The sequence below is a fragment of the Eurosta solidaginis genome, chromosome 4 (assembly GCF_040869045.1).
Source record: "Eurosta solidaginis isolate ZX-2024a chromosome 4, ASM4086904v1, whole genome shotgun sequence".
Taxonomy (NCBI): Eukaryota; Metazoa; Arthropoda; class Insecta; order Diptera; family Tephritidae; genus Eurosta; species Eurosta solidaginis.
In genome coordinates, this window is record NC_090322.1 from 43,002,345 (window position 1) to 43,074,433 (window position 72,089).

At 38.2% G+C, this 72,089-nt stretch overlaps 1 protein-coding gene and 1 long non-coding RNA gene across 6 annotated transcripts; both read right to left on the reverse strand.

Moving 5' to 3' along the window:
- Positions 1-10,196: 10,196 nt before the first annotated feature.
- Positions 10,197-18,112, reverse strand: LOC137247853 (uncharacterized). Of its 2 annotated transcripts, none has more exons than XR_010951907.1 (4): positions 17,882-18,112; positions 17,677-17,829; positions 17,457-17,607; positions 10,197-11,319 (listed from the first exon to the last, which is right to left on the reverse strand). It is a non-coding gene; the product is annotated as an uncharacterized lncRNA (long non-coding RNA). The 2 variants fall into 2 exon arrangements; XR_010951906.1 differs by having other exon boundaries at positions 10,198-11,319; positions 17,670-17,829.
- Positions 18,113-18,234: 122 nt separating this feature from the next.
- LOC137247854 (protein transport protein Sec24C-like) lies at positions 18,235-20,497 on the reverse strand. 4 transcript variants are annotated; one of them, XM_067778787.1, is made up of 6 exons: positions 19,848-20,497; positions 19,708-19,773; positions 19,482-19,646; positions 18,885-19,111; positions 18,595-18,824; positions 18,235-18,536 (listed from the first exon to the last, which is right to left on the reverse strand). In XM_067778787.1, the coding sequence occupies exons 2-6, from the start codon at positions 19,750-19,752 to the stop codon at positions 18,451-18,453; spliced, it is 753 nt and encodes a 250-aa protein (XP_067634888.1). In that variant the 5' UTR covers positions 19,753-19,773; positions 19,848-20,497; the 3' UTR covers positions 18,235-18,450. The 4 variants fall into 4 exon arrangements, with proteins under 4 accessions (XP_067634888.1, XP_067634887.1, XP_067634889.1 ...); XM_067778786.1 differs by having other exon boundaries at positions 18,613-18,824; positions 20,407-20,489; XM_067778788.1 differs by having other exon boundaries at positions 19,708-19,756; positions 20,407-20,486.
- Positions 20,498-72,089: the final 51,592 nt, after the last annotated feature.

The window sequence follows — 72,089 nt, forward strand, 5'->3', positions numbered from 1 at the left end:
GTGCGGCCGTGGGGGTTGTTAATGCTAAGCATTTATAGTCTGCATACCCCCTCTAATTTTTTGAGGAATGTGGTTTTTTGTGTGGCTTTCCACCAAAGAAGAACTCCATAGTATAGAATAGGGCTTACAATCGCTGTAAAAATCCCATGAGAAAGAGAGGGCAATAAGCTCCACGTAAACCCCAGCATTCTTTTACATGTATAAAGTGCCGTTGAAGCCGTCTTCACCCTCTCCTCCACGTTGAGCTTCCATGACAGCTTACTGTCTAGGATGATTCCTAGATATTTTGTGCAAGGTTTCTCCTGTAGGGTCACCCCTCCTTTGGGACCTTATACCTCTTTGTAAACAAGACCATATCCGTCTTCTCCGCGTTTACTTTCAACCCAACATTTGATGCCCAGGTATGAATATCCCGAAGCGCCCGATCCATCAAAGAGCTAATCGTTGGAAGGCACTTTCCACTTATGACAATTGCAACATCATCTGCGTAAGCTGTAAGTTTTACGGGTCCCTCATCGAATCGCCTGACCGATGACCAGCGTCCACAGCAGAGGTGATAGCATCCTGCGGCGTGCCCCTGTCCACTGATTTCGTGGCCTCGTACAATCCCCATTGTGATGTAATCTTCCTGCAATTCAACATGCAGCCGACCCATCTCGCCACGGCTGGGTGTACTTCAATGTAATTAAGAAGGGTGGTCTTAAAATAAAAGTGGTCTAAAAATAATAAATCGCCCATTTAGAAGCATTATTCAAAGCCCCGGAAACGTCTAAGAAGACTCCTAGAGCATATTCCTACATTCGAGGGCTTTCTCTATGCTTATTACCACCCTATGCAAAGCGGTGTCTACCGACTTGCCTTTGGTGTATGCATGTTGTGTTGTGGAGAGCAGCTTTTCATCCACGTTGGGGAAAAATAATTATAACAAATTTAAGTGGTCTGGGGTCAAATGGACCCAAAGGGACAGACAAACGGTTAATTCAAACTGCACAAACAAAAATAATGTGTACCTTTAGGTACTACATTTTCGCATTTCTGGGATAAGTATAAATGTATAGCGCAGTTAGATTTAAGTAAGGAACGGTTCATAAATTTGCGTTGTGGCAAACTCAGTCATCGTTAATGAAATTAAGCACTGCGGTTAATGCTATATAGTAATAGACGCTAAACTTTTAAACTTCATATCAGAGCCTAGCTTCAGAAAGTTAAACTCACATTTACTGAATCTAGTCCGAAGCCTCAGATTGTTAAAAATCAAGCACCTTTAAAGTTTTACCTGTGCAATACGGGAACCGGATTCCATGTAATCAGTACGGGAAACTAGTTAGCAGTGTTGTTAGTGAAGTTCATGGCGTTCTGCCGCACCTACAGGAAAAATTTTACACAAAAAACTTCTTCCGAAATCAAATCTTCTTTGCGTTACCTTCACAAGCTGGATATAAAAAAATATTTTTTAATCGCAATACGTTGTACATTTGGAAAGTTATCGCTTTCAAAAAGTATTTCTGTCATACTTCCAGTTATAATATTTCTTGACAAGTATCTTTTGAGGCTTTACACCTCAATAGTCCTGGAATTCCTTAAACTCATTAAGCTGCTTTGAGCTGGGTGAGAAAGATTTAAATACTGACATTCCAAATGAGAAGTACGCTTCGAAAGTTTTGCATAGAATTTTTTTGTAGAAACATTTTAAAGTTTTTTTTTTTTGGCACGTTGTACATCACAAACTGCCAGTATCTCTCGGTATACTTGAACATAAATTAAGTGAGTGGCGAGCACACTTATAATAAAACAAATTCATTTCATTCTTTTACTTAGTTTTCAGTTCATTGTCGTATTTCTTGGAGACACACGTGTTTTTAAAGTAAATTCTTTTAGCTCGACTAGTGATAAAAAGCTATCACAAAAAGTTTTTGATAACCGATGAAAATATATAACAACTTAAACAAAACTTTTTCTTGCTAAGTCTGTTGTTTCATTCAAAATTAATGACTATGTGTTTGCACAAAGACCCAACAATTCTAATGCCTCGCCTAAATTATCTCCTAGGTCAAATGTCGTTGTTCTGCGACATTTTATTTCTGATCAATTTTTGCGGTAAGAATTCCATAGAGCAGTAAAAAAGACATAAATGTCTCTAAATCGTGGCTACTGCCGAAAAAGGACCAAAATTGAAAAAAAGGTACCAAATGGGATTGGACGGGGACCAATTTTGGTCCAAATGGACCAAAGTGGCAACCGTAACTGCTATAGAAATAGCAGAGGAGGCAAAACACTTTCGTACAATTGAACAGTTGAAACGGTAGAAATGAAACGGTTTGATAGCAGGTGGTGCGATGTTGATCCGAACATCGCTAGCTTTCTAAACTCTGGTAATCGAAATTATTCAATCTATTGCTCCATTGTATGACCTTTTCTACATAGTTTTGCTGTGTGGCGAACTTAACCTTCAAAGTTATCGTATGCAAGTAGTCACAGAGAACGCATATTATCCTGCATCAATTACTACGCAAATTATCTTCGAAAGAAATAGTTATGGAAGCTTTATAAACTAATCAAACCTGCTCTTGAGTTGTAGAGCGTTTCAAGTAGAAACGTTCATAATCCCTGGGACTTATGCGTCGACATTGATCATTATATGCCGAAACACTGTTACAACAACAACTAAATGCCAATAATAGTCATTATCTTGCATGAATATCTAGCATTGGCAATAGAGCACATGAGCTCATAAGAAGGGGTGCGACAGCTTATCATCTTCCAGAAATTATCAACTTGGGTAAACCTATGTCCTCTGGTAAGGTACGTGTGGCACACACGGCCTCAATTCCCTATAATAAAGCTTTTACAAATATGTATTTTAATCTGAATTTATCTACGATTTTGTACCTGGCTTATAAGGAGACATCCTGTTAACAAAACAACACAATTTCGTACCTGGCTAAATTACTTACCAGGCGCTGTTTATCAGAACTTCTCGAGGAGTACTATATAAACCACAGCCATACAAACTTTTAAACACCGTGGCGCCATGAAGTCGATATTCGAGCACAGTACAGCAACTAGGAGCGTGAAAGAGTGCAAACAAGGGCTTGAGAGAGTTATGTTAAGAAGAATTTGATATCTATACTGGATCCCTGATCATGTGGGAATTGATGGTAATGTTGGACAGATGAACTGGCTAAGGAGGGCAAAACCTCTGAAGCATATACGGTAGGTGTCACAATCAGATTGAACGAGATAAAAAAGATACGAGGCTCGCGCGAAGAACATGTTCGCTCCTTAGACCAAACTAAAAAAGTTAGTCAGAAAGCTTCTACTATTTGTCAAGGTTATTGTTTTCAGTTTGGTCATCTTATTTTGGTAATACTATTGACACGTTCAGTTTAGTTGGGGTCCCTGCCCAATAAACCATTAAGCTTGAGTTACTATGGAGCTCAAGTTGAGAAAAAACATAATACTGAAATGTTCCTATTTTTCTCAGAACCAAAGTATCCTCAACGAAAATGGCATATTTTTATATGGCAAATAATTTTTCTCAAGTTGAGAAGATTGAAATTTTTCAAAGGATTGGGGAATAATTTAAAAATTATATTGGAGATCAATTTGAGGACAAGGATGTAGGATATCAGTGAAAACCCTATACAATTCTCAAAGGAGAATATTTGGAAAACTACCCTGTTTATCAGCTTGAGAATCCTACACTTTTAAAAAATTGAGGAATAATTGGAAAATTATCTTGGACATCAACTTGAGAACAAAGCTTTTGAGAATAATTGAAAAATGATATTGAATATCAACTTGAGAACTATAAGTTTCTCAAAACTTGAGCAAAAATTGGAAAATGGTCTTGGATATGAACTTAAGGACCTTAAATATCGTAAAAGGTGGAGAATAATTGAAAACGATCTTCGTTATCAACTGATGAAATATACATTTCTCAAAGGTTTTGAAAAACAATGTTGCATATCAACTTGCTTTAAATTTCTCAAGGGTTGGAGAATAATCAGAATATCAACTCGAACACTATACATTTTTCAAATGCTGGAGAATAATTTGAAAATGATTTTAGCTATCAATTTGAGAAACACAAACTACCCAAAAGTTGAGCATTGGTTGGAAAAGAATCTTGGATATCAACTTGAAAACTATACATTTTTCAAAGTTTGCTGAGAATTTTTCTATCATTGTTGGGTACGAAGAGACCGCTTTAGCCTAACTTATATAATCTCGAAGTTGGAGTCCCATATAAAAAGGCCTCATCAAAATTCAACCTTTTTGATATGTGACATTTAATGATTTCATTGCCGCTAGGTTTTCCGATGTTGGTTGTTGTTCGTCAAATAATCGAAGGACCGTTATACGGTATTATTGAAATTTTTTTTCCTCTACTAATAATATGCATATAACATCCAAAACCGACCACATCACAAGGGTTTTGGACTTCCAGGTTCAGAACATACGATATCCTTCAAGGGAGGAATGGGAAGTAGGCCTAAACTATGGCAGGGGCATCACAATCTACACCGAAAATGGAAAAGGGAACTGGAGCTGGGATGTACTTAACACATCTAGGGTTAAGCCAATCATTCCGACTTACTGACGCATGCAGTGTATTCCAAGCCAAGGTCAACGCCATAGTTAGAGCAGCAAAGCTGTTTCAATATAGTGTGGTCTCCGACACCAACGTAACAATCTTTGTTGACAGTCAAGCGCTTTAAGGGAACTTGAGTCCAATATGATAAAACCGGACATCGTGCAGAGGTGTAGAGACTCTCTGGCTTCTATAAGTCATCTCAATTTCTCCCTTTGCTGGGTCCCTGGGCACAGCGGCATTGAAGATGACTAGGAAAGGTTCCGATTGAGACATAAATCAGGTGGACAGCTCCGTCCGACCACCGCTGAGTTATCTCCTGGGGATAATCGAGGATATGAGAACAGGGCAACGGACTTGCTATGGACTTATGGCCATGCTTGGATAGGAAAGACACCAGCTTCCTTCTCAAACTGAACACATCTGCGGTGAGGATACTTACGGGGGTCATCACAGGTCATTGTGCTATCGCACCAATGCTCCGACGGTGGCGAATACCAACAAGCTCCCTTTGCAGAAGCTGTCAGGATGAGGACGAAGAGGAGTAGATCAACCACTTTCTCTGCCGATGTCCGGCGCTTTAAAGAAGAAGGTTCGGATTTCTGAGCTCACTGCTCTTCGACAGCCTGGCAGGGGATGGGGAGGTGGACGTCTCGCTTCTTCTTGGGTTCATCAGGGAAAGCAAGTGGTTCGTTGAGGACCACTAGGAGGTAATGGGGTTAAACGAATGTGCCGCCACCCTGCCCTAACTGAGGGCACCCACAATGGACAAAAATGTCTCCTTTTAACCTAACCTAATAATATGCATACGTATTACTATAATTAAGCCTCGATACACCGCGACCTTTATTTAAATCTTTTGTGTTTGACCTTCCAGCCGAAAAGCCTTTAATGTATTTACATAGGTACCACTTCAGAATTTTTACTCCAAATCACACAGGAACTAAGAGTCCCGACATCTACATGGGAGAGTCAATGCCTTGCCAGAGAAAAAAAGTGTGAACGGACATTTTACCGCAAAGTACCCAGTGAGAGTTCTGCTTAGATTAATGAGTTTAGCTGACACTCTCGGTGCTAGACGATTTGGCCTGCCTTTGGTATGGGCATTCAATCCAGTGTCGTCTGAGCTGCTTTGTTTCCGAGCTACTTATGGTTTCCCTAGCATATGCCTTTGTAATTTCACAGTAGAGCTCTGAACACTTGCATACGTTTATCGCATTGTTATAAAATTTCCCACAAAAACAAAATATAATGTTAAATTCGTTTTTTGGCTTTCCAATTTGGTTATATAAATAGTCGCAGTTTTGTTGTCAGTAGTTTAGCAACAATTTGTGGTACACATTCTAATTTAATTAAATTGTGGTTATGGTTTCCTGCCTTATTCAATGTCATCACAAAGCACTCGCCAACAAATACAACATTCAAAGTTGAGCAAAGTGATGTGGACTAAAATTATTCATCAAACATTTTGAACAAAAATTGTGTACACGTGCCTTTGTAGGGAAGTCATATGTATGTATGAAGATTAGGGCTATGAACTGCATCCGGATTTTCAACTATCCGGATAAACCGGATAGCTAAGCAAAAAATCCGGATATCCGGATTCATAAAGGGGAAAATCCGGATATCCGCTGTTCGAATATGCGGATACGTAAACAGAAAATCCGGATATCCGTATGTCCGGATACTGGAATATAAAAGTTGAGTATCTGCATATCAGAATTGAACGAAGCAAACATCGAAAAATTATTCACAAAATATGTTTTTTAGATTATTAAATTAACGTCAAAAATTAAAAAGCTACAATTTTACAAACAAGTGAAAATAACAACAGTGCCATTTGTTTATATTGTGAAAAAACGCTACAAAATAAAGGATCGACATCAAGTCTATGGAGACACTATCGGTTTTTCCATCTTCAAGAGAATGGTATGGACGCAAATGCTGTTCGGGGTTTGAGCCCTGACATAACCAGTCATCCATGCAGTGCACATACACTTCAATTGACTGCTAATTTAGGAATGAAACTGCCGGAGTGTTGTGGAGTCATCCAAAAGGTTTTAAAACTGGCGATGAGTTTCAGTCATTCGAGTAAACGTACATATGCTCCCGAGAAACATTTAATACAAACTGAAAACATAGTTAAAAAACTAATCCAAAGTTTTCCAACTATAAGGAATTCAGTTCCTTTTATGTTGTGTAATAGACCGCATAGACAAACTCCGACTCGTGCGTACTGAGTTGGCCAAGAACATACAAAACGCTTTGGAGAAATCAGCTCAACGCTACAACCTCCGAAGCAGAGAAAAACCATTCAGTGTAGGTGAAAATGTATATCGGCGCAATTTCGTTCTGAGCGACAAAGCGAATAAGTTTAACGCCAAGCTAGCACCCGTTTTTGTAAAAGCTACAGTTCTCGCCACAAAAGGAAACTCCATGTATCAACTGCAAGACATACATGGTAAGATAGGGTGGTACCACGGAAAAGATATTAAGGAATGCAAAGGTTAAAACACAATTTACCGTCAGATAATGTCCTATAAAACAACTAAAAAAGGACAAATGTATATAAATATCGATCTCCATCCCTATTTAATTATCTCTGTTTCGCATCACGCCACCTTTTTGACTTGTTTTTCCGTGCCTATAAAAGCGTCGGATTTAGACATAGCGGAGTCTTTTGCTGGATAAAGTTTGCCTAAAATGTATATTCGCGCGATGAAGCTAATACCGGTCAAAAAGGTAGAAATCGTGCCGAATTAAATTCCGCAAGTAAAGCGGAAAGTTAAATGTGCGCTAACCCTCTCTAGAGGAACAATAATCCATTTTTTTTCGGGAACTTAAACGCGCAAAACCGTCATCTAAATAAAACCATAAAAGTTTAAAAGGGAATCAATGTCCGGATTGGGACTCGCAATGACAAGGACTGGGGTTACATCATCATCAACTTCAGCATGGAAAACTCGCAGGCTCTGTTGCAGTGACGAAATGTGGAGTGTTAAAATAGTTTCATAAGTGCATTTTACTTAAAACCTTTTCAAGAAAAAAAAAAAATAAACATATACATAAGTAAATGCAGTCAAGAGTTAGGAGAAATAGAGAAATTCCAAGTTCCTCTTGACTTCCAGTATGCAACTAGTTTTGTCGCGGTATAGTCGTAATAGTCTGACTAAAAATATTTTCGGGGTGAAAATCGAGAAAGAAAAAATATACAATAGAAAAATTTAAGTTAAACAAATATGGGATGTTCAAAAACAGAAAAAACACAAAAAAAAATGTTCAACATAAAAAAATTGTAAAAATTAAATCTTCCAATTAAAGTTATAAATATGTGAATATGTATACTTCATTGAAATACATAACTTAAAGAAACAAAGCATATACATACTAAATATGAAAGAGGGAGAAAAATATAGTGTAGGTGACATAATTTTATTAAATTAAATTTGTGCGAAAGTTTTCAATGATTTTCCTTTGAATTTAACAAAGAAAATTATAATATTTTTGGAATTTCATGGTTCATGATAATTAAAGTAAAATCAGAATAATAATATAGGTTATTATAATTAAATGTTCAAGTTAGAAAAGGAGAGAGTGATATTTTTTAAAGTGATTGGAGAGAGAGTTCCAGTGTCTTATTGTCGTTCCAATAAGAATAGGAAAACAAAAATCTGATTGCAACTCGAAGCAATCGCAATATCAAATTCTAATTAGAAAATTTATATATGTGCTAAAGTACCATTTTACAGCAAAGCAGAAGCATCGTAGAAGGCCTTCGTCGAGTTCCTGCAACATCAATGCACGTAAGTTTATAATAAAATTTTTATATTTTCATACCATTTGGTTTTTTTGTTTTGCATAGGTACATATAACTTTTTTTTAACTACCGTGTTAATGATCATTAAGCATGATCAGTGAATCGTGAGAGAACGAGAGAATCAATGAAACGAGTTGGTATTAGAAATGTCTATAAATTGTTTGAGATTAATATTTACTAATACTGAATTCGTAACATACTTCAAAACCGCGGAAATTTCAAGCAAATAACTTATATTTGATTTAATATGATTCGTTTCTCTGTGTTAATAATATTTCACCTGTTTAAATATCACACACTCTTTAGTAAGTTTGTAAGATTCCTTTTTGCTTATAGTTTCGATTCCATGCCGTTCCTATAGGTGTTCGGACTTAAGCCTAATAGTAAATACCAGGGATGCACCTTAACGTTAAGCTAATCGTTTATCAAAAAATTTCCACCGTTTCCGTTGAAACACTTCGAAATATTATCGATAAAGGAATTATCAAGATAAATTGTATCTCGTTTTTAACCGAAACGAAAAGCTTTCGTTAACGGTAAAAACGTTAACAAAAACGTGATACTTAAAGTTTGAATTGTGCTGGCAATGCTATAGCCATGGTGAAGCCAGTAAGGTGCTAACAGCGAGCGGACATACACACGAACTCCATGTAATTTGTTTGTGTAATTCGTTGGTGGTAATGTCAAAATACTCTGAGAAATGTTCGTACTGTCAAAATTCATGAGAAAAGTTGCAATCAGCTTGGCTAATGCCTTCACCTTTAATGACTCCGCCATCAATCAGCTTTGCCAGCATAGTTTGAAATTAATAATCAACATAAACGATTTGATTTCGTTTTGATATGGCAGAAAACGAAGCAAAATCACTTCGTTAATTTGACGTTCTTAACGTTAATAAACGAAACGAAATGACTTTGTTTCGTTTATTAACGTTAATTATCGTAACGAAATGATATCGGTTCGTTGGTTAAGCATGCCTGGTAAATACTTTTGCTTTAGTACTAAATTTACCCTGCAAAAACGCTCCACGTCATTTTACTAGTCATTTTACGGTCATTGTGACTTTCTGCAGCGGTTATATTCATAGTCTTTTTGCATGGCGTGATTAGGTTTTGTGACCAAATTTTCCGTTTCGTTCCTATTAATGTGATCGTGCATTCCGCTCCCACTTATAGGATGTGAGCATAGCACTGTGCTGCTCACACACGTCACAATGCTCGTCAAATGGCGGTCATTTTTCCGTCATTTAACTCTACGTTTTCGAGCCATTTGACAATCAATTTTACTGCGGTTTTACCATTTATATAACCGCCATATAACGTGAATTTTACCTGCAGATTTACTTTACCTGGAGCAGCCATATGAATAAAATATGAACCAAAAAAATTGAATTTTCAATATTTATTATTTTTATTATATTTACATGAAATTGGAACTTATATTAATACAGTTCATACAAAAAAGAAGTAAGTACTTTTATAATAAATAAACTCGCTTAATTGGTTTTTGTTTTCCAATTGAAATCTTTTCTAAGCGAGCAGAAAATAATTTTAAGCTTTAGAAAAAAAGTCCAATAATTTCAATAATCTACAACTTAAAGCTCAGTAGAAATTCAGATTAGGTTTACTCTTTTTTCAGATCAAGAATATTCAAAGGTGTCGTGGAATCCGATTGCTGTCGTAATTGAATTTGAAAGTAATAAAGTAAAGTATGAACCTAAAAATGTAGGACTAGTGATTGAGCCAGACTTATTATTGTTCTAAATCTAATCATTCAAGCAATAATTCTGCAACCCCTAGCAGGAGTATTGATTGGTTTCAAGTCTAATTCCAACAGAAATCGGATCACGACATACCTTATTATATATTTACATGAAATTGTAAGTTAAATTAATAAGTTGATATAAAGAAAAGTAATTATTTTAATAACAAATAAACTCGCATTATTGGTTTTTGTTTTCCAATTGAAATCTTTTCCAAGCGAACAGAAAATAATTTTAAGCTTTAGAAAAACTACAATTATTTGAATAATCTACAACTTAAAGCTTAGTAGAAATTCAGATTAGGTTTACTTTTTTTTCAGATCAAGAATATTCAAAGGTGTCGTGGAATCAGATTGCTGTCGTAATTGGCGAACTTAAAAATGTACGACTAGTAATTGAGTCAGACTTATTATTGTTCTAAATCTAATCATTCCAGCAATATATCTGCTACCCTTAGCAGAAGTATTGATTGGTTTCAAATCTAATTCCAACAGCAATCGTTCCACGACATACTTTATTATATATGTACATGAAATTGTAACTTAAATTAATACAGTTCATATAAAGAAAAGTAAGTATTTTAATAATAAACTCGCTTAACTGGTTTTCGTTTTCCAATTGAAATCTTTTCCAAGCGAACAGAAAATAATTTTAAGCTTTAGAAAAAACTCCAACTATTTGAATAATCTACAACTTAAAGCTTAGTAGAAATTCAGATTAGGTTTACTTTTTTTCAGATCAAGAATGGATGGATAGATGGGTTAAAGTGGTTTTCGTATGTTATTCAACAACTCACCCTATACCATCATCACAGCCTTCTCATCGATTTTGAATATGTGTACTGTTTCAGTATTCAGACCCAGTTCGTTTGGTGCAATATTTTCGATTTGATGAATATGTATACTATCCGTTAGGCAGACAATTAAGTGCGTTCGATTCATTCATATACTGTGGGTATTTGAGCCGTAGACGCAATGGCGGATATTTTGATTCTTTTTGAAGTGTAACATTTGTAAACAGTTGGGTTTCTCTGCTGTCACTATCACCACTAGAGAGTTATTGAAGAAACGCTCCACCAAGATAATATGTTGCGATTTACGCGCATAGATTTCTTCCACATATTTACCATCCAATACCGAAATGGAACTGTAGAGGAAGAAACATTTTATAAAATTTAATAAAATCAAAAAATGATAGTTGTGCTAAAATTTATTTTATTTATTTATTTATTTATTATTACGGTCTTTAAGACCTAGTTTGGGTTAAAATAAGAGATTAAACATAAATACTTATGTCACATTTAGTGACGTACAATATAAAAACAATTTTTCTTTGAACTTACTAATATTTTCAGAGTCTTTCAAATCAGAAGGTAACTCATTATACATTTTATACCCTAAATATTCAAGAGACCTTTTGGCGAACTCAGTTCTTATTCTAGGCAGTCTTATATTATTGCAATTTCTTGTTCCATAATTGTGGATTTCATGATTATAATGTATTTTACTACTCAGGTAATTCGGTAACATTCCTAACCTAAGTTGGTGTATAAATTTCAATGTGAAATAACTAACTGACTGTTTAATACTAAGCCAGTTTAATCTATTGAGCATTACAATTTTTGGCGTTCTTGGAGGACATTTTAAAATAAATCGCATTGCCTTGTTTTGCTGTATTTGAAGTTTCTTAATATATATATCATTACTTAATAGCAGAATAGTAGGACAATAAATAAAGTGTGGTTCAATAATTGAACGATATACCAATATTTTATGACTTTGACTGATATGTTTACATGTTCTATACATGAAGCCTATTTTCTGTGCAATTTTCCTTTCCAGATAAGTTACATGCTCTCCAAAATTTAGATTATCATCAATCAAAACTCCTAAATACTTAATTTTGTCTACTCTTTGGATTTCCATGTTTTTTACCTTCAGCGTAATATTATTTAAACTATTGTTACTTATGATATTAGTGTTTTTACAAAATATCATGAACTTAGTTTTTTCGACATTTAATTTCAGTTTTCTAAGGCATAACCATTTGTATAGCGAGTCCAGGTCTTCTTGTACTTTCAGCATGGCACATTCTGCATATTTTTCACTTATGATAAGCAATGCATCATCCGCAAATAGACGTATTTTACAATATTTTAAGCATCTTTTGATATCATTGATATACAATGTAAACAATATTGGCGCCAAGACCGAGCCTTGTGGTAAACCAATGTTAACATCCACCACTGATGAAACCTCCTTTCCAATTATCGTTCTCTGTTTTCTGTCACCCAAATAACTCCGGAACCATTCCAAAGCCTTTCCTCTTATACCAATTTTAAACATAACGTCCAATAGCTCAGATCTATCGACAGTTTCAAAAGCCCGTTTTAAATCCAAGAAGACAGACACCGTAAATTTTTTGTCCGCCATGTCTTCTTTCCAATCTGCAATTACCATATTCAACGCTGTTTCACAAGAATGGCTCTTCCTGAATCCCGATTGTTCTGGGATAATCACATTGTGCTTCTCTAAGTATGCCACAAGTTGATCCTTCACCACTGTCTCCATAATTTTTTCATCTGTAGGTAACGTGTTAATTGGACGTAGTTCCTCGGGTTTCATTGTATTTTTACTTTTTCAACAGGTATTATTGTTGAAATTTTCCAGTAACTAGGTACAATACCGCTGTTTAAGGATTCGTTAATTATGTCTTTGTAGAAATTAGCAGTATATGTCATGGCATCTTTAACGACACCCTCCGATAAAAGCTCGTCGCCGCCATATTTGTTTTTAAGTGATTTTGTGATAATAATAATATCGTCCACTACAATGTCAGTAAATTTAAATGTTTCAAATGGAATACTATGATTTGCGCTTATTTCATCCCCATTTACAATTTCTTCGATGCTATCATTAATTTCAACAATACTTTGTATAAAAAAGTTATTTAGGGCATTAGCTATATCATATTCATTTTCCAGGCATTCACCGTTAATTACAATTTTAGTGATATGTTTTTTAACATCATTAAGCTCGACGAGGTCTTTTAGACACTTCCACATACGTTTCATATCGCCATTGTTATGATTTACTCTATCTTCCATGTATTTCTTTTTTTTATAAATTATGGTTCTTTTATATATTTTCTTAATGACGTTATATTCGTCCCAAAATCCAGTATTTCGAGCAGTTTTATAAGATTCTATTTTTCTTTTATGCAGGTTTGTTAATTCTCGGTCGTACCACTTATTTCTTATCTGTATTTGGGTCCTCTTTATATAAGTCAGTGCTTGCATAGCCACAGTTAAAACTTCGTTTAGGGCTTTAGTTTTAGTTTCTACTCCGGAAATTGACATAAAGCTGAAATCGCATGTTCGTAGCAAAGTTAAAAGATTTTCAGCACTATAGTACTCCCAACATGTAACAGTAGCATACCTTCTCATTTTACAAAGCTTTGTTGTTGGCACTTCGAAGTGGATTGTTTCATGGTCAGAAATGCGATGTTCACCTATATTTACTGCTTTAACATTATCATTGTTACTGAATAGCAAATCAATTCTTGTAGACGAGTACTCTGTTATCCTTGTGTCGAAGTTTATCCTTTGTATCATTGCCATTTGTGCAAATAAACTTGTTAGCTGGTTTGAGTATGTTGACGATACATTTACATTGATATTAAAATCACCAATTATTAAATTATTATCCGCCTCCTTGAGATGTTCAGTGATGATTTCATTTAGATAAGTAATAAAGGTGGAGTCACTGCTACTTGGTGAGTGATATAGTACACCGATTTTCCATTTTAACGCGCATTTGTTTATTTTTACAATAATGCACCACACATTCATGTTGATAGCTTTATTACAAACTATGCTAAATTGTATATTTTCATTCACATACATGACAACACCGCCAGTGTGCCTACTTTGAGAGTCGCAACGAATGCATTTGTATGTCGGAATACTAAGTTCAGAATCCAAGATATGTTCTGTTGTACACGTTTCCGTACATAACACAATACTTGGTCTTCTTATTTCAATAAGACGTTCCAGCTCGATTTTATTTGCTATGATACTACTAATATTAAGATAAATGCATTCCAAGTTGTATATATTGCTATCTGGATTTGAATAATATTTTGACTTTTGCGCTGCTGTAAGGATTTTCTTTGGTTGCTAATAAACAACTTTCCTTTTCCTTGCATATAGCTTTTGTTGGTATACGGGACAAGTTCTATCCAGAGTATCATGGTTTTCGTCAAGTCCTAGATTCAGCTGCTTGTTTGCTCGTATGCAGTTAATGCACTTGTTTACTGCATCCTTTATGCATTATGTATGCTTATGCTCACCCAAGCATTTTGTGCATACTTCCTTTTCCTTGCAGTCAGCCGCTTTGTGATTGAAGCCTTTGCATTTAAAACAACACAATACCTGCACTGCATCATATACTCGGCAACGTTCCCAACCTACATTAAGCCTCTCTCCAGCTAGTACATTTACGAACGCTTCAACATTCATTTCTATCACAGCATTATAATAGTTTTTCGCGTTCTTTTTCACTTCATATTGCTTAACAATTTTGATGTCCGTTTCACTTAAACAAATGTTTTGTCGTTTAATTCTTTGCACCAGTTCCTCGTCGCTATATTTAAAATTTATACCAGTCACCATGACTGCTGGTTTCACTTTTTTGGGAATCTTAACCTCATAGTTATTTCCCAGATTGTTCTCAATGGCATTTTTTATTTTGTCACGCTCATGGTCATTTTCGCTTTCAACAATAACAACTCCGCTTTGCCTTGCTACTATATTAGTTATTTGCAGCCCTTTAGGATCAACTTTCGAGTTTAGGTCAGTTTTGGTTATTTCTATATTTTGCTTTTTATTCGGCTTGACAATTAGGGGATGATTCTTTCTAATGTCTGGTAACACTTCTTTTTTTTGTCCATCATTTTTTGTTATCGCTGCGTATGACACTTTGGCTTCAACACTATTAACATTTTTCTTTATTTCATTGCACATTTTTTTATTCTCTTTACTTATTTCTTCAATCATTTTCTTATTGTCATCCTTGTTTGTTTTCAACTCATCACAGACCTGCTCGCTGCTTCGCTTGAAGCCTTCAGCAATTTCCCGTATTTTGTTCACTTCTACAACACTCTTTTCGCATGATTCTTGCGCTTTTTGCATTGCCTTAATTCTGTCGCTAAATGCAACTTCCACTGCTTTTAAAACTTGCTTTATTTCTCTTTCATGTTTCTTGAGAGCATTATCAAATTCATTCCTGTACTCAGATAGTTGTTTGCCATTTTTGCTCACTACCATCTGCATATCTTTTAGAATGTCATCTACGTTATGCACATACTGCACACAATCATTACACATAAATCTAAGCATTTCACATTCGTCTAATTTATTAACACTGTATTGGTCTATGCCAGAGCATTTTGGTGCTAAATGATAATATCTCCCACATACCCCTTCGCAACGAATTTTTGACACTTCTCCACGTATTGTACTTTTGCACTTGTCGCATTTACTCTCCATTTTTTATATAGAATGAATATATGTATATATATGTATCAAACTTTGTAAGTGTATGCGTTTTGCTTTCTTTATTTAGAGTCACGTTTTACCGTTTGATATCGCCAATCAACGCCTGTGTCAGCCAAACTTGGTTTGAAGATACCAAAATGCTTTATGTTAGCAAAAACTTGGGGTAACGTATTGTATGTTAAAGTATAGCGAAGTCTCAGCGGCTTTGTCCTGGTCAAAATTGAGTTTGAATAGGTTTTATTCTTCATTCTTAGAAACATGTACGAAGGTACCTGGTAAGATAATAAAAATCCTCAACGCTTTTTTTGCAACTTAAAAAACTCATATTCAAACTTCTGCTTAACTTCCACATATCAATAGCTACCTTTACCACAAGTAGTCACTATTGCTTCTACGCCTATGCTATTGTTTCCTACATCGATGAGCTTTGTAATAAAAAAAAAAACAGCTATCTCCCCAATCTCTCCAGTTTTGTCGCCTCGCGAAACCTGATATTGTCACCAAGCAAATCATTGGTGACCTTATTTAAAACATGGCCGCGCCAAATGTCGACCATATGACATTACCCAGAGCTGTAACAAATATTTAATATAATTCGATAAATCGGCAGTACTTGGGGTAAATATAAATAGACGTTTGCATGGTACGCGTCTCCGATATGGTCGCCAAGCCTAAAGGTTACTCACTGGAAGAAAATACAGGCCTGCCAAAATGCTGCCCCCAAAACCGCTACGGGCTGCCTTCTTATGTCCTCGGAACACCACCTGCACAATGAAGCGAGAAAACTCCCAATAAGGTAAAGAAATGAAATGCTAACCTAACAGTTTCTGTAGAATACCCAGAAACCTGGGCATCCCAACAGACATCTGATTGTTGATCCAACACCACTTAGGACCTTAAAGAGTAATATCCGTAAGCATTATGAGGAAATACGACACCTGAGAACTCAGCCGTATGAAGCAAAAAAACACAAGCAGGTCCTCAGTGAACTCCACAAACAGGCGTCGTACCTTTATGCTAGGAATTGCCCGGGGAAGTACTCAAAGAACAGTACCCAAAACTTGCGGAAGAGGACCGCATACTCCCCAGGGAAAAGCGAATCACTCTAGCTCAACTTCGTTCTGGATACTGTAACAGGTTAAACTCTTACCTATCCAGAATCAACCCCGACATACAAAATGTATGCCCCGCTTGCAATGTGTCCCCACATGACACCAACCATCTCTTTAATTGTAATGTGGAACCAACGCCTCTAACACCCCTTTCATTATAGTCCACCCCTGTTGAAACAGCAAGTTTGGACTCCCGTTAGAGGATATCGATGACAATTTGTGATCGGTCGCACCTATTAGGTGGGGCGACGCACTGCTACAACAACAACCATCTCGGGAACGATTAATATCATCACTTTAAACCTCCTAAGCCATCCCGCCCCACCCCCTATTTACACGAGGAACTTGGGGTCGCCATTACACATTACACTGAACGAGGCCACGGCGACGTTACTGATAAGTTTAACGCCTTACAGGTAGTTGGCAAAAGAAACGGCATATACGACCAGAAGGCACTCGAAGACGATGCCTCAAAACTACAACCAAAAGCAATAATTATCATTTCACTGACACAAATTTTATAGTTTTTTCTTCCGGAGTTGGACACAATCTTTTCATAATATTACTTAACAATTTAAGATTAGAAATTTTTTTCAATTTGTATTTTGACTTACCAGCAACAACAGAATCATGTTTAATTGTACGCCGCACAATCATTATAGCATCATGTAACGAAGCTCAGTTTCTTCCAAAAATTTTTCAGCACCGCCACGTAAAATCAATGAACATGTTCTAACATTAACGCAACCTTTAAATAATTATAAACTATAAAAATGAAATTAATGTCAAACCCACTATCAAATCTTGGAAAATTTTGAAACGCTCACCACCAACCTGACGTTCTTCAAAGTAATCACATTGACCCAAAACACTTGATATAATATCATTAGCTGTAGTCATAACAGCACCCCCACAAGCTTTCATTCTTCGTTTCCAATCTTCTTCTGGTACATGAACAGCACAGAACATATCACAATCTGCAAAATACTGTGTAGCAACATCAATTGGTAGTTTAGAAAACACAACATTGGCGCCTTACTTAGCTAGTTTATTGTACAGGAGACGCCATTCAGCATCAACAGTTTTCTGATACTCTTGGACATTGCTGTGGCAGAGCATTTTTCCAATAAAGCACTTTGTTGTTCCTTTGATTGGCGCTTCGACATGTACAGCCTTGTCATATTTTATCATGCATAATTGTAATGCTTTACGTATAGCTTTAATGATGATACGTGCATGCACGCCTTCCTCAACATATGGTTTAACTTGTTTTAAGATTTACCTGTTTAAGTACTACTGAAGTGGTGCCATCGCCGACCTGATAAGAGAAACATTTTTATTCTACACATTCTAATATAACAAAAAACTTACCTCAGCATCTGAGATTTGGCGATGTCGATTAGATTTTTAATTAATAGTTTCATAATTGTTGCCCCATCATTTGAAATTGTGGCCTTACCACTGGAATCAACAATATGCTTGTCCATACTACGTGAACCCAATGTAGTGCGTACAGCGTCCACAATTGAATGCGAGGCATTGATGTTGGATATGACTTGAGGTTTACCTTGAGAGCTATCGGTACCCAAACATTTTTTACACAAATACTCATGTACCCAATACAAGTTCAGGACGTTCATATTTATCGACACGCTGTCCGGTGTGGCCCAAATGTTGGAAATATGCAGTTGGCACTGTTGAGAAAAAATATTGATCAATGAACACAAGTAAAAGTGAAAGATTTTTTTTTACCATCTGTTGTTACTTTACACATTAGACATTGGAAACGACGACCAGCATCTACAAGTTGCATATGAGCCTTGCAACGATTACATCTAATTGCACCCAATTCACCAAAATTTACAATGGGTGGCTCATATTCACCCTCAACCGTGCGTGCCATTGGTGAGACGGCAAGTGTACTGGACAAAGCTGTTGTTTTTAATAAATCAGCTGTTGCAGGTATGCAATACAAAGACGACCTGCAAAGAAGAAAGATCAATGTAATTGCCAAACAAAACATTAATTTCGATTATCGATACCTAACGTAACGTGGCGAGGAGTTACCCTGATCTTCTACCACATATTTTGTGGTCACCAATGGTGGTAATAAACCCTGTTCATTAGTAATAAAAGCACCACCAGCGTTTTTTTGATTTTCAATGATAACGCTCATCGGATTTGGTATCTGATCGGGATCTAAACGGCGTTGGGCTTGATCAAACTGTTGCGGCTGTTGATATTTACCAGTAACAGGTGCAGGTGGTTGCTAAAGAAAATAACACAAAAATAATCAAATTTGTAAATTATTAGTTGTATTAGCATATATTATAACTAGGGTGTCCGGACGTGTCCGGGTATTGGGGGTTGACCCGGCTTGGGTGGTTGACTGAGCATTGGCGTCTGTCCAGGTTGTGTTGGTGGCATCATAAAAGCCATCAATAACAAGTGCCAAGAATATATCCGCGGCATACCTGCCGACCAAAATGATTCAAGGGGTTGTGATTGCCAACCTCACCTACCCGTGGCGAATCCTGTACCTAACAATTTGGTGTGAACAATTGGTGCCAGTTAACCCTCTGAAATAATCGGCGCAATTGTACGCCATTGTGTTGGCATTAATTTGTCAAAATAAAAACCTTTTCATCCTCCTCCCGTGACCATTCTGTCTTCTTTATGCTAGGATCAAGCCATTCGTACCAGCGTGCCTTACATTGCTTGGCAGATTTGCGGTTCAGCAGTGATGCAATACGTGACCGCTGGTTTTTGCCATATTTCATTACAGCTGCTTTGAGGATTTCATCCTGAAAGTTTTCAATTTAGTTAATAAACGGCCAAGAGTAACCAGTCGCGTCAAATGCTTACCTCAGTGTTTCTCCACACACCACCTTTTATCATAATTCGCGGCATGGTGCTATATAATTGTGAATTCTTTCCATGAGCACAAAAATCAGATCAAAAGTTTTTGTCGAAATAAACAGCAAAAATCATTGTATATTAAAGACTGGGAAAATTTTAGAATAGCACCCCCCGAGTTCGGGGTAAAACTTGGTATCAAATGAAAGAGGGAGTTCTCCCGATCACAAATATATATATTTTAAAGTGCACAAACTTATAATTTAAAAGTTATTTGTTGTTAAAGTTTGCAAATTTAACAAATTTCTATAGCACTTTAAATTACAATTTACACATCTTTCAAAACCTTAATCCACATACATATCTATATAAATTAGCAACGATAAACTTAAATTGCATTTTTGTATATTTCACATTTCATTTTTGCATTGTTTTTATTTATTATAAATGTTTTTATTAAATCAATCGCACTTTTGTAGCAACATGCACATATATATATATATATATATATATATATATATATTTTATTGACATTACAAAGCTGTGCTCTGCCACATATATATACGTATACACATATAAAATTTGTATAGAAATTTGCAAACTTTAACACCAAATAACTTTTAAGTTATAAGTTTGCGCACTTTAAAATATATATATTTGTGATCTGGAGAACTCCCTCTTAAGTTTAAATCTTTCCGGAGATATTACACTTAAAACTCTGAAAATTGAAAAAATTTTCCACCACGAAATGTTTTGCTGTCTCTGCTGAATTAGAAATGGCGGATTTTTTTGCACGCAAAAATGACATATTTTGCTATCCCTATAAAAATAATAGGTGCGAGAGAGCACGATACCTTGTGGGAAAGCTAAATTTGTCAACATGCTATTTCATTTGGGGAATTTTTCATTCCAAATCGTCACCCCTGTCAAAAATTCGTGTGGCTGTGTGCGTTTTTGGTCACACGATTTTTGCAGGGTAGTATGAAATCAAATTCTGATCTTTTTCTTTTTAGTTGATTAGTCTTATTATTAAATAAAACATGAATTGTTAAGTTTGTAATAATGGTCTGAAATTCGTTGTTGTTGTTGCTTTACATTGGGACATCTCATTAACATCTGAGAAGTCATGGTTGGGTGGGATAAGAGCGGTAAGTAATTGATAGAAGAACCGCTAGGCAAAAGACAAAGTGTTGTGTCGCTTTCTAAAAAGGTTAATCAACGATCATATTGAGTGATGAGGTAAGAAATTCCTTAACCCTTACGTGTGCGTAAATTTTTTCTTGTTAGGCCTTGGGTTTGTCGTAACTGGTGGTTTGGTCGGTCGTTTGGTCAACGAACCCACATAAGTGGCTGAAGCTCCGGGACAGCTAGACGCACACGGGCAGACGCCGATCATCTTCTTCGTGCCACCAGGTAAACTTGGTACAACTGCGAAACAATTGTCAACCCAGAGTAAGTATGCTTGTCAAAGGTCCCAAAACAGAAAATGGCGCCCAACAGTGTGGGGCCCCAGCGTAGAAGTAAGCCAAAAATAATTTTTAACTTTAATTAGGGGTTTCACAAACCATTGTCCTATACGAATTTTGTTTCTCTTCATTTATTTTTATTTTTGTAGTATCGGTTTCATAGCCATTGGTATTTGGAATTTAGTTTGAAACGATGAGATAAATTAACGTCGTACTAACCATACCAGTAGCTTTGACCACATAATTGCAAATAAAACTGACGTATAATTCGTTATTTCTTTTTTTTCATCTTGGATCTATTTTGAATTTGGCTATATGCATATTTTAAATACCATTTGAATGTAGAATCTCGTTATTGTATGTTTAAAGGATCAAGATTTAGTTCCATCAAATTTTTGTTGCAAGTTGGAATGCGTGTGTTGCACGTACTGCAACAACAAAAATTCTCACACCACATGAAAATGAAAAAGAACACAAATGTCTTTGGCCGTATAACAACAAAACAAACAGCAACAATTGAAGAGTAAGACCATATTTGATTTGAGTTTGCTTTAACAAAAAATTTTTTTTCTGTATTTTGAATAAATACACACGCATATACATTTTTTAATATCCTTACATATATATATATATATATATACATCTATATACCTTTTTGCAATTTTTTTAATATACGCACAATGCCGTTACGTCACAGTGATGAGTATGCACCTCCGCCACTAACCCCAAGGCGTTTGTGCACAATTTGCCGCGAAAACTTTACCTTGACTTCTGATGCTGTGCGTACTGCATGCAATCACAAATTCCATCGGTCTTGTCTTTTGAATTGGCTAAGGAATAATACAACTTGTCCTCAGTGTAGAGCACAATGCAATCCCAATAACTTTCGACCAAATCCATACCCTCTTCGTTCACAAGCTAGATCGGTAACTAGTCCCACTGTTCAAGAGCGACAGTCTACCTCACAGGCCGCACAACAGCAGCAGCAACCGGCAGAAACTAGTGTTGAAACACAAGCTTCAGCTCAAGCAGCCGCAGGAAATTCGGGTCTTCAACAATCCCAACAGTCACAACAATCACCAGCAAGAACCATGGAACAAAACAACAGCAACGACATATCTGTTACGCCACCGGAAGACACTAGAATCCGAAATATTGTCAGCGCCGTTATCTCCGCGCGACAAGCTAATTTATTACAAGACTTCGAAACCCGATTTGCTCAATTGGAGCAGCGGTTAGATCAATCCGTTAATAATATTGTCTCTAGATTGCAAAACGTAAACTTGCAACCTCCACAAAACAATGATTTACCACCATTAGTTGATTGGCCACAAGATCCACCGGATTTTGTTAATGGCCTTAGTCAACATGGTGGCGCGCCTTTAAATATGCATGCACAAGGAAATCCTTACAGGAATTCTAATGTGGGTTTTCCGCGCAGTAGTGACATATCACACGTCACTAATTCTGGCAAAATTGCCAACCTTATTTCAAATTGGGACATCTCATTAACATCTGAGAAGTCATGGTTGGGTGGGATACGAGCGGTAAGTAATTGGTAGGAGAACCGCTAGACAAAAGACAAAGTGTTGTGTCGCTTTCTAAAAAGATTAATCAACGGTCCTATTGAGTGATGAGGTAAGAAATTCCTTAACCCTTACGTGTGCGTAAATTTTTTCTTGTTAGGCCTTGGGTTTGTCGTAACTGGTGGTTTGGTCGGTCGTTTGGTCAACGAACCCACATAAGTGGCTGAAGCTCCGGGACAGCTAGACGCACACGGGCAGACGCCGATCATCTTCTTCGTGCCACCAGGTAAACTTGGTACAACTGCGAAACAATTGTCAACCTAGAGTAAGTATGCTTGTCAAAGGTTCCATAACAGTTGGAAAGAGTTAAGGAGCTTAGATCTTCTATTGTTGCAGTAATTGCTGGATCGTTCAATTTTCAACAACAAGGCCGCTCAAAATATCGCAATTTCGGAAAGTAACTGGGATGCAGTTGATGTTTTAATAGATATACTCACCTCTTTTGAAATTGCGACAAAATGTGCTTAGCAGTGATAGCGAGGTTACAATTTCTAAAGTGAAACTTATCATTCATAAAATTAATAATAAGCATCTGAAATTTAAAAACACTGATACGAGGATGGCAAAAACATTCAAAGAAAAAGTAGCTGCAGACTTGAGAAGACGTTTTTCTTTTCAAGACATAGAAGATCCATCTATGGAAAATATTGTTATTGCACATATGGCGCGTTATCTTGATCCGAGATTCAAACAGTTGAAGCACGTTGAGACCAATGCTTTTCGTAATAAAATAAAAAATCATGTGGAAAAAATGGCAATAAAATGGGTACTGCTGATATGAAGCTCCGGAAAACAGTGATCTCACGGCCATGGATATACTCCTAAATCATAATGATAGTGACACAAGGGAGGAAGACGAGTTTCAGCGCAACTTATTCGAAGAACAAATAAGCAACAATCTCAGTGCCAGCAATTGGTGGCAAAACTATGAAAAAATATATACCAATCTGTCGAAAATCGCCAAAAGATATCTTGCGGTACCTGCCACTTCAACAGCTTCTGAAAGGGTATTTGCGAGTGCTGGAAATGTATTTCGTCCCATACGAAATTGTTTGAGTCACTTGTTTCCTTACACCAGAACAAGAAGAAAATAGTTTAACATCATATTACATATTTCTCAACACGAGCGTTTTTTGTATTCAGTGTTAAGTGATATAAATGCCCCACGAATTTATTGGACCGTTAGAATAGAGTTTTATCGATTTAAACATCGTTTTAAGTCTGTCTTAGTCAACTTAAGCACTGTTTTATCTCCAAAAAGGAGTTTTAATTTTAAAATGGCGCGAACGTCATTTTAAAATATTAAAATCACATTTAAGTTGACGTTTTGCGTTGCATATTTGCGAAAATACGAGAAATTAAAATAAAAGTGAAATTATTGAAGTGAAAGTGAAAAAATGGACAGAAATCAACGAATTTTGCGGGAGTTTGCGATTTTAGATGATGCGATCCCAAGTAGGAGGGAAAAAGTGTACAAGTCGCGATACGATCCTTTCCAAATGGATATTGACGAACCTTTGAATAACAGGGGACTTCCAATTTCCGCCAGCCTGCAGGTTCTCACGGCGTTGCGATTTTTAGGAAGAAATGTTCACCAAAGTGACATTGGTGGTTGCTATAATTTGTGTTCTGCAGAATTTTACTTGAATTTACCAATTTTGGTCATTTAAGGTGATCTTCATGGAATGTCACAGGCTACAGTTGGAAGTGTTATAAAAAACATGTGCAAAAAGATTGCCCTTTTGTTGCCACACTTAATTGCATATCCATCCAATCAGGAGTTGGCTGATGTAACGTCTAAGTTTTACAACGTGTCCAGATTTCCTGCAGTTATTGGAGCAATTGATTGCACACACGTTAGGACAAAATGCTCTGCGAAGGATGTTGGAGTGATGATGGCAGGACATTACCTTAATGGAAAGGGGTATTATTCCTTAAACGTTCAGGTTAAACTTTTTTTGCTCACTTTATTGTGTTTTTAATCGTATAATCTAAAATACATCCATAGATCGTATGTGATGTAAACTGCAAAATTTTGGATATTGTCGCAAGATCTCGTGGCTGAAAACATGACGCTAGGATTTAGAACAAGTGCCAATTAAAAAATAAATTAGAATGAAAAGTTCCCATAATGGTGTACTACTCGGAGATGGAGGATACCCTTTGTCACCTATTTTGTTAACCCCTGTTAGGAATCCTTCAACACCAAAGGAAGAGAGGTATACACATCACGACATGCTTGGCAATGTGCATATTTATTCATGTTTAATTTTGTTCTGATGATAGGTACAACAGGTCACATATTGCCACTCGAAGCAAAATAGAATGCCTAAACGGACAGATTAAATCGAAATTCGGTTCTATTTTCGAACGTCTTCGTGTAGATTTGGATACAGCGAAAAATGTTATTGCTGTCGCTGTACTTCACAACATCGCTAAGGAACGGAACTTGACATGTAAGTTAAAGAAAAATCATTTTTAAACGATGTACTATCGTATTTTGTTCTTTACACTTTTAGATGCTGAATCTGCCATAGAGCCCGTGGCAGCAACAAATGCCAATGCGCCACCAAATGTACCAAATACCACCATAGGAAGAGCATTTCGCTCAGCATTTATTAATGCTCATTTTTAGTAATCTTTAATAATTGATACACCTTGGCATATCGCATTTACCTGTATGGTTCTGTGAACTCCCTATGATTTTCAATCATGCGATTTAATTCGAACGCATTAAGCTTGTCAGAAATGACTTTTGAATGAAAACAAATCACCCATGTACATATGTAAATAAGAAAAAGTCAACAAGCCACCAATTTGAACAACTTTTGAATAAAACTATAATTAATAATTTATCGGAAGTTAGTTTTCATAAGCGAACCGCACACTAATTTTTCCACCAAATTTCATCTAAAAGTTTTATATTTTACCCGGAATCGGTAATAGTGCACTGATTAAATATACTCGACTACTAGCACGCGTCTAAAAATGCCGGGATAGGCGTCAAACTACGCGTCTTTTAACTCTGTGAGGAGATATTTTCAGCTAATTTTTATCAAAAATTATGAAAGGTCTCTGTTGTATTCCGCCAGACTTTTTTTTAAGTGCACCAAATGCTGCCAATACAGAAAAGTGCTATATGCAATAGTACTATGGATCCCACCCCTTTCTTCGCATAATTAATACCGTGGTTAAAGCCATTATGACCATTGGCGAATACACACTAAGTGAGTAATGCTCTTTAATGTTGAGCTCGTTGCCCCACTATGTAGACGATATTCAGGGTCATAACAAGCCATCTCGTGGAAGTGTTTTTAAGACTAGGCGACCAGACTGGTGGCGCGTAGCACATTAGCGGTCGGCCAATTGCTTCGTAAGTGGTTAGCGAGGTTTCTTTATCTTTTCCCCAAGTTCTGCCGGCTAGCGACTTGTGGATTTTGTTCCAGCTTTGTACTTTGTACACAATTTCGGTGGCTTGCGTTTTAAAGGTAAGAGTGTTATCGAACGTTGCCCCTAATATCTTTGGGTTGGCTGACAGTCGGTGGCGTTACACAATCAACGTTAACGTACAATATTTGCGCTTTCCACGTCGTAAACAGAGAGACCGTAGATTTGTTCGGCGATAGTACCTGTTGCACGAGGTGAGGAAATTAGGGTAAAAGTCTGTAACAGGGGTCGACTGCTAACACTCGTCCAAATTATCGGGAGAGGTTTCAAACGACGCGTATTGACCTCGACAACAGTATTCTGAATTCGGAAAAGAAAAATCTAATCTCTGTCTGGATATATTTGCAGTTAAAGTTTGCAATTTTCGTGTGGTTGTTGTACACAGGAAAAAATTGTGTGGACAAAGGGATTTTGCACGGATTTCATGTTCATTCCACCCCATTGGTGGATCGTCCAGTGTAATTTTTTATAAGCGTAGCCAAAGGTCGCCAACGCAGAGAAGTGTTCTGCGCAAAAAACACTATGGATCCCAACCACGGTTTCGGAGTCCCGCGATTTTTCGTTAATATCTTTTGAACGAGTTAAAATTTGTATTTTCCTTCTTCGTATTATTAATAATATTCGGATATATAATATGTTAAAACGCCTCTCCCGATATTTTTGGATGCGTATTAGCAGTCGATCCCAGTTCTAGAGTTTTACCGAAATTAGAAAGACTGAGGAGATAACTGTTTATTCTAAAAGCAAACTCGTCTATGAGAGGGCCAGATTCCGTTGCCGTTATCGTGCGGCGTAGAAAATGAAAATAACTACTTCTGGTGGGGAAGGCAGCCTTGATATGTAGAAATTAAACAAAGCGGGGATAGGATACCACCCCGTGGAACCTCCTGTTTAATTATTCTAGGTTTTTATGTTATGTTCCTGAACTGTGGGGATGCCTGCCGACCATTCAGACTGCGAGGATGGATGGACCCTTATAAGTCTTTGGAGTCTTTGCTGTGATTGACTGTATAAGTTAATGATTGCGAATTGTGTTTTACAATATATGTACATATTTATTTGATAGCGATACGACTCGCCTTCCTCCAGTCAACTTTACAAAGTGATTCTTAAAACTAATTGCCTCTAGCTCTAAGCCTATCGATCCGTTTCAAATGTAGGTAGGTATATCATCGTTGCCGCGAAGAGGTGATTAAAAACAACTTGGCTTGATTACCGTAAGCGTGCATTCCTGGGCGAAGTTCAAATATTCTACGCAGCCAGCAACAAATAAGGTTTTGAAGTGCTAAGCCACATTGTGGGTAATTATAATTTTCTTGCTTTGCATTCCTGGAAGTAAAGTCCCGATATTTCACTCGGACAGCAACAAGTAAAGTTTGAAAGCGCTAACTCGCTGTTGTTATTGTCAAGCACATTTGCACATATTGATAACATTGATATTGATAATGATAATGTTTGTACCTTTGTTCGCATGCGGATACAAATATACGGCGCTTTGGTGACTTAACCCAGCATACATGTCGGGAGGAGCAGCATATTTAAATGCGAATCTAGCTGCTATGTTAACTTATATAAGACTTTTAAGAATAGTACGAGTACCGTTATATGGAGGGGGTTCTTTGATTCAACCCACAGTTTATCTGTGAGTTGGCATTTAGCGCGGTGGTGGTGCTATGTAATTTTCGCAAGCCATGCCGATGATTGGAAAGTTTGGCGTGAATTGAGGAAACAGGACAGCTTCAAGTGTCTTGGGTACTGGCGATAGGAAAGATATTGGACGATATGAGTATCCAAGCTAGCTGGTTTCCCAGGCTTTAGTATTGGATTTATCTAGCCTTGTCAATAGAAGAATGGATCCCATGCAATTCGGGAAGGCCCAATATGCTTCAATCACGTTGAGACTGTCTATGATACTCGTTTCGGGACATGTATGGAGAAACAAGGGTATGTACATATCTATGAAGCTTATGGACTCCGAAAGTACTCCGCTTACTGTGATCAGATTTTCGGGATAGATTCATAGCAATCCTGAGTGTTTCCGTAGTTTTTTCAAAAAATTCAATCCAAACAATTAATTTTTATGCGACATTCGTGAAATTTGGAACACATGTAGCTCTTCTTGACAATGTTATTATTTGTTGAACTTTTCTTCCCCGAAAGTCGATCAGGGCCTGTAATATTCTTAACAATCTTATTTATGGTACGATATTTTTCTGATAGGTAAATATTTGGAATATTTTTCTTCGACGACAGTGGACAGTGGACGAAGTCCGACCGATTTTCGAAATATTATGCAAGTAAATTTCTTTAAATCATTTAATCCATTTTTCTTTTTTACAAATACAATAACATATATACATAAGTATTGAATTAAAAAGGAAGATATTTAAACAACGTGACATCAGGACGGACAAGGCGACAGCTGTTTCGATTATACCTTGTAAATCTCTTCAAAGCCTTTTCTCCCGGGAGTGGGAGTCGAACTCGCACTCCTACGATAGTTGAAATGGTTATAAACGCATTCAGCTACGTCATGCCTGTTGCTTTGAAGAGATTTACAAGGTATAATCGAAACAGCTGTCGCCTTGTCCGTCCTGATGTCACGATGTTTAAATTTTTCCCAAATTATTAAATAAATTATAAAAATTAAAAAAATTGCTTCAAATAAATGTTTTCATACATTTAAAAAAACAAAAGCAATATGGGCAATCCCCGATTATTAAAATCATACAAACAGACAAAATTGGTTAATTCGTTGTAGTTCTATAAATAGAACGAAAACAGCAACAAAACCAAAGTTTCTTTGAAAACCGCCGTACCAAGCATAGCTTTAACACATAATTGCGTACGAAGTATGCAATGTGTAAAAGATTAAAATATGCAAAAAGAAGGCAATTGGGAAAGACTTCACAACAGGCATGACGTATGTAGCTGAATGCGTTTATAACCATTTCAACTATCGTAGGAGTGCGAGTTCGACTCCCACTCCCGGGAGAAAAGGCTTTGAAGAGATTTACAAGGTATAATCGAAACAGCTGTCGCCTTGTCCGTCCTGATGTCACGTTGTTTAAATTTTTCCCAAATTATTAAATAAATTATAAAAATTAAAAAAATTGCTTCACATAAATGTTTTCATACATTTAAAAAAAAAAGCAATATGGGCAATCCCCGATTATTAAAATCATAAAAAGGAAGATATTTTTAAAATAAATATTTGTATATTTCATTATTCAGTCTTTTCTTTTAGTTAGCAGATTGTGTAAATAAGGTAGTTCATATATCTTAAAGCTACAATATAAAATAACAACTCCAATGCAAAATAATAAAAACGGAATGAAAACTAAATACATAAAAGAAAAATCAATTCGTAAAAAAAACTAAAAATTAACTCTAAAAATAAATGCATATAATATTTGAAAAAATTTTTTGCATACGCTTTCCCAAACCCTCATCATTGAAAGAAAAACCTTGATGATGATGCGATTAGTAGAACAAAATTCGAAGCATGCAGGCAAGTAGGTACAAATGGCGATGTTAGTTGCAGATAATAGAAGGAAAATCATGGAATCGCCAGCAATGGCCAAGATTGAAATTGGCAGCTCAAAACATTTTCAGCGCAGAACGAAATAAAGCCATTGATACTGGAAATATTATTAAAGAGGCAGTTGCCGACAGCATATATATCTACCCATTCAGATCATACACAAGGCACCTGAGTTAAAGGAAGATACTATACTGCCAAACAGCTGCACCTTTATGTTGGCCGTTGAATTGTTGGCGGAGAAGTTGCACCCTGAGAGCGTGCAAATCTTGCTCTTTCTTCTCGAGGGTTCGTTGATACTGAATTTGCTCTCGAAGAAGATCCTCTTGTAGTAAATGCAGAGCGTCGGAATTCGAAGCTTCTTTTTGGATCTGCCTCCACGACATTCCTCTTGTATGGAGGACTTTTCGCAGGCGATCGACGTGGGTTCTTGGCTTTGGTTGTGTTGCTGGATGCAACTCCGTGCTACGACCGACCTGGGCTACCGATTTTGACCGTGTTGCTTCGAAATACACCCTGCAGCTGGAAATTTCTTTCAGCGCATCTGCAGAATCGTCGTCGTGCAGCTGCGCCAGGACGTATATATCGCTGTCTATTAAAATAGTATCCTCCTCTAACTCAGGAGCTATAATGCTCTGAATGAGGAGATCTTCGCAATCCACATTTGGCACTTCAATAATATTACCTGTAGCTCTTTCTGCTCTCCGCTCTGCACCAAATGAATTTTTAGCTGCCAGTTTCATCCTTGCCCACTATTGACGCAATTTTGTGACCTCCCTTTCATATCCAGCAGCCAGAATTGTCATTTTCACCTGGTTCCATGCATCTCTCTTCTTTGCTATCATCGCACCATCATTTGATTTATCCTCTATGATGCGGATGGGGGACGCAATGCATTCACGCAAGCAGGCCTTTTCCCCTATGGTCCAATTTCCTCCACGGACTCGTTGTTTCGTTTCCTAGAACAACAATTAAGTTGGTTGTTTAAATTACTTACATTTTCGGTTTCTACTTACATTTATCTGTTGCATTTTAAAATAATTTGTGTAAAAATAAATAAATAGAAAAATGGCGAAATAAATGTTGCCGCTCTGCCGGTATGTATCCTTTTTGTAAATATCTGTAAAGGGTGATATTTTGAAATAGCTGAAATTCCTTTCGTTACGCTTATCGAAACATTTTTTTCCATGTGGTTACCCTGTTCATGTTAGTTTTAGCTGAAATCTGTGTTTAATATGATTATGACAGACTAAAATTTTAAATGCTATTCTAAATTTAGACAAGATTTTAACTAAAGAGTATTTTAGTCAGCACCTTTGATTACGGGCCATTGTTATTAATATTAAATAAACATATATGGTACATCAATTTGTTGCTTTCACTCGATATCCAAAAATATGGTTATTAACCGGATCTTCGTAATTCCGGATATCCGGATAGTTTCACAAACGAATATTAACCGTATATCCAACCCGTCCGGATTTTATCCGTGTCAACGGATATCCGTATGGATATCCGGTTATTCGAATATGCGGATAGTCCCAGCCCTAATGCACATATTTATGTACTCATATGTGTGAGTTTGCATTAGAGATATACGCCGCCGATAAACGCCGCCGCCGACTGTCTAGGCCATTTATTGTTCATGTCGAAAATTGGACGGATATGGTCGAAAGGGGTATCAACGGATGCGCATCACTGCCAGTTATAAGAATTCAAAACACTAAAAGTACAATTATATAAAAAATTTAAGGTAATAGTCTAGTTGAGGGGTCGACTGCTAATACGCTACCAAAAATATCGAAAGAGGTGTCAAACGACGCGTCTTGACATCAGTATTAATAATCCGAAGGCGGAAAATAAAAATTTTAAAGCGTTCAAAAGATATTAACGAAAAGCCGAAAAAAGACCCGCGGGTACCTCCGAAACCGGGGGTCGGATCCATAGTATTTTTGCGCAGAACCCCTTTCTGCGTTGGCGGCCTTCGTCCGCGTTTATAAAAGATAACCCGGAGCTACGCCATGCCAAGTCCGGGTGTGTGGTATAACCGTGGCTACGGCCACGGTGATGCACAATTTTTTTTGGGTACAAACACAACAACAACCACATGGAAATCGCCAACTTCAACTGCAAATATCTCCGGACAGAGATACAATTTTTCTTTTCCGCCTTCAGATTATTGTTCTCGAGATTATTTTTTTGGTAGCGTATTAGCAGTCGACCCCTCAACTAGACTATTACCAAATTTAAATGCTCACTTTGCATAATTTAAAAAAAATAAGTAAGGAAGGTTAAGTTCGGGTGTAACCGAACATTACATACTCAGTTGAGAGCTATGGTGACAGCATAAGGGAAAATAACCATGTAGGAAAATGAACCGAGGGAAACCCTGGAATGTGCTTGTATGACATGTGTATCAAATGATAGGCATTAAAGAGTATTTTATGAGGGAGTGGGCCATAGTTCTATAGGTGGACGCCATTTAGGGATATAGCCATAAAGGTGGGTCAGGGTTGACTCTAGAATGCGTTTGTACGATATGGGTATCAAATTAAAGGTATTAATGAGGGTTTTAAAAGGGAGTGGTGGTTGTTGTATAGGTGGTCACCTTTTCGAGATATCGCCATAAAGGTGACCCAGGGGTGACTCTAGAATGCGTTTGTACGATATGGGTATCACATGAAAGGTGTTAATGAGTATTTTAAAAGGGAGTAATCCTTAGTTCCATAGGTGGACGCCGTTTCGAGATATCGCCACAAAGGTGGACCAGGGGCGACCTAGAATTTGTTTGTACAATATGGGCATCAAACGAATGGTGTTAATGAGTATTTTAAAAGGGAGTGGGCCTTGGTTCTATAGGTGGATGCCGTTTCGAAATATCGCCATAAAGGTGGACCGGGGGTGACTCTAGAATGTGTTTGTACGATATGGGTATCAAATTAAAGGTATTAATGAGGGTTTTAAAAGGGAGTGGTGGTTGTTGTATAGGTGGTCGCCTTTTCGAGATATCGCCATAAAGGTGGACCAGGGGTGACTCTAGAATGCGTTTGTACGATATGGGTATCAAATGAAAGGTGTTAATGAGTATTTTAAAAGGGAGTGGGCCTTAGTTCTATAGGTGGACGCCTTTTCGAGATATCGCCATAAAGGTGGACCAGGGGTGACCCTAGAATTTGTTTGTACAATATGGGTATCAAGAGAAAGGTGTTAATGAGCATTTTAAAAAGGAGTAATCCTTAGTTCCATAGGTGGACGCCGTTTCGAGATATCGCCATAAAGGTGGACCAGGGGTGACCCTAGAATGTGTTTGTACGATATGGGTATCAAATTAAAGGTATTAATGAGGGTTTTAAAAGGGAATGGTGGTTGTTGTATAGGTGGTCGCCTTTTCGAGATATCGCCATAAAGGTGGACCAGGGGTGACTCTAGAATGCGTTTGTACGATATGGGTATCAAATGAAAGGTGTTAATGAGTATTTTAAAAGGGAGTGGGCCTTAGTTCTATAGGTGGACGCCTTTTCGAGATATCGCCATAAAGGTGGACCAGGGGTGACCCTAGAATTTGTTTGTACAATATGGGTATCAAGAGAAAGGTGTTAATGAGAATTTTAAAAAGGAGTAATCCTTAGTTCCATAGGTGGACGCCGTTTGGAGATATCGCCATAAAGGTGGACCAGGGGTGACCCTAGAATTTGTTTGCACAATATGGGCATCGAACGAAAGGTGTTAATGGGTATTTTAAAAGGGAGTGGGTCTTAGTTCTATAAGTGGACGCCGTTTCGAAATATCTTCATAAAGGTGGACCAGGGGTGACTCTAGAATGTGTTTGTACGATATGGGTATCAAATGAAAGGTGTTAATGAGTATTTTAAAAGGCAGTAATCCTTAGTTCCATAAGTGGACGCCGTTTCGAGATATCGCCATAAAGGTGGGCCAGGGGTAACTCTAGAATTCGTTTGTGCAATATGGGTATCAAACGAAAGGAGTTAATGAGTATTTTAAAAGGGAGTGAACCTTAGTTCTATAGGTGGACGCCTTTTCGAGGTATCGCAATAAAGGTGGACCAGGGGTGACTCTAGACTTTGTTTGCACGATATGGGTATCAAATGAAAGGTGTTAATGCGTATTTTTAAAAGGGAGTGGGCCTTAGTTCTATAGGTGGACGCCTTTTCGAGATATCGCCATAAAGGTGGACCAGGGGTGACCCTAGAATTTGTTTGTACAATATGGGTATCAAGAGAAAGGTGTTAATGAGAATTTTAAAAAGGAGTAATCCTTAGTTCCATAGGTGGACGCCGTTTCGAGATATCGCCATAAAGGTGGACCAGGGGTGACCCTAGAATTTGTTTGCACAATATGGGCATCGAACGAAAGGTGTTAATGGGTATTTTAAAAGGGAGTGGGTCTTAGTTCTATAAGTGGACGCCGTTTCGAAATATCTTCATAAAGGTGGACCAGGGGTGACTCTAGAATGTGTTTGTACGATATGGGTATCAAATGAAAGGTGTTAATGAGTATTTTAAAAGGCAGTAATCCTTAGTTCCATAAGTGGACGCCGTTTTGAGATATCGCCATAAAGGTGGGCCAGGGGTAACTCTAGAATTCGTTTGTGCAATATGGGTATCAAACGAAAGGAGTTAATGAGAATTTTAAAAGGGAGTGGGCCTTAGTTCTATAGGTGGATGCCGTTTCGAAATATCGCCATAAAGGTGGATCGGGGGTGACTCTAGAATGTGTTTGTACGATATGGGTATCAAATTAAAGGTATTAATGAGGGTTTTAAAAGGGAGTGGTGGTTGTTGTATAGGTGGTCGCCTTTTCGAGATATCGCCATAAAGGTGGACCAGGGGTGACTATAGAATGAGTTTATACGATATGGGTATCAAATTATTGCGGTATTAATGAGAGTTTTAAAAGGGAGTGGTGGTAGTTGTATATGTGAAGGCGTTTTCCAGATATCGACCAAAATGTGGAACAGGGTGACCCAGAACATCATCTGCTGGATACCGCTAATTTATTTATATATGTAATACCTGCCAAGATTTTAAGTGTATTTTATTTCGCCCTGCAGAACTTTTTCATTTTCTTCTACTTAATATGGTAGGTGTCACAACGATTTTATAAAGTTTTTTCTAAAGTTATATTTCGCGTCAATAAAACAATCCAATTACCTTACCATGTTTCATCGCTTTTTTCGTATTTGGTATAGAATTATGGCATTTTTTTCATTTTTCGTAATTTTCGATATCGAAAAAGTGGGCGTGGTCATAGTCGGATTTCGTTCATTTTTCATACCAAGATAAAGTTAGTTCAAGTAAGGACGTGAACTAAGTTCATTAAAGATATGTCGATTTTTGTTCAAGTTATCGTGTTAACGGCCATGCGGAAGGACAGACGGACGACTGTGTATAAAAACTGGGCGTGGCATCAACCGATTTCGCCCATTTTCACAGAGAACAGTTAGCGTCATAAAATCTATGCCCCTACCAAATTTCAAAAGGATTCGTTAATTTTTGTTCGACTTATGGCGTTAAAAGTATCCTAGAAAAATTAAATGAAAAAGGGCGGAGCCACGCCCATTTTGAAATTTTCTTTTATTTTTGTATTTTGTTGCACCATATCATTACTGGAGTTGAATGTTGACATAATTTACTTATATACTGTAAAGATATTACATTTTTTGTTAAAATTTTACTTAAAAAAAATTTTTTTTAAAGTGGGCGTGGTCCTTCTCCGATTTTGCTAATTTTTATTAACCGTACATATAGTAATAGATGTAAAGTTCCTGCCAAATTTCATAATGATATCTTCAACGACTGCCTAATAACAGCTTGCAAAAGTTTTAAATTACCTTCTTTTAAAAGTGGGCGGTGCCACGCCCATTGTCCAAAATTTTACTAATTTTCTATTCTGCGTCATAAGTTCAACTTATATAACAAGTTTCGTCGCTGTATCGGTATTTTGTAATGAATTATCGCACTTTTTCGGTTTTTCGAAATTTTCGATATCGAAAAAGTGGGCGTGGTTATAGTCCGATATCGTTCATTTTAAATAGCGATCTGAGATGAGTGCTCAGGAACCTACATACCAAATTTCATCAAGATACCTCAAAATTTACTCAAGTTATCGTGTTAACGGACGGACGGACGGACATGGCTCAATCAAATTTTTTTTCGATCCTGATTATTTTGATATATGGAAGTCTATATCTATCTCGATTCCTTTATATATGTACAACCAACCGTTATCCAAACAAACTTAATATACTCTGTGAGCTCTGCTCAACTGAGTATAAAAATTAAGAAGGAACAATGAATTCAAATAAAATGACCCAAGTCGAATATGTTTTCATATTGTCTTTAAGTTGTTAAAAAAGCAAGTTACCCGAAAAAATGCTGATTTTTTCAAAAATTCTATATTCCGATTGGAGTAAATAATAAGCTAAATCAGTTATGCAAAATTCTTTAGTCGGTTGACATTTCCTAAAGTTGGCGGCCCTATTCCAACTATTCCCTTGGAGTAAATCACAGTGATTCTAGCCTATCAACCAAGTTTAAATATCACCTACACGTTACGACTCCTTTTACAAATGGGCATACATAGGCATAGGTAAGGCTTTGATCTTCGCAAGAACACTAAAAGTGGTGAAGCAAAAGTTTTCCCCAGACAGTCGAACAAATGACCTGGTGTGCTACTACTCTAACGTAGTGGACAGCCGAACTAGTTTGAAAACTGAAGCTACGCGGTTATTCATAATGAATTCTTGTATCACAAGACCGGAAAACAACAGTTTGAATTGAGCGTATACCTTAACATCTTTCAACTTAAAATCGGTCGACTTTTATTCTAAAATATCGTTTTGGTTTAGCGAAGACTATTGAAATCAATGTTTCGAACACAAACGTCTGCAAATTTTGGTCTACATTAAAAAAAGGTATCCAGGGTCCTTGTACAATTTAAATTATGTAGGAAATATACTATTTTCACCCATGAGTTACGCTATAGTATCCACTTGGATTGTTTATGATTTCGAGGGCGGCAGCCTTGGCCGAATATTTACTCCCTAACGTTTCACGGTGTTTCTCTGGTAGTGCTCGGCAGTATAGCGCAAAAAAAATTCGTTAAAAAGTCTTCGGAGCTATACATAGAGCTTCTAGTGACGTTCACGGAGATATGAGTTCGAATTCGGAGTCCTATAGCTTCTGTCCTGGCATGCTGTATGAGGGCCAGGAGGCGTGGTAGCGACTGGTGGTGGACAGGATTGCTACTGTTCGCACTTCGGGAATTATAGCTCTTAAAACAGCCGAAAAAACTAGTTGCCCCCTTTGGCGCGATTAATAATAAGCCAGCGTTGGTGCTCATCGTTAAAACTGTGCTATGAGAGCCATAAGTATTAAAAGACCATTAATGCAACCGTAGGTCGCCTTTGTGCGTGACCAGCAAGGGGTCACAAATAATTTGAAGAAATCGTGTCGATAACGATTACACAGGCCAAAAAAATTTAACCAACATTCAGAACCAGAAACCAGACTATATATTTCCGAAGGTTATGATGCGCTGAATCCAATTCTGACCTCAAAATTGCTCTATCAGCTCTGGTTTTCGAGATATCCTACCTAAAAGTGCAAAAAAAACACCGTTTTTGCCCATATTTGAGGTTATTTAGCCTTGCAGATGTTTTCTTTCACCAAAATTAAAGGATAACATCTTTAAATACAAGTCTTCTTCTTTCAAATGGCGTTGAGTTTGCTCAAATACCATTTTTTTCGCTGAGATATCGCATTTTGAAATTTTCATGTTTCTAAATTTTCCTACACCTGAAAATCGATTGGAATAACATAGACATGATATAGTCGATTACTAATTTACTTGAATTGAGTCTTATTTTTCTTAAAATTTTGTCTGACACCATAAGTGTGCTAACTCACCACACCCCTACATTATCGAACCATCGGGTACCAAGTCACACACAGCCCTAACCCCTAGAAACCACACCTATCATACCGCAAGCAGGCTAACCTACTTAACCCTGGGGACAGCGTGTACTCGCATATTTTTATTCAAATAAGTCTTCTTTATCTAGATATATCACACCACAAGTGGGCTAACCAACTTAACCGTTAACCCATCAACTCCCGTATCCCCGAGCGCCTAGAAACCAACCCTACCACACCACAAGCATGCAGAAATATGAAAATTTCAAAATGCGATATCTCAGAGAAAAAAAATGATATTTGAGCAAACTCAACGCCATTTCAAAGAAGAGGACTTGTCTTTAAAGATGCCATCCTTTAATTTTGGTGAAAGAAAACGTCTGCAAGGCTACATAACCTCAAATATGGACAAAAACGGTGTTTTTTGCACTTTTAGGTTAGGATATCTCGAAAACCAGAGCAATTTTGAGGCCAGATTTCGATTCATCGCATCAAAGTCCTTCGAAAATATATAGTCCGGTTACTGGGTGTGAGATGCTGTCGGCCTGTGTTATTAGAAGTTAGACCAGAACATCTCCTTCGGTGGAACTACGCTTTGTACGAGACATACAGACAAAAGTGTAACCATTTTAAGTACCAGTCCCTAAGACCAAGGTTAGGTTCGAAGCTTCCCTGGAGTAAGTGAATGAAGGACAGTCCCTCCGCAAAGGGGCTGCTCTTGAAATTTTTTGAACGATCCGCGAGACTTTAAGGCAAACACCCCGGATCTTTTCGAAATCGCCAAAACGTTGATTCCCTTAAATACATACAAACATACCCTTTCCTACATATTATTTTTTAAATAGAAAAAAGCTTTTCAAAGCAAGAACACGAGCACACAGTGGCATTTTTGCAGTAAACATTTTCAAGTCATTTTTTTGAAATTTGAATGCAGTTTGTTTTTAAAATGTCCACAGTATATAGCGGTTATTACCATCTTAATATATAAAAATCACGTGTCACTATGTTTGTTCCAGATGGACTCCTAAACTACTGAACCGATTTTGAATTTGTTTTGCACCCCGTGTGTAGTTGGATCTATCATGAAATATAGGAAAGGTTATATCTCAGTTTATAGTCGCAATGTTATTTTATTGCAAATTTTTTATTTGTTTATACGTAATAAAAAAATGTTACGTATACGCACCGGCACTCACATTTTCAGGTGATGCGGATATACTTCCTTGTAATTGGTTGGTGTTTAATTAAACAACGTGCTTATCAATAAAAAATATTATAGCGAATGATATCAAGTATAGCGCATCACCAGGCCCGCCGACAAGGTGGGGAGGGGGCGGGGGGGCGCGATTTAATGGTACTATGACATTTTTTTAATTCAGGAGAGTCTTTAGTTGTACCATGTGCAATTTGTAAGCCGAATTTCAAAAGCTACGAAAATCTACTGAGACTCGGAGTGGGACTGGGACTGAGACTCGGGGTGGGACTCGGAGTGGGACTTTGGGACATGCAATAAGGGATGCAGAAGCATGAGAAGAAATTGAGAGAAGAGAAAAGAGAGAAGGAGATTGAGAAAGAGATAAAATGAGATGAAGATGGAGATAGATGAAGCGAAAAGACGGAGGGAGGAGTGAATAAAAGGATTAGGAAAAAGTGAATAGGGGCGGAGGGCAGAGTCAGACGGAAAAAACTTATTAAAATGTATGCAGATAGGCCAAATTTAGGGCAGAACAACGTCTGCCGCGTCTTCTAGTTTCTTATAATTATTGTTCTTCATTGAATAATCTGCTGTCAAACTGTGAGTTGTTGATGACGCGCTAAGTAGTGCAATTTACAGAAGTGAAATAACGCGTGGTTTAAACTTGAATAAAACTTTGCGGTGAAACAAAATCTAAAATATTTTTTGGTTATTTAAAATCTACACGTAATTGTATTATTTGGCAAGTGTTTAAAAGTTTTTTGGTTGAGTATTTTTTACGAAATTGTGAGTTTTTTAATTTGTATTATTTTTGTGCTGAAAATATATAAAACCGTCAAAAGAAAAGCCTGCCAAAAGTTTGAACCACGCTGTAGCACAATAATTTTTGAATTTCTACAATAACTCAATACTATTGCATATAACTCAAATGATTTTTCATCCCCCTAGGTCCCCCTTTGGATATAATGACGATCACAAAGAGGGAGTTGTATGAGGTGTGGCTGCAGAACGTGGTCAAAAGCAAAAGGATAAAGCCGTTTTAGACCACGTGTGTACTGTTTTAGGGAGTGAGTAAATAGAGACGAGGGATTGTATGATGAATGCTGCAGTAAAGTTGGAATTTTTTTTATCAAACTTTGTATGAGATGGATTCAAGTGAATTACACCATACTTAGTTAATTTTCTTTGAAAGTTTGCTTCATGGTTTGAAGAAGATAAGAAATTTAAATATAGGTATGTTCAATTGTGAACAAAAGAACAATATAAGGCTATAAGAAGGTTTTTGTTTTGGGTAAATTCAAAATTTTTGTAGGGGATCCACTGTGCGTCGTACACCGGCGCGCCGCCCACGCCGCCGCCGCCGATATAGTGATCGGCGTAAACCTCTAGTTTGCATGAGCTAGTGATGCATTGAACTGAGTAAATGGATACTGAGTTCTTTATTTTAAGAGTAATTAGAAAGAGAGGTACTTGGTACTGGAAATGACGGCTAGGCTGAGACGACCAGTCATAAACTTTGTCAGCCAATGCTACCGAATAAACAGAAAACTCTGCTGGACAGAAGAAATAGCAGAGATAAGACTAAACTGCTTACGCATAAAACGGGAATGTACAAAGACCAGACGCTTGGGACAAGCTATTGTCGAAGCAGAGTCATACAAGACAGAGAAAAAGTTAACCCAGCGGGTCAGGGGGTTAGAATATACCCGCGGTAGGTATGCCTGTCGTAAGAGGCGACTAAAATACCGGATTGGCCTGAAGGTTTAATGTGGCCATATAAATCGTTCCCGAGATGGTCGGGCCAGCACCTTAATGATGCTGTGTTACCGGAGCGTACCGGATTTGTAAACGGCAAAGGACCATCACATCGATCACTCCCTAAACCTTCGGGGAGCAACCGTATCGCTACAACAACAACAACAAAAACAACAGAGAAAAAGTAGCCGAGATCCGCTACTAATAACAGCAAAAAGCAGAAATGGGAGGAGCTTCAAGAAGATGTCAACAGGGCACACAATAGTAAAAAAAAAACTTTGGCCAGGATGCCGACACTGGAGCTAGGAACAGCTGCGATGTATATACATAATTATAAAAGCACTTTTGTCCTCCCACGAAACAAGGGAAGATAGTGACTTCCACATAAGCACACACTAAGAATCTCCACCATTTATCTTAGCAGAGTTACAACTTTCAGTAAGATGATTGAAAATAATAACGATCTAAGACCAGATGACATTCCAGTAGAAGCCATTAAAGAAATTGCAAAAATGCGCCCAGAAGTTATGCTGGCTATGTTAAATGCATGTCTAAAACACGGATTATTCCCCGAAACATGAAAAAATCAGCAGCTGCAGCTTGTATTAATTCGTAAAGCAAGGGGAACCAAATGCGCCATCAGCATACTGGCCGATATAATCTTAAAACAGTTAAACAACTTTTTGAAAGGCTCCTAAGACTATGTATCGTAAACGCCGTAAAACAAGTAGGAGGACTATCACCCAGGCAGTATGGCTCAAGCGCGGAAAATGCCCTTTACGCCCACCTGAAGACGTTCTTATAAGAGTAGAAAGAGCGCGTTCAACAGCGCGAGATGGGCATGCCTGACACATACAGCAGCGATTTAAAGCACCATGCTGGCTATAGCGCGTCATCAGAAGCTGCCTCAGTGACCGTATCCTCATAAATCAAACTTCAGCGGATCCGCGCACCATGAAAGTTACATGCAGAGCAACACGGGAACAATTCTAGTTAGTAGTTATCATTCATTACAGCTCCAAGTATAGAAAAAGCACACATTAAGCTCAATCTATTCCAAAGTTAGGTTGAACTGGCAGGCCCATGGACACCTTACTTAGACTGAATGTATCCATAGTGTTACCAGAATTTATTTGACGACAAAATGGAAGAACCTCAACACGAAAAAACACTCCTAACGAAAAAACATATACCGTTAGAAGTTAGCTTTGAAGACTTCTCCGGAAATATAACATCAAAGTAGGTATTCAATTATCAAGGAGAAGGTAGGACTGCCGACTAACATATTGGGGGCATCTAAACAGACATCGTTGTTGAGCAGGTCGATGGCAAACATCGGAGTACAAAGTAAAATTAAGCTGCTGGTGGATATCGCCCTATTCATGTTACTGTACGCCTCCGAACTGTGGGCAAATGCACTTCGTTTGAAGAATAGTAATATTGTAATAGTAAGAGAATTGTAAGCTTCTAACAGCTGTACAGCGGACAGCAGCTCTGAGAGTAGCCTCCGATTATCGCACTGTATCAGGACCAACAGTACAAGTGATAAGCAGAACAATCTACATCGTCCTATTAGCGTGGGAAAGAATAAGGCTACGGGAAACAAAAATGCAGGTAGATCAAGAGCACGTGAGCAGAGAAGAAACGTTTGGGTTGTGGCAAGCAGGGTGAAAAAACAAACAACGCGCAGATGGACACCGAAACTAATAAAAGATGTCGTAGCATGGAACACCAGAAACTTAAGCAGGTAAATTGCTATGTTACCCAAATACTCTCCGAGCACGGGTGCTTCAAAAAATATTAGCACCGGACAAAAAAGGCGGAAGATTTTTATCGCGTTAACGGCGACGCAGATGTGAACAAACATACTTCAAATGTTTGCGATGGAGCCAGAATCAGCAAATGCTCGAGGAAAGAGTTGGCCAAATCACTGAGCGGCCCAGAGGAATAGCAAGGAATCGATAACTTCGTAGAAGCCACACATACACAGAGAAAAAAAAACGGGAGCTAAACGCAGGAACAAAAAAGGCTCGTAAGAATCGAGAAATATGGAACGCGTGGTGGACGACGGTTTCAAATGGAGTGGTTTTTAGTCAACAGACACATGGTTGCTGCGACAACAGGAATTATGGTGCATGGACATTTGTCAACGCCACCCTCAAAAAACAAAAACAAAATTAGGTCACCACGGTAAGATCGTTTCGTATGTATTATAGCAGGAAGGACAAATATTATTACTTTGATTCTTGAATCTCTGTAAAAAGTTGTCTTTCGATGTGTTTCACTTTCATGTGCGTAACTCCATCATATTCCTTGGCTATTCTCCGAATCTCGCCGTTCATTTCACAAATGACCACTGGGACCAACTAAAAATAGCAGAGTTGCAACTTTAATCAGAAAGGAACTTTGGCGGTAGTAATCAGATCATGCATGCGAGGATCGCGTTCGAGAACCTATTGTAAGTCGGGAGTTTATAAAACAAAAAAACAAAAAATGTAAGGCGCGATAACGTCCGAAGAGATCTAAGGCCGAGCTTCTCTTCTAATTTGCGTCGTGTTCCTCTTGATTTTCTCTACAAATTGGCCGGAGGGGACCTACATGTGTTATGGCGACACCGAAAGGCATCTGCAAGGCAGATGAGTTTTCACTGAGAGTTTTTCATGGCAGAAATACACTCGAAGCGTTTGCCAAACACTGCCGAGGGGCGACCCCGCTTAGACAAATTTTCTTCTAATTGAAAAACCTTATTTCTAAAATTTTGATGTTGCTTTGCCCGGGGTGTGAACCCAGGGCATACGGTGTGGTAGACGGAGCACGCTACCATCACACCACGGTTGCCACCAAGTCAGGAATTTATGCCTGCTAGAAATAAAACGTAAAATGGCTCACTTTTTGCAAGCTATCACGTAACTGAGTTTATTTGAAATAGTACCGAATCGACCCGATTTTTTTAACACTCGGATTCGTACATCACTACTTTGTATGTATGTATTTGAAACAGTTTTAGCTCAGCTTATTATATTAGTTTATGTTATACTTTGCTGTCAAACAAACTTTCACTTTATTATTTTACCAGCTAAAATTTGTCATCAGAAATATTTTGATTTTTTTTAGCAAAAAATAACTTTTGGTTTAATTAACTAAGTTTTCATTATGAGTGAATTGCTCAATTAAATTGTGGAAGGGGACACCTTTTAATGGGTTCTAATGATGTTAGATGAAATAATGAAAAATTGTTAGGAGACTGAGAAATTGCTTGTTTGCATATAAACCGAGGTAGCTGATTTATATTCAAAAACCTTAGGTTGTGACGACAATTCTTCAAATCTGAAGTAAAATTAAAGACGCTTTAACCAGTGAAATGAGCTTATACAAGTGAAAGCAAAAGCAAAAGGGCTTATGATTCGTTATGATTTTAATCAAATTATCAAATTCCGTCGAGTATTGATAGTCTACATATGTCCTTCCAGTTATTGCAGAAGCCTTACGGGCATTTGAGAATGAACAATTCACTTATGTTCGGGATGTCACATGAACGGTAGGAGCTTTTGTGCAGATGAGGTTCATGTAAAAGAGCTTATGGAGATATAAGTAGTGCTAAGAGTTTGTGAATGCTTTGAGAAATGGAAAAACCTTGGATTTTCCCAGCGCTTTGGAGTATTGGTTGCCATCTCTGATCCAACCGTTCTAGCTTGATAAGATAGCCTTGAATATTTGTACGCCGAACATGGCATGGGCTCAAGCAATAACTTTACGCCTTATACCTACTACTATACTAGTCACCTTCTAATATAGTCTAACACTCTTCTATGTTTATTATGACTCACAATTTTCAGCAAGGCATCTCATAATCATCCGCCCGCCATGGTTCAGTCAAATGTTATTCATCAAAGGCAGTAAAAGATGTGTGAACAAGTACTGACTACTAGATCAGGAGTCAAGATAATGTTTGACCACGAGTGACCTTGTCCAGGGTATTTTGGTTTGATGTTATCAACTGGCAGCCTTGGCAGCCACGACACTTAGAAAAATTCTTCCTAGATAGATAGATAGACAATTAATTGGGGGTCGCGACCATTTGTCTATTGTGCCCTCAACTGCTTCACAGCACCTCATCCAAGCCGACTTCTCTGATGAACCCTATCAGTTCACCTGGCTTGAGGGATTTGATGTGAGAATGGTGAGCCCATAAACTTAGCCCTACGTCTTGAGAATGCGTCACACTCCAGCAGTACATGTTCCGCCGTCTCCGCTGATCGGTCACAAAATCGGCATGTGTTGTTCGATAGTATGCCCAGCTTCTGCATGTGGCTGTTCAGTCTACAATGTCCTGTAAGAATAGCTGTTAGAAAGGATCGTCTTTCGAGAGGCCTATTAGTGCCCTATATCGAGTTGTGTTGTAGCTCCCTAATAGTAACTGAGATTGTCTTTTCCCCTTCTTCTACTAGTAGACGCCCTCTGATTTCCTGCGGGCGTACTGGCAGGAACGGCTCAGGACCAATAGGTCGTGTCGTTGCTGCCTCTCTTGCCAGGCTGTCCGCCTGCTCATTACCCTTAGCTCCCCTGTGGCCAGGAACCCAGGCTAACAGCAGTTCGTTGTGTGCACCTAGTTTATTTAGCTTTCAACGCACTCAAGGATTAGTGCTGATTTTATTCTTCCTAAGATTTATTGTTCTGGTGGTAATGTTGACGTCGAGTACTGAAGAAGATGATGATGAATGATGTTTTTAATAGAAATGCATATCAGCTTATACAGAGCTTCCCTTAAATTTCTGGGGAAAATACCCGAAAATCTCGTCGCTTGTTGGGCCATCGATGGTCTATCCATAAAAGAGGGGCCGCCCGCTTTCTCTGCTTCCATACGCGCGCTGCGCTCACCTTCTTCTTACATTCGCATAACATGACCAATAACAGCTTTTCCTTCTAACACTCCCAGAGTGGCCTCATTTTTTTTTTTTTTTTTAATAATGTTTATTTATTTAATATTCATGAGCTTAGATACTAAAATAAACAATAGTTTCAGTTGTCTTGTTTAATATAGTTATACAATGACTCTAGACGAGTTCTCATGTACTTGACGGTCTTCATATTGATATAATATAACATTTTATTAATTTATACAATTGAAATGTTACTGCTTTAACTTAAAGCTTTTTAGGCCCTTTATAATTATATTGCAAAGAAAAAAACATGTAAAAACAATGCCTGATTAGCTATTTATGGGAAAAGATAAAATGATCAGAGCCGCCTCATCTGACGTTATCAGCGCCAAATCTTCTGTTCTTTATAGCAGAAGGAATACGTTTAGTGACTTGCAGAGCATGATTTCTGTTTGCCGGAAGAAAACTTTACCTTTCAACTGCTTACTTCGTCCAAAGTACCATTTGCAATTGTGTATGTTTATGCTGGCTTCCCAATAAACGAAATTCGTTTCAGATTTTTAAGTTATGGCTGCCAACAGTAACCTGAGGAAACCGCATCCCGTATAAAGGCAGAAATCTCCCGTTTTAGCTTTGAGTAAAAGAACACCTTTAATGCCATATGTCCCGCGTAAAGAGGTTTCTAACTCTAAGGCTTTTAAGGGCAAAGCAAAAACGGAAGTTTAATGAGTTCCCAATCGGCCGGGTGCCAAGAAAAATCGACTCAAGAACAACGAACGTGGCCGGCCGTGAAGTTTTAGTCTAATGTTGTGATTTGATGGTAAAAAAAGGAATCCAGATTAGGACAGAATCCGAACAACTATCCAAGCTTCGTGTGTAAGGGCAATGCCATGGCGCTATAGGTAATTTGGTGTGAAGTACTATTTATAGATGCGGGTAGGTTTCACAAACAATCCCCAATTCTACATCGGTGTGAGCCTACACGTGCGTCTACCATTTTTAATAGCATCTACTTCTGCTTAAAAGAGTTTGCAAAAATGAAGGAGTACAAACTTTTAACTGTCTAAAAGCTTTTGGCAGAGGTAGTCCCTTTATCCTTTCACTCAAAGGAGATATAATTGTGAACGGCTCAATAGTCTTCACCAACGAACTTCGTTAAGACCCACTAAATTTTTGACGAGTTTCAGTTTTGAGGGTTCGAGGACCATTTACGTCAAGCTTTTTCGAGCCTCTACAAATACGCCCTCCGCACGGACTGAAGTAAAGAGAACACTGAATTTGCGACTAGCCCTTAATGTGTTCTTCTCTTCGGGATGAATTACAGCTATGTTTACTTCGACTAATATGAGAAGTACCTTAAAGATAAATTCATACGTTAATAGCGGGTTTCTGAGGGTCCCACACAATCCGAGTAATATTCTTCAGTTACTAAATTTCAAAAGAAATAATATCCTTGATTGTTGTTGTTGTAGTTGTAGCGATAAGGACACTCCCGAAGGCCTTGGGGAGTGTTATCGATGTTGATGGTCCTTTGCCGGCTGCAAATCCCATATGTTCCGGTAACAAGCCCCACCATCTCGGGAACGATTTCTTATGACCATATGTAATACCGCCCTCCCACCCTCTAGATCCTTGAGGAGTTCGAGGTCGCCAGAGTCTCGACTGTTAATGAAACAGGATACGCACACATAGGGGAGGTTGACAACTGGGTTTTGAGAAGCTATATATTGCGCCGGAAACATGAAACGGTTGGGCTACACAGCCCCTTGAATGTATTTGGTATTTTAATCGCCTCGTACGACTGGCATACCTTCCGGCGGTATATTCTAACCCCCTAACCCGTTGGGGCAACATCCTTGGTAATACCAGTCAGTTTACTTTCTATAAGGAACTAGAAGACCCGGCAGACGTTGTCCTGCTCTAAATTTGGCCAATCTGCATACATTTTAATAAGCTTTTTCCGTCTGACTCTGCCTTCTTCACTTTTTCCTAATCCTCTTATTCACTCCACCCTCCTTCTTTTTCGCTTCATCTATCGCCATCTTCGTCTCATTCTATCCCTTTCTCAATCTCCTTCTCTCTTTTCTCTTTTCTATTCTCTCAATTTCTTCTCATTCTTCTGCATCCCTTATTGCCTGTCCCAGAAGGTGGTATGTATTTTATTCCAGTCCAGTCCCAGTCCCACTCCGAGTCTCAGTCCCAGTCCTAGTCCTAATTCCAGTCCCAGTCCGTCTCTGGATAATATATTACTCTGCACTAAAGCACTCATCAACAGCTTTCATTTGATATCCATATTGTATAAACACTGTCTAGGCATTCACAGGCCCACGTTTTGGTCTATAACTCGAGACCCTAGTCACCCAGGGGTATGAAAATTACCCTCTGCTAAAGCTCTCATCCAGAGCTTTCATTTGATGTCCACATTCTATAAACACGTTCTAGGGGTACCCGGGTCCACGTTTTGGCCTATATCTCGAGACCCTAGTCACCCAGGGGTATGAAAATTACCTTCTATTAAAGCACTCATCAGCAGCTTTAATTTGATATCCATATTCTATAAACACACTCTAGGAGTACCCGGGTCCACGTTTTGGCCTATATCTCGAGACCCTAGTCACCCAGGGGTATGAAAATTACCTTCTACTAAAGCTATCATCAACAGCTTTCATTTGATATCCATATTCTATAAACACACTCTAGGGATACCAGGGTCCACGTTTTGGCCTATATCTCGAGACCCTAGTCACCTAGTCACCTATCCTATATTTCAAGTTAGATCAAACTAACCACGGGGTGCAAAACAAATTCAAACTCGGTTCAGTAGTTTAGGAGTCCATTGGCCTCAATTGTTTGACACGTGTTTTTATATATTAAGATATACTAGTTTTGAAATCGTCTCGAAGTTCTACATCCCAATTTTACCGCCCAGGTAGTCCTAATATATACGCGTGCTTCCTACTACCCACCTCACAGATTAAGTCGTAATACTACTTCCCCTATATATAAATTGTATTCTTCTTCCGCCCCTATCTTCTTAAACCAACCATCCCTTTACACCCACCATGTGCACAAGTACCATCAATATCCGTCATCGAAATGGAAAAACACGTCCATGTAAAAGGAAAACTGGAGCAAATGCGTGAGCGCGCGTGCCAACAACGAGAAGTGCATATCCTGCAACTCGAACAGGATACTCCATATATACAATTCAATAGAAATGAGCTGCTACTTGAAGATTAATAAGTATGCGACAATTGAGGGAAAAGTCGAAAAGGATGCTGATAAAGATTATTACTGGCATGATGACTACTGTCTGGTGGATTGTCTCACTCTCATTTCACTTACCGATGATGCTGTTGGTATTTTGTAAAAAGGCACTTTTATAGTTCTTGTTGATTTTGTTGTTGTTCAACGGCAATAGCTAAAATTACAATGCATTTAATATGCTTCTTCAAAGTAAATGACGAAAGCAACAACAACACTATATGCTCACAAGAAGTCGCAGAGGATGAAACTTCATGCCAGACAAAGGATTTCAACTAACGAAAGCGTAAAATTATATTGCACTTGACGATGGCATGGTGAGTGGAGTAGACGCGGTTGCTTTATGAGGGTGAAAGTACTGCATAGGCGGAGTATATGTGGTAGTAAAAGTATTTTGAATAGGAAGCCAATCAATTGCAATTTAAGTAAATTAAAATGAAATGTTGAGCAAAGCAAAGTACTCCACATGAAAGTGTAGAAGTTTTTGAGCTCGACGAGCTGTTCAGATTAATATTTTGTGATTTAAAATAATATGACAATAATAGCGTAAAATGTAAAAAAAACATACTATTTCAATTAAAGGCGATGCACAAAGTATGGGATAAGATTGCCGTTTCTTTGTGATGACCATGCTAAAAGTTTTATAAGTAATTTCTAGCCGTACCCGTGCGCATCTTGCGCAACAAATATAAAAGTCTTATATCAAATATCAACAGCAATCAGCTGTTCTATCAATCAGTCATCCATCAATAAAAACTTACTTGCGCTGCCATCTGGCGAATGTTAGCAACTACAGGTAATGCAGTGTTAGTTCTAATCAAATATTCACAATAGTGCCATAGTACAAATATATTTACTGATTTATCGACCTTTTCTTCTTAACTTTCCAGTTTGCTGGCTCGAGGTCTATGTTTTTCTTGCGAAAAACTAATAAAAACACAAGTTTTTCGTTCTGCCAATATATTTGGAATTACCGTCGGTAATCGTCTTCAGGACAAACTAATAACAACATAAAGCATTAATATAATAAATAATTATCCATACAACAATTTTATTAATATATGTACATACATTTATTTATACGTTTGTACTGCTTAACGTGGAGTATAATACTAACTCTTTTTTGATAACAAAAATCTGTACCCCTGTGCTACGTTCTCTACATCAGATTTGTAATTTATTCTCTTGTCTGTCGGTGTGTTGATTATGTGCAGCATTTCTAATGTGAATCTCTTCTTGTACTGTTTTTCTTGTTGGAGCACAGAAGCTTCATCAAAGTTTGGTGAGTGTTCATTGCTTGCACAGTGAGCCATCAGGGCCGTTTTATGGTTCTGTGTTTGTTTACAATATTTAAAATCAGATTTATGTTGTGCTAATCTGCTTTTTAATTTTGATTTTGTAGTTCCTACATAAAACTTGTTACATGATTCGTTGGCATTACCTTTGCAAGGTATTTTATATATAATATTGCTTTTTTCCGCGGTTGGTATTTTTGACTTTGTTCTATTAAAAATGTGTTTTAGTGTGTTTACTGGTGTATGGGCTATTTTTATTTCGTTTTTGTTGTAGCAATCTGATTTCGTAAGCCGCTCTGGTAATTGTGGTACATATACTACTGACTTGAATATCTTTGGCTCGTCTACTATTTGATTTTGGGTTTCTAATACCGTTCTTTTTATTAAAGAATTCATAATACTATCCGGAAAGTCATTATTTTTTAACATCACTCTAATTTCAGTCTTAATTTCTCTGTGGTAAGTGTCGTCAGATATTTGTAACATTCGTCGAATGCAGCCTCTCGCTGTATTAATTATCATCGTTTTTGGATGTTTAGAATTATAATTGATGATTCGTCCTGATGCTATAGGTTTCTTATACCACTTTAGCTTTATTTCGTTACCATGTCTTATTATGATTGAGTCCAGGTACGCTAGTTTTCCTTCCTTTTCGAGCTTGGTAGTAAATTTAATATATCTGTTGAAAGAATTTAATACGTCAAGTGTGTTCTGTACCTCGTTTTCATTTATAATTGCAAATATGTCATCGACATACTTTGTAAGTAGTCTCGGCTTTTGTCTAACTTTTTCCATCGAACTTTGAAGCAACTTATCCATAACAATATCTGCGATAACTGGTGACGTTGGCGATCCCATTGGTAATCCTCTTATTTGTGTGTATATTTGATCTTCGTATTTAAAATAACGGTTTTCCTCAATACAAAATTTCAATATTTCCATGAATAGTTTTTTCGGTATTTTAGTGTACATTTCTATTATTGTCCATTTCTCTTGAATAACCTCAAGAGCTAGTTGTGTTTAGACGCTCGGAAACAGCGAGACAACATCGAACGAAATTAGTTTTTCATCATCATTAATATGAGTATTACTTATTCTTTCTTTAAATTCGAGTGTATTTTTGACATTATAACTAGACTTTTCTGTTACATTTTTTAAAATATTTGTAATGAATTTACATAGACCGAACGATGGTGACCCAGTGGTTGAACATATCGGCCTAAGGGGTGTCCCTTCCTAATGGATTTTTGGGAGTCCATAAATTCTAGGGGAAAGGGCTGTGGTGGTGATCAGACTATTTCTTTCGGCCTTTGAAATTAGCTCCATTTCAAATATTTTATTTACTATATTGTGGGTTTTTGTTTGTAATTTTGACGTAGGGTCTTGCCTTTGTACTCTTTACATCGTTAAATCATTTAATATTTCTTTCATTTTTAAATTATAATCATCTTTCTCCATAGCCACAGTTTTATTGCCTTTGTCAGACGTGAGAATTTTAATGTTGTTATTTTGCCTAAGAAACTTTCGCGTTCGGCCCACTGTATCAACTATTGCACTATCCATTGCATTCAGTTTATTTGTTTTTGTATGCTCTTTTATTAGTACCGAAAATTTTGTGCGAGCTTCCTCTTGCTGCTCTTTGTTTTTAATTGTTTTTACAAGTTCTTCACCGTCTGCGATGCATTCGAATAAAGGGAAATTCTTATTGTTTGTTGGTAACGCGAACTTTGGACCCTTAGCTAAGAGTGACTTTATGTCCGATGGAAAGCTTACATTTGTTGTGTTAATAAACCAATCTTGTTGCGTGTTGTTGTTGGCGAAGATGTTGTTGCGCTTGCTTTGTAGTTTTAAATATTTACTTTCTTGTTTCTCTTTTAACTTCGTTTTTAGTTTGCGCGCTATATTTTCTTCGCTAATTTTAAATCTTTCAAAGTCATCTGCGCTCAGACGCATTCGAAGTATTTTTGTAATCTCTTCAAACCGTCGTTTTTGTTGTTTTAACAATGTATGTTTTTGTTTAATTAGAAGATTCAATATTTTTGTGTGAAAGTAATAAGTGTATCTATCTAAAGTTCTGTCTATATTTTTGTGTGTGTCACGGTCAAAAACTAATAACTTATCACATCTAGTCGTATTTTTAATAAAATTAGGAACTAACCTAGATTTTCTACATTTTAACAAAAATTTTATGTTGGATTAAATTTTTACCACTTTCTTTGATACAACCTGATATTTATTTATTACTGCTTTAGAGTTGCTATTGTTGTTTTTTATTTCCGCATATCCCATTTTCTTGTTGTTTGTATGCTGACGGCGTGCCTTCCGTTTCTCTAAAAAATATACTGATTTATCGACCTTTTCTTCTTAACTTTCCAGTTTGCTGGCTCGAGGTCTATGTTTTTCTTGCAAAAACTAATAAAAACACAAGTTTTTCGTTCTGCCAATATATTTCGAATTACCGTCGGTAATCGTCTTCAGGACAAACTAACAACAACATAAAGCATTAATATAATAAATAATTATCCATACAACAAATTTATTAATATATGTACATACATTTATTTACACGTTTGTACTGCTTAACGTGGAGTATTATACTAACTCTTTTGTGATAACAAAAATCTGTACGCCTGTGCTACGTTCTCTACATCAGATTTGTAATTTATTCTCTTGTCTGTCGGTGTGTTGATTATGTGCAGCATTTCTAATGTGAATTTCTTCTTGTACTGTTTTTCTTGTTGGAGCACAGAAGCTTCGTCAAAGTTTGGTGAGTGTTCATTGCTTGCACAGTGTAACAAGTTTTATGTAGGAACTACAAAATCAAAATTAAAAAGCAGATTAGCACAACATAAATCTGATTTTGAATATTGTAAACAAACACAGAACCATAAAACAGCCCTAATGGCTAAACTGTGATCCGGAAGGCGAAACGATCTTTGTATCTCCAATTGTTCCGAATGCACAGCCCCTCCGACCCTGTTATCCAGTTTAGATCCATCTGTGTAGATCTGAATGCTGTTAGTGGGCCAATCAGGGTCATTCACCCACTGTTCCCTCTCGGGGATTAATATCTCGTATCCCTTGTTAAAGTTGGTCTGTGCTTTGAAGAAATCTGTCCATTCTGGTATGCAGAATCTGTCAGTATGTTGCCAGTGAGACCATGTGGTCAGTTTCCTCAGCCTAATAGCTGCACATGCTGCATAGATAGATGGTGTGCCGTCTCTATTGATGGGGTATCAGATCCATTTTTGGCGACATCGGGCGTCCCGCAGTGTAGTATTTTGGGACCATTACTTTTTGTCTTATTCATCAATGACATTAGCTCATGCTTCTCTTACGCTAGATTTCTGTTGTAAGCCGATGATCTCAAAGTTTACTCTGTTGTAAATTCCGCAAACGATATGATTAATCTTCAAGCTGATATTGATAAACTTTACTCCTGGTGCATTAGATCTCATCTTTCATTAAATATAAATAAATGCTTCCACGTAACCTACTCAAAATCTCGTTCAAATATCAACAGTTCCTTTAGTATCGCTAACAGTACGTTGCAGACTGTTGAAAACATCAAAGATCTTGGGGTTGTATTTGATACAAAATTTATGTTCCTCAACCAAAGTGATTGCATCATTGCCAAGGCCTATGCTAGGCTAGGCTTCATTCGGCGTAATAGTTCGGAGTTTTCTGACCCATATACTTTAAAAGTACTCTACTCCTAATTCGTGCGTTCTCATCTTGAGTATGCTACCATCATTTGGAGACCTTTCCAACAATTCTCAATCAACAGGCTTGAGCGAGTTCAAAAAGTTTTTCTTAAGTATGCTTTACGGTCATTAAGGTTTACATACCCTCTTCCTCCATATACTGCTCGTTTACTTCTTTTGAATCTTAAATCCCTGGAAGCCAGGAGATTTATTCTCTCCTTGACTTTCTTGTTTGGCATTATCCATAGAGATGTAGACTGCGCTGACCTTCTTGTGGAAATTAATTTTAATGTTCCAAGGAGGGATCTTCGTAATGTTTGCCCGTTTTATGGTATCACTATTAGAACCAATTATGGAAGGAATGCGCCAATTGCACGTGCCCTGAACGAATTCAATAAAATTTCATCTTCTATTGAGCTTGATTTTTCTATGTGTAGGGACGCTTTTATAAATATTTTAAAGTCAGCTATTTAATTGTTTTTAATTTGTTTGTTATAAGAACTTATTATTTATTGTAAACTATATATTTACATGTATATTTTGTTATCTTTGTGTTAATATTTTTTGTATCTACCATTATTGGCAGTCTGTAAGACCTGTATCTTGATAGACTGAATAAATAAATAAATAAATAAATAAATATATATTTAATGCCTACTATATCTATGGGCAGCAGGTTCAGTATTACATTCATAGCCTCCGTTGGCGTTGCGCGGATGTCTCCGCTTATGCATAGTAGTGCAGATCTTTGCACCTTTTGAAGAGTGAGAACCGTCGAGGATTTATTCAGGGCGGGCCATCATACCGCCACCCCGTATAGCAATATTGGCCTAACTATGGCCGTGTATATCCAATGTACTATCAAAGGGGATATACCCCATTTCCGTCCAATTACCCCTTTACATGTGTAGAGGGCAACCGTGGTCTTACGGACACGTTCCGTGGTGTTTTGTGTCCAGTTCAATTTCTTATCAAGTGTGAGCCCTTGATAGTTGGCGGACTCACTTAACTTAAGCACTGGGTTTGCCAGCACTGGAGTTGAGAGACGTGGTATCTTATACCTCATCATATCGCAGAGATTTTTTCGAAACTTCCCACTTATCACCAAGGCAAGGTCGTCAGCATATGTTATAGCTCTACAGCCCCTCCCCTTCTCCATGTCCCTTAGCAGCTGATTCACCACCACGACCCTCAGCAGACGGGATAGGACTCCACCTTAGGGAGTTCCCCTACTGACGAACCTGCTCACCGATACCCCTGCAAGTCCTGCCTGTAATACCCTGTGTTGCTCTTTTCGTGGAGCATATTCCGCAATATAACTAATTTGTGTTCACGAATTTTCAAAGCCTTGGGTATGGTACCGACCTCCATGATATCGTCGACTTTCCAAAAGACAACTGCTTGATCAGCCGTTAGGCATGACGTCACGGGGGGAAGGGCGATTCGCATACGCATTCCTCTGCGTTCCCTCCAGGCGTGCATCAATCGCGGCATAACCAGATACAAAATTTTACGCAGCAGTCCAACACTCTAAGTGTCTGCAATTCAGTATGTAAGGTTACTTACTTACTTACTTAATTGGCGCTTAACCGGTTAAACGGTTATGACAACCGGCGCCAATTGGTCACACCAAGGGAGTTTAAATCGTTTTCCACCTGGTCCTTCCAACGGAGTGGATGCCGCCTCTGCCTCTGCTTCCATAGGCGGGTTCCGATAGAAACACTTTCTTGGCCGGAGCGTCATCTTTCATTCGCATAACATGGCCTAGCCAGGGCAGCCGTTGCGTTTTAATTCGCTGGACTATGTTGATGTCTGCGTATAGCTCGTACAGCTCATCGTTAAATCTTCTTCGATACTCGCCATCGGCAACGCGTATAGGTCCATAAATCTTTCGAAGAACTTTTCTCTCGAACACTCCCAGAGCCGCTTCATCTGCTGTTGTCATGGTCCATTCTTCTGGTGCAGTATGTAAGGTTGCTCCTCAAAAACTCTGTGAAGCGGAGTCTTTCTTCAATAAACCGAGGACAATAAAATAGAACGTCATCTGCTTTCTCCAATATGTTGGAATAATCTGGACAGAAATGATCGTCCTTTAACCTACGCTTATGTACATAAATACTCCTTGAAACCAACGTGCTCACTCAACATCTGTGTGTGCCGTGCTTCCGCTCATACCATTCCGATATATTCTGACCTATCATGAAATTCATGCGTCATTTCTCCCATTCATACCACCGTTCTTGCCACATAAATATTGTTCGTGGCCTTGCGCTTTTCTTGCCATCTTCAGAGGGGCAACCGATTCTCAGTTGGCGGCATATCTACTAGAATTTTACGAGAAGAAATAGGGATCGCTTCATCGAGTCCGATAAGCACTTGCTATTCGTATAGCATTAGTTCGGTAGGCTGATAGTAATTTTTGTTGGTGGCTAAGTTTAGACATATGCAACATTGCAACATTGGTGCTGTAATATTATCGAGCTGGTTACGTTGGACAGTAGCTTCGCCGGCGCTCTTGAGCTCTTTTCGCATTAGGGCTCTAATAACTTTAGAAACATTGATTGCACCACTCTGCTGAAGTGCTTTTTGAAACTTAGTTGTGAGTCAATCTTTAAACCAAAATATTTCAAGCAAGGTTTTAGTTTATTTGATAATACCTTAAGGTTAGGACAAACTCGCCCACAGTCCGCTTTGTGTCTTATTGAAAGCCACTTTCAGCCCTGTATTCGTCAGCCTTTTCTTCATTCTTACTATAGCGTCATTACGTAATCCTTGGTACAGATCTAGTTTCTTGGCCACTGCTACGACGACAATAACATCTGCATACCTGACAATTTGTATGCCTCCGCAAAGGTTGATTTGTAGCACGCCGCCGTGCATCGCATTCCATAGCGTTGGCGCTAGGAAAGAGCTCTAAGATCAGACAAAGCATAACATATTATCAGTTTGATTAAGAGAAGAACGACATTCCCCCCAACTCGAAAGTTGCGAAAACTCTTTTGTGGACTGTCCCGCTGAGAAGGCTGCTATCGGAGGAACAATTGTTGGAACTGAAGTGAAGATGGTAAGGCATTGAGTATATCAAATATTGCAATGTGGCGCTTTGAAGAAGAGGAGCGGTGTTGAGTTGTGTTCAATTTAAATTTTTAAGAATAGCATTTATGTTGCATTAACTTGACAACACGCATAAATAGGTAGAAACACACGTCAAGCTGTTATGAAATGAAAATACATACATACATCATACATACCTATTAATGTATGTCCAAAGATTGACGAAAATAAAGAGCGGCGGAGCGTAACAAAATTCTAGTAGGTCACTTTCACCACACCAAAAACTTTAACACAATTTTTAACATAATTTAAGCACAGAAATACACTGATTGATACACTGACAATTGATTAGAGAGTAAAAGTTAAAATTCTGAACACATTACCTGAATAAAAAGTGTACAAATTATTACTAAATAACAAATACATGCAGTGGTAGTTAACAAATCCTGCTGTGGTAAGTGGTGAATGTGACCTACTAGAAGTTTTGTGAAGCTTGCTTCACACGATTTTTCGTCCCTGCAACATTTCTATTTTCGATAATCTTTGGTATGTCCGAAGTTAAATGACGCTAGCGAATGCGTGCGCTTTTCACAACTCGATCTTATTAAACATATATGTATGTATGTGGCGCTTAATGTGATGTGATGATTGTCCCACTCAAAGCAAGTGTGCTCGTACAGATTACAGCGAACAAACACGCGCACTGCATTTTAAAGAAAATATGTTAATTTTGTTTAAACAATTTTGCTCATATTAGAAGGGAGTGAAGTACTTTTTTCATGCAGAACAAAGATAAATATCTCAAAGTTTTACTTCGAAGAAGAAATAACAAAATTGATCTATTCGTTTTTGAGTTATAGGCGTGGAAACAAAGGTTTTATGTTTTTTTTTAAATTTGGCAATTTGCCACGCCCCTAAAATATATACCTTCAAACTATATTGCAATTGTCCATCTCACGTAGCTAAGCTTTCAAATGCAAAAAACCGTTTTTAAATCAGAGCATTCTGTGTGAAGTGATGGGCTTACAACAGCATTTAGGAACTTTATTTTTTAAGATTTATAGATATAGATAAAGACTAGCAGACCCGGCAAACCTTATTCTGCCCTAAATTTGGCCTATCTGCATACATTTTAATAAGCTTTTTTCGTCTAAATCTGCCCTACACCTCTACACTTTTTCCTATTCTTTTTATTCACTCCTCCCTCCGTCTTTTTCGCTTCATCTCCATCTTCGCCTCATTCTATCTCTTTCTCAGTCTCCTTCTCTCTTTTCTTTTCTCTCAAGTTTTTCTCCTTCTTCTTCATCTCTTATTGCCAGTCCCAGCGGGTGGTATGTATTTTGTTCCAGTCCCATTCCGAGTCACAGTCCCATTCCCACTCCGAGTCTCAGTCTCAGTCTCAGTCCTAGTCCTAATCCCAGTCCCAGTCCGTCTCTTGTATACTTCCCGGAAAAAAGCATCGTAAATACTAATATAAGCAAATTTATATACGAAATTTCAGGCAAATCGAATAGGACGTATGTAAATAGTTATTAATTCTTGTCTTTATTTCGGCTTCGAATGCATATTTATCAGTTTTGCCAAGTGGATGCGCCTAAATCGAATATCACAATGAACTTTAGAACTCTCAGCCACAGCTTTCATTTGATATCCATAATACACACACATTCTAGGGATATCCAGGTCCATGTTTTGGCCTATATCTCGAGACCCTAGTCACTCAGCGGTGTAAAACTGTATTACAGCACACACCAACAGCTTCAATTTGATACCCATAATATAAAAACACATTCTAGGTGTATCCGGGTCCACGTTTGGGGTTATATCTCGAGACCCTAGCCTCCCAGTTGTATGAAAATTATCCTGTACTATAGCACTCATCAACAGCTTTCATTTGGTATCCATATTGTATAAACACATTCTAGGGGTACCCGGGTACACGTTTTGGGCTATATCTCGAGACCCTAGCCTCCCAGTTGTATGAAAATTATCCTGTACTATAGCACCCATCAATAGATTTAAGTTGATATCCATATTGTATAAACACATTCTAGGGGTACCCGGGTCCACGTTTTGGGCTATATCTCGAGACCCTAGCCTCCCAGTTGTATGACAATTACCCTGTACTATAGCACTCATCAAAAGCTTTCATTTGGTATCCATATTGTATAAACACATTCTAGGGGTACCCGGGTCCACGTTTTGGCCTATATCTCGAGACCCTAGTCACCCAGGGGTATGAATATTACCCTGTACTATAGCACTCATCAACAGCTTTCATTTGATATCCATATTATATAAACAAATCTAGGGGTAACCGGGTCCACGTTTTGGCCTATATCTCGAGACCCTAGTCACACAGGGGTATCAGAATTATCCCGTACTATAGCACTCATCAACAGCTTTCATTTGACGTCCATATTGTATAAACACATTTTAGGGGTACCCGGGTCCATGTTTTGATCTCAAGACCCTAGGCACGTAGCGAAAAAAAAGGTAGACGTTGGCCGATTCTCGGACCTACCCATTATGCTCACAAAATTCTGTGAGAATCGGTTCAGCCGTTTATGAGGAGTTGAGCCTCTAAAACCGTGACAGAAGAATTTTATATATTAGACTAGCAGACCCGGCAGACGTTGTTCTGCCCTAAATTTGGCCTATATTCATACATTTTAATAAGCTTTTTCTGTCTAACTCAGCCCTACCCCTCTACACTTTTTTCTAATCTTTTTATTCACTCCTCCCTCCGTCTTTTTCGCTTCATCTCCATCTTCGTCTCATTCTATCTCTTTCTCAGTCTCCTTCTCTCTTTTCTCTTCTCTCAAGTTTTTCTCCTTCTTCTTCATCTCTTATTGCCAGCCCCAGAGGGTGGTATGTATTTTGTTCCAGTCCCATTCCGAGTTTCAATCCCAGTCCCAGTCCCAAACCGTGTCTGTTATACTTCCCGGAAAAAAGCATCGTAAATACTAATATAGGCAAATTTATATACGAAATTTCAGGCAAATCGAATAGGACGTATGTAAATAGTTATTAATTCTTGTCTTTATTTCGGCTTCGAATGCATATTTATCAGTTTTGCCAGGTTGATGCGTCTAAATCGAATATCACAATGAACTTTAGAGCTCTCAGCAACAGCTTTCATTTGATATCCATAATACACACACATTCTAGGGATATCCAGGTCCATGTTTTGGCCTATATCTCGAGACCCTAGTCACTCAGCGGTGTAAAACTTACTCTGTAATAAAGCATACATCAACAGCTTCAATTTGATGTCCATAATGTATAAACACCTTCTAGGCGTATCCGAGTCTACGTTTTGGGCTATATCTCGTTACCCTGGCCACCCAGTTGTATGAAAATTATCCTGTACTATAGCACTCATCAACAGCTTTCATTTGATATCCATATTGTATAAACACGTTTTAGGGGTACCGGGGTCCACGTTTTGGGCTATATCTCGAGACCCTAGCCTCCCAGTTGTATGAAAATTATCCTGTACTATAGCACTCATCAACAGCTTTCATTTGATATCCATATTGTATAAACATATTTCAGGGGTACCCGGGTCCACGTTTTGGGCTATATCTTGAGACCCTAGCCTCCCAGTTGTATGAAAATTATACTGTACTATAGGACTCATCAACAGCTTTCATTTGATATCCATATTGTATAAACATATTTCAGGGGTACCCGGGTCCACGTTTTGGGCTATATCTCTAGACCCTAGCCTCCCAGTTGTATGAAAAGTATCCTGTACTATAGCACTCATCAAAAGCTTTCATTTGTTGTCCATAATGTATAAACACATTCTGGGGGTACCGGGGTCCACGTTTTGGGCTATATCTCGAGACCCTAGCCTCCCAGTTGTATGAAAATTATCCTGTACTATAGCACTCATCAACAGCTTTCATTTGATATCCATATTGTATAAACATATTTCAGGGGTACCCGGGTCCACGTTTTGGGCTATATCTTGAGACCCTAGCCTCCCAGTTGTATGAAAATTATACTGTACTATAGGACTCATCAACAGCTTTCATTTGATATCCATATTGTATAAACATATTTCAGGTGTACCCGGGTCCACGTTTTGGGCTATATCTCTAGACCATAGCCTCCCAGTTGTATGACAATTATCCTGTACTATAGCACTCATCAACAGCTTTCATTTGATATCCATATTGTATAAACACGTTTTAGGGGTACCGGGGTCCACGTTTTGGGCTATATCTCGAGACCCTAGCCTCCCAGTTGTATGAAAATTATCCTGTACTATAGCACTCATCAACAGCTTTCATTAGATATCCATATTGTATAAACACATTCTAGGGGTACCCGGGTCCACGTTTTGATCTCAAGACCCTAGACACTAAGCGAAAAAAAGGTAGACGCTGGCCGATTCTCAGACTTACCCAATATGCTCACAAAATTTCATGAGAATCGGTTCATCCGTTTCGGAGGAGTTAAGCCTCTAAAACCGTGACAGAAGAATTTTATATATTAGATAAATAGGCAGATATAGGTATATATATATCGGCAGCAGCCGTAATGTGGTTGTAGCGTTCTCCTCCTACCACACCGAGGATCCTGAATTGGAATAGAAGCTCAGCCTACTTTCTTCGGAGGTATCTCGCGCCTTGCATTTATTTATTTGGTGCAAATATGTGCATCTGTTTTCTATATAACGCATTTGCTGGTACAGTAAATTATTCGAATATTACGAATGGGATAAAATTATTACTTAGTTCCATTCAGGAAAGGTATAAAACCTTCGGCACAGCCGACGACAATCCAATCCTTCAGTTTTTTGTTTTCCATCGTCCCATGAAATCTTAATAATTGTACGCGAATAATAATTACGAAAGTTTTCTTACTGAACTTGTGATTATGTTGGTAGCTGAAATGAATAGAAAAGTTTTCTAACTGAAGTTAATCCCGTGTAGAGAATTTATGAGAAAATTTTTTGGCTGAAGTAAATATGAAAATATTGTAACGAATTTAGGGAAATCCTGGTTATTATGCACGTTCTGCTAACGTTCGAATAAATAACTCCACTATTCAATATTGCAAACTGATGTTCATTTAGATTACTTTGGGAGTACTTCACAATTATACTTCACTCAACTTATAGCGTGTTTAAAGCAAACTGATTACTGATTCATCAGCTTGCGCTGCTTTCATACTCTCGGTTTTCTCGTTCACCTATTTCTCCTAAGGTCTAGTCATTTCGAGAAAATGTGTTCCAGATCAATTGTATCTCATGCTTGGTTAACAGCTATATACATGCATATTTGTAGTTTATGCTTTACTACTAGCCGTATGCGTGTGTATATGTGAGGATCAACTTCTGCTGCTGTTGTTGTTGTTGCAGCAGTGCTTGGCCCCACCTAATAGTTGCGACCGATCACAAATTGTCATAAATATCCTCTAACGGGAGTCCAAGGAAACTTGCTGTTTCAACTGGGGTGGACCATAATGAATAGGGTGTTAGAGGCGTTGGTACCACATTACAATTAAAGAGACCGTTGGTGTCATGGGGACACATTGCAAGCGGGGCATACATTTTGTATGTCGTGGTTGATTCTGGATAGGTAAGAGTTTAACCTGTTACAGTATCCAGAACGAAGTTGAGCTAGACTGACTCGCGTTTCCCTGGGGAGTATGCGTTCCTCTTCCGCAAGTTTTGGGTACTGTTCATTGGGAACTGGATTTATCGGGCAATTCCTGGCATAAAGGTGCGACGCCTGTTTGGGGAGTTCACCAAGGACCTGCTTGTGTTTTTTTTGCTTCATACGGCTGAGTTCTCAGGTGCCGCATTTCCTCATAATGCCCACGGAGATGACTCCTTAATCCCCTAGGCGGTGTTGGCTCATCAATCAGATGCCTGTTGGGATGCCCAGCGTTCCTGGGTATTCAACAGGAACTGTTTGGTTAGCATCTCATTTCTCTCCCTGATGGGGAGTATTCTCACCTCATTATTTAGATGGTGTTCTGGGGACATAAGAAGACAGCCCGTGGCGGTTCTGAGAGCAGTATTTTGGCAGGCCTGTAGCTTCTTCCAGTGGGTAGTTTTTAGGCTTGGCGACCATATAGGGGACGCGTAGCATGCAACCGGCTGGCCAATTGCTTTGTTTGTGGTAATGAGTATTTCTTTGTCTTTTCCCCAAGTACTCCCAGCAAGGGATTTGAGTATTTTATTACTGCTCTGTATTTTGGGTACAATTGCGGTTGCATGCTCAACAAAATGTAGATCCTGATCAAACGTCACCCAAGGTGTTGGGGTGTAGGACAGTCGGTAGCGTTGTGCCATCGACGTGGCTGTTCAAAATGGTGACATTTGGGACGTCCATGTTGCAAAAAGGTCGCGGAGGATTTAGTGGGTGATAATGCCAGGTTTCGCGAAGCGAAAACACTGGAGAGATCAGGGAGGTAGCCGTTTATTCTGTTGCAAAGCTCAACTTCTGCTCTTAGCTAATGACTACATATTTGTATGCGAGATATTCTTCGTCGCCTTCTATGTGTACATGTGCATAAGTGTGACTTGCTTTGTTGTTGTCATTATTTACTAACAGCATAGTGATGCTAATATTCGCCACAATATGAATGAGCTTAGAATGTATTTTTATTTTTGTCGCGAGATCATACGCGTTGGATGGCCAGCTTCAGCTATTTTTGAACATCACAATTATATGGATAAGGAAACATTCTTTGAAATTAAGAATACTTGAGGCGTTCAGTCTTTGATTGTTCTCTGCATTGAGCAGCACAAAGAAGTGTCCGCTCCACAACGTCGCCTTTTTCCTTTATAAAGGGGTTTGCCCGGGCTTAAAACCTGCTATCTGCCTCTAAAATTTTGTCGGCATTATTTCTGGTCGCTAGGAGCTCAAGCTTTTTACAGTCACGCTCTGGCTTTTTCTTCATGCAAACGCGCCTGGCTTCCTTTTCAACTCGCCTTAGCGTTCACATATTCTTCTTGTTGCGCTCGCTTTTAATGTAGCCCTGTAGCCAGCGCCCTTTCTTTCGGTTGCAATGCGGCAAACAATTTTTTTCCTCCACGGCGGTACGAAATGCGTTGGAGAGTCTGTTGAGATTGCAGCCTTTCGATAACTTACTTTACTTGTGTTTTTTATTTCTTGCTCTTATCTGCGCAGAGGTAGGCGCGTATTTCGGTTGCGACATAGATGAGCTATTACAAAAAACATTTATACTGCGAGCTCCTTGATTCAAAACAGACGCCCGCTTGCAGCGGCACCTTATAATGAACAGACGCTGTTGATGTAATCCCTCAGTTTACTCTTAAATCGATTATGACTTAGTGGCCAAGCTGGGTCGTCGGCTTCCCAAATTAGGTTATCACCAAACGGATCTTCAGTGACTACGGAAGTAATGATATGCCTGAACTGCATACAGAGGAATCATCCTGGTCATTCCCTTGTGAATGGCGGTCAGAAGCTTTCGCCACTTACGTGGATTTCTACACACGGCTTTACCCTCCCAGAGAAGATGATGGACCCGAGCCCGTAATCGATGATGATAGAGACTATCATGCTCTACAAGTCATTTATCGTACCCGTCTTGCTATATGGTGCAGAAGCAAGGCCCATGACAACATCAGATGAAGCGGATTGTTCGATAGAAAGGTTCTGCGAAAGATTTATGGACCGCTACGCGTTTTCTACGGCGAGTACTGAAGAAAATTTAATAATAATTAATCACCATAGTCTACCCTGGATAGGGCACGTTTTGCGAATGAAAGATGATAATGAGGCTAAGAAAGTATTTTTATCGGAACCCATCTACGAAAGCAGGGGAAGAAGACGGCCACCACACCACTGGAAGCACCAGGTAAAAAAAGATTTGGATTTCCTTGGTGTTAGCAACTGGCGCCAGTTAGCAAAGGGAAGAAGCGCCTTGTTGGATCTAATTGAGTAAGCGAAGTTAAGAGATTTGACTGTTTCGTGAGACTGCTGTCATAGCTTCAAAACAATTTGGCGGCTCATACCTATCACAGCAACATATTGTAACGAATTTACTTGCAAATCCTCTTATTTGCAATCCTCTGCTAAGTTCGAATCACTAAACTGTTGAATAAATAACTCCAATATTGAATGATGGAAAAATGGCCTTTATTAAGTACTTCACAATAACACTCAAACTGTGCAACGAATAGCTTAATAACCAAACTGATATCTTAAAGGAAACTGACTTTCAAAATAATAGTGCTATTGCTCGCTAGATATCGTCTTACTCGTAACTGCTTGACAATTCAAATCAAACTCAATTCTTCTTACTCGCCTGCATCGCTTTTATAGTTTACGCTGCATACTTCTAGGCTCTTCGATTTCCAGAAGTTACTAGTTGTTTCGGCTACAAAATCGCCAGCCACAACTACGTGCACAAATTATTGCTCTCTCTTGTGACAACTCAGATAAGGTATATGCATGTGTTTGTAGTTTACAGTCTCCCGCACACACATAAGCGTATAAGTAAATTCATCGGTGTGTGACATCTCATCTCTCGCTGCCTTGTATGTAAATGTTGCTCGTCGAAATGTGTACATATGTGTAGACGAAATTATTGATTCGTTTATGTAGATACATAATGAGTGAATTATTGATGTGCATTCACGTCACTGCTTAGATCGGCTTAGAGCTGGCAGCACTCCTTAGTTTTGCTAATATTCGTAACACTGCCCTCCACCTAAGTCTGATCGTCCCGATCAGACAAATCTCCCAATCTAAACGCCGCTAGCATCTCCAAATGTACCACCCTTCTAATCCGTGGTTTCCCAGTGGTTTGTATGCGGTAGATGGTATCACTGATCTTCTTCACAACTTTGTACGGGCCTTCCCAACTGCACCGAAATTGGGCTGGAACACCTTTCCGCCGGTGAGGGTTGTTCAACAGTACCAAATCTCCATTCCGGAAACCTTCCGAATTATTTTCCCTGTCGTACCTGTGTTCCATCTTACTACTCATTATTCTGGATCGTTCTCTCGCACTCTGTTGCTTGGCCAATGAAGAACTACTTTGTAGAGCTTGTTCTTGACGGATTGGCTTCACATACTCAGTATCATTCCGACGTTTCCCAACAAAAGTGCGCGCTGGCTTGAAACCATCCTTGCATTCTTTCTGAAAAATTCTTTCAGTCATTTTAGTGCGTCCATTAGGGTTTGTTGATGCCGTTCTTTTCCTCGCAGGTACTTTTAATTTCGCTTTATTTGGCACATTCGACCCATCAACCTTTGCTCGATCTACTTTCCTTGACTTTCGTGGTCTCTGTCGAATCTCCTCCACCAGCACTCGCTTACTGCTGAACCCTTTTTCCAAACTGAAGTTAAGTGGCACATCTTGGTTCTCATAATGCATCACCCTTCTCTGCATATCGATCTTGATGTCATGGTCAACCAAGAAATCCACTCCCAATATAACTTCATCAACAATCTCCGCCACAACAAATTTGTGTAGAACCATGACCTTCCCAATCAATACTTCACATATCACTTCTCCCTGAACTTGGTTATACTCGCCAGTGACCGTACGCAACTTTGCTCCAGGTAACGGTTTTACTCTCCTGTTGACCAAGTCAGATCGGATCAAGGAATGAGATGCGCCCGTATCTACAGTCAGTATTCGTTCGTTGCCATCCACATTCCCTCTGACGGTAAGACTGTTCGATTTTCTACCAATTTGCGACACAGATATCACAGGGCATTCAATAGCCGGATCTAGCTCTCTACCTCTTACTCGCTTTTGCTCATCTCCTCCAGCTTTGCGTTTACGCCCACCCACATTGTTGGAACTATTAGGACCAAGATCGCAATGACGTGCAATGTGACCGGAGTTCCCGCATTTGAAGCATTTGATAACTTTTTCACTCCGCTTTTGCGATCCTTTCAGCGCCTCCAATATTGCGTCTACCCACTCTGGCCTTTCTACTTCCACACGGCGTGCTTTGAAAACTGGCTTACACAGAAGCGACGCTGTTTCTTGAATCAGGGCTTGTGACACCGTTTCTGCGAATGTTGGCTTTGGGTTTGCGTATGTAACCCGCTTCGTTTCCACATCTCGTATGCCATTTATGAAGCTCTGGATTTTTACCCTTTCAGTGTATTCCACGGGTGCGTCTGCATTCGCTAAATGTGCTAGCCTTTCAATATCCGACGCAAACTCTTGCAATGTTTCACCAGGCTTCTGGAAGCGGTTCAGCAACTCCATTTGGTATATCTGTCTCCTATGCTCATTTCCGTATCGCCTCTCTAGAGCGCCCATCAATGCTTCATAACAGTTCCGTTCACTCTCTGGAATGGTTTGTAAAATCTCAGCTGCAGGCCCTTTCAACGCCATGAATAGTGCAGCAACTTTATCTTCCGAATTCCAGTTGTTCACTGCTGCGGTCTTCTCAAACTGTAGCTTAAAGACCTGGAAAGGAACAGAACCGTCAAAGGATGGTGTTTTTACCTTTGTATTGCTTGCTGAAACAGCTGGGCGGTTTAAATGCAACTCTTGTATACGACCTCTCAAAGCATCCACCTCGGCTTCGATTTTTTCCTCAAACTGCGTTATTTTCTCGTCCATACGTGCTTCGAGTTTTGATGATATACGCGCCTCTTGTGCTTCGAGTTGTACTGTTATGCGTGCCTCTTGTGCTTTCAGTTGTGTCTCCATTTTTGATGTAATGCGTGTCTCCTGCGATTCTAGTTGTGATGCCATATATGTCTTCTGTTCTGCCAGTTGAGATGACACTGTCGATGTTTGAGCAGATATTGCAGCTAAAATCATGTTCAAGTCTGTACTGGTAACCGTCTGCGATGTTTCGTTCTTCTCTTCAATTTTTGTTGTCTCCTCGCCATCAAGATGAAAGACATGCTCTTCCACATCAATTCCTTCCGCTTCCATTGCCTCTCGTAGCCGTGCCTGAAGTTCAAGTTTAACGCCGCTTGTATTCAATCCACGGCTCTCCAACTCCTTCTTTAGTTGCTGGATTTTCAATTCACTGAACTTTGCCATGTCCTTGTTGTCCTATGGAATTTATTCAACAATTCCTCTTCTGACACCAATTGTAACGAATTTACTTGCAAATCCTCTTATTTGCAATCCTCTGCTAAGTTCGAATCACTAAACTGTTGAATAAATAACTCCAATATTGAATGATGGAAAAATGGCCTTTATTAAGTACTTCACAATAACACTCAAACTGTGCAACGAATAGCTTAATAACCAAACTGATATCTTAAAGGAAACTGACTTTCAAAATAATAGTGCTATTGCTCGCTAGATATCGTCTTACTCGTAACTGCTTGACAATTCAAATCAAACTCAATTCTTCTTACTCGCCTGCATCGCTTTTATAGTTTACGCTGCATACTTCTAGGCTCTTCGATTTCCAGAAGTTACTAGTTGTTTCGGCTACAAAATCGCCAGCCACAACTACGTGCACAAATTATTGCTCTCTCTTGTGACAACTCAGATAAGGTATATGCATGTGTTTGTAGTTTACAGTCTCCCGCACACACATAAGCGTATAAGTAAATTCATCGGTGTGTGACATCTCATCTCTCGCTGCCTTGTATGTAAATGTTGCTCGTCGAAATGTGTACATATGTGTAGACGAAATTATTGATTCGTTTATGTAGATACATAATGAGTGAATTATTGATGTGCATTCACGTCACTGCTTAGATCGGCTTAGAGCTGGCAGCACTCCTTAGTTTTGCTAATATTCGTAACAATATTGTAACGAATGTTAGCAGCACTGAGCGATACTATCGTCTCTAAGCCGATGCTAAGCAGTGACGTGAATGCACATCAATAATTCAATCATTATATATCTACATAAACGAAACAATAACTGCGTCTACATCAGCTACGGCCAAAACATATACAATCACATATCGCGGTTCTGCTGGACAATGAGAGACTGACGAGAACAAGTCGCTCCCGCGTCTAAAAAATCAATGTTGCCAACGTATTGAAATCGAAAAAATTCATGGTTTAATTGTGGAAGGAGAAATGGACTTTTAAATATTAGTAGTAATGGTGAAATTGTATTGATTAATAGCCACTTACCCATTTTAAGTACTTTAATTAATTGATATTTACCTAATATTTTAATTTTGAAAAGGGATTTTTATATGTTGCAATTTGACGTATAGCTAAACTGTTTGTAGAACGGGTCCAACAGTTGCGATTTGGAATGCGCCCAATGTAAAAAGTCTTGGAAATGGCGGGTGCAAAAAAGTGAAAGTGAAGTTATTGGTGAAAAAGTATGTATTCCTTATTACCCGAACTTACTCTATGTATGAAAAGCCAAATTGATGTTACCGAAAATTTATTTTGTTATTTTTAGCTTTGAGAATTAACAAAAAAACAACAACAAGTTAATAATAAAGAAATAAATATTTACCGAAGTTTAAAGACAGTTTCAAATATAAAAACTAAAAAAATTCACTTTTAGAGATTAAAAAAAAATTAAATGTGAATTTTTCCTCAATATTTTTTTGTTTACTTTAAGGAACTAAATTCGTAAAATTAATTTTTTACAATTAAGGAAAATAAAAAATTAATTCTTATTTAAATATTTTTTAATTCATTGCAAGTTCTTCAATATTTATATCATTTTCGTATCTATTAATTCTTAAGATATCTTCTAAGTGGTTATCCATTAAATTATGTCTATATTTAGACTTAACTATTTTTAAAAAAGAAAAAAGGTCTTCGAAATTATACGTGGCACCAAACATTGAATATAGTTTTAGTATTTCAGACCTTATTTTTGAATAAGACACATCGCTTACTTTTTCCCAAAACTTTAGTCCTGTGCCAAAGGGCAGTGATGGATCGGCTTGCATAATTTTCAGCTTTTGTTGAATTTCTTGACTGTAATTTTCAATATTGCATATTAATGGATTGTCGTGAAGATCTATTGCATTTTTGATAATATGGAAATCAATAAATTTTTCAGAAAATTTTTTAATCAAGGTATCAATAATTTCTACAAACTCTGTTAATTTATTTTGAATTGGAAGTTCCGCAAATACTTTTGATGTCCTTGGTAAAAATGTAAAACTTTTGTTAAGAATTTCATTTTTTAACAGTCTGAGCTTATGACCCAATTGATTTGTTGCAGAAACCAGATCAAAAATATGTTTGTTTTTACATTGTAAAATGAGATTAAATTCATTCAACATGAGTGATATATCACTAAGAAAAGCTAAGTCATATATGAATTCGTAGTTTTTCAAGTGTGAAATCATTTCTGCGCAGTTTTCTGCTAGGCTTTGTTGCAAAAATTGAATAACTTCTTCCCGTAAATCAAAAAGTCATTGCAAACTTCGCCCGCGACTTAGCCAGCGAACGTTAGTAAACAAAAGCAGATGTCCGTAATCTGCTTCAACCTCTGCTAAAAATTCTTTAAATTTTCTGTTCGTCAATGCGTTCTGTCCTCCCTTTATTCTATTAATTACTTTTATTGCAAAGTCCATTGCATTCATCATATTAAGATGCTTCGAAAATAAAGCGTGTTGATGTATTACGCAATGGAACGCAGGAACATTAACATTATTTTTTCGTAAAAACCCAACAAACCCTTTATCCCTCCCGGTCATAACCTTAGCACCGTCAGTGCATACTGCACTTAATTTATTTTTATCCACGTTATTAAATACTTGGGTATTTACTGTTTCCCATAAGGTTTTACCATTCACGTGGCTGTGCATTGAAACGAGACATAGAAAATCCTCATGAATTTCAAAATTTTTATTTACTGTCTTCACATAAATTGCAAGTTGGCTTGTACTTGAAATGTCGGTAGTTTCGTCCAGACATATAGAAAAATATAAGCTATCCTGCAATTTCTTCATAACACTGGAATAAATATACCTACTTACTTTTTCCGTTCTGCGAATCATACTTTGCTTCGAAAGTGAAATCTTATCAAATAATTTTCCAAACTCTTCTCCTTCTTTGCCAAATAATTGAAAAATATCCTTACAGAGGTCTTTAAAAAATATTCCATATTCCGTCTGAATATGGGCGGCATTTGTTTGCTAAAGTTATAGCGACCATATAAGATGCTGCCTTAATTTCCTTACTCCTGTTCCCTTCATTATTGGGACCAATTAGGTTCAACTTGCTCTTGAGCCTTAAAACAAAATTTTCCCTCTCCTTACTACTGAGCTCATAAAATTCATTAGCATGGCATGTATGATAATGGCGTTTGACAAAAAATTTTGTTGCACGCGCAATTCCTTTATGGCACACCATGCATTTTGCTCCTCTCTTTCTATTATCAACAACTAAAAAATCTACCTCCCAGTTCATATTAAACATTTTTAATGCGACTTACCACGACTTGTCTGCTCGAAAGTTGCACATTGAATGAGGAGAAAAACCCTTCCGCGATCACAGCGAGACAGTAAGCATTGGCAACACTGCTTCATACTGATTGGTAATATGTGTGTGAAAGCAGCGCAGTTATCGTACTATACGTGTGAAAGCAGAAGAGAAAAATTTGGCACGCGTGCCTATGAAATGGAACACACTGGTCTACATATATGTACCATGTACGTATAGGAGCAGTGGAGAATCAATGCACAAACACATGCATATATCTGAGATACTCCTATAAGTATGCAATGAGAAAAACTATAAAATTGTGCAATTGTAGTTACAGCTGAGAAGTTTGAGAGCTGCTGGACTAGTAGATTCTGGAAGGGCCTAGAAGATGCGAAGGTTGAAATCAAAGAGTATAAAAGGCGGCAATTGTAGAGGCACTGGAATTCAGTTTGATTTGAGTTGTCAAGCAGTTTCGACTAAGACGCTATCTAGCGAGCAAGAGCAGTATTATTTTGAAAGTCAGTTTCATTTAAGCTATCAGTTTGGTTATTAAGCTATTCGTTGCACAGTTTGAGTGCTATTGTGAAGTATTTTAATAAAGGCCATTTTTCCATTATTCAATATTGGAGTTATTTATTCAACAGTTTAGCGATACGAACCTAGCAAGTAAATTCGTTACAATTGGTGTCAGAAGAGGAATTGTTGAATAAATTCCAGAATACAAAAAGGACATGGCAAAGTTCAGTGAATTGAAGATCCAGCAACTGAAGAAGGAGTTGGAGAGCCGTGGATTGAATACAAGCGGCGTTAAACTCGAACTTCAGGCACGGCTACGAGAGGCAATGGAAGCAGAAGGAATTGATGTGGAAGAGAATGTCTTTCATCTTGATGGCGAGGAGACAACAAAAATTGAAGGGAAAAACGAAACAT

What these genes read in the sequence shown, in the direction of transcription:
- LOC137247854 (XM_067778787.1), bottom strand. Translation starts at nt 19,752, where the DNA reads ATGCCGCGAATTATGATAAAAGGTGGTGTGTGGAGAAACACTGAG. An exon ending in GTGTGTGGAGAAACACTGAG is followed by an intron (nt 19,647 to 19,707) that starts GTAAGCATTTGA and finishes GAAAACTTTCAG; the next exon opens with GATGAAATCCTCAAAGCAGC. An exon ending in GTGTAAAGTAACAACAGATG is followed by an intron (nt 18,537 to 18,594) that starts GTAAAAAAAAAT and finishes TTTTCTCAACAG; the next exon opens with TGCCAACTGCATATTTCCAA.